This window comes from Adiantum capillus-veneris, chromosome 9 (genome assembly GCF_014529385.1).
Source record: "Adiantum capillus-veneris isolate H3 chromosome 9, ASM1452938v2, whole genome shotgun sequence".
Classification (NCBI taxonomy): Eukaryota; Viridiplantae; Streptophyta; class Polypodiopsida; order Polypodiales; family Pteridaceae; genus Adiantum; species Adiantum capillus-veneris.
The window spans coordinates 47,359,702-47,431,790 of NC_140939.1; positions in this window are offsets into that span (position 1 = coordinate 47,359,702).

Here is a 72,089-nt window from a genome sequence, read left to right on the forward strand (position 1 = left end):
AGACCAAAAGGCATAACTCTGTAAGCAAAACATCCCCATGGTATGATGAAGGTTGTCTTCTTTTGATCTTCTTCAGCGATGCTAATTTGGAAGTAGCCTAAGTAGCCATCACATACCGTGTAGCGCTCATGTCCTGCTACCTCATTGAGTATTTTGTCTTGAAAAGGAAGAGGAAAATGGTCCCTTTTTGTGGCTGCATTAAGAGGCTTGTAATCAACACAAACCCTCCACTTACCATTCTTCTTTGGTGTGACTACCACTGGAGAAACCCACTCTGAGTCTTCAACAGGATAGATAAAGCCGGCTTCTAGCAATTTCCTCACCTCTTTGAGTAGGGCGTCTTGTTGAATTACTCCTAGCCGCCTGAGCTTTTGCACTACAGGTTTACTTCCCTCCTTGAGCTTAATGTGATGTTGAACTACTGTGATGCCAGTGATTTTATCATATTCATCAATGAACAATGTGGTAAAATTACTTAGCATCAAAATATAATCTTCACGCTCCTTCCCACACAACTCACTAGAGAGCATTTGATGTAGCTTACTTGCTTCTACCAGAGGTTGTATACCTGGTGTCTCCCCTTGGCTTGATGATGAGGCATCAGGTTGCTCCATCTTCTTAGGGTCCTTGAGAATGATCCCCATCACCTCAATGCTACTGTCACTTTCTTCACTCACTGTTGACTCCTCCTCTGAAGTGGTTGAAGAGTCACCACTAGAAAACTCATCCTCGGAGGTTTCTAGATCCATGTCACGTTGTTGACCTATCTTCATGTCGTAAAGTATTGGCCTTCCTTTTGCATCCTTCATCTGGATTATGCCGGTGTCCCAGTCCTGCTTAGCTCTCATAGCCATAAGCCAAGGCCTCCCTAGAATGATAGGATAGCCCTCCCCTTTGTGTGGCATGACAAAGATGTCCACATCTACCTCGGTGTTGAATGCCTTTATCCTAACTGCATTTATGACACCAACACATTGAACTTTTAAATTATTTGCCATTTTGGCTCGGCATGGTGCCCGCCGACTCACCTCTAAACCCAAACAGTGCATCATTTTTTCACTCATGACGCATATTTGTGCGCCACCATCGATGTAGATATTGGAGATGTGTTGCCCTTTTATGTAAGCATCCATCACTGGTAGTATGTCGTCTAGATTCCTCCCGGAGATAGCCCCAGCTATCTTTGGCTTTGGTCGCCTCGTGTTAACCATCTTTGTCCATTGTCTCCTCACCCTAGGTGCTAGGTGAAGTAACTGGGGCCAGGTGATTTTTGGGCCCTGCATAGAAACATCTTGAACCAAATCATATGGTTTAGAACATTCACCCAAAGAGAAATCTACAATGTCAATTTTACGTCGTGACTTGGACGGTTTTTTGCTAGATTGCCCTTTATTCTTCATCTTTTCTTCCTTTTGAGAAGATTCACCATGCCTAGCGTGTTTTACCCCAATGGTGAGGCGGTCCGGGGCGGGCAACAAGAAGAGAAACCTCTAGACACCCTTCAAGGCTCCCGTGCTGCTCAATGGGGCTGGGGCACAACACAACACAAACCAAAACAACAAACCCATAGCCAAATCCCAACTACACAAGGGGCACCACCTAGTTTAAGAGCGAACTAGGACGCAAAAGAGGAGAATCGTTAGAGCAACCCACAAACAAGCAAGGAATTTACACTAACCCTAACACCAATGGAACACTCTCACCCACTAAAACACGAGAGAGAGAGAGAGAGAGAGAGAGAGAGAGAGAGAGAGAGAGAGAGAGAGAGAGAGAGAGAGAGAGATAGTGCTCGGGCTGCTTTGAAACGTATCGGCAATGATCAAGCAAACACAACTATATATTTAAGAAAGAGAGAGAAAGGGGGAGGGGGTGCTTGTTGCATTAATACCTTCTTACAAATCTGTCATGACAAATCAAAGTGAGATTAGTATTTGTTCAACATAGCTTGCGTAAATTTCACCACAACACATCACAAGAAAAGCCACCCCAATCACTGTCTTAAGGCCAGGGGAGTCCTCTCCACCCTGTCGCCCTCTTACAGTATGTGGGATTTATGGCTAGATTGATGACAACACCAGAGACAAGCTATCAAGAACTTAACAAAAAACACCAAGACACTTATGCATCATTGTTGTCCATTACTTCACGTTGGAAGGGAGACAAAGTATCCAAGCTTAGTCCAAATCCACCCTCCTTGATTCAGCGAATGTTGGGCTTACACTAGTAGGAGAAATGATAGATTTCCTACTCTCAATTGAATGATCACTCTCTCTCTTACAATGGCATAGAGTTCCCTTGCTAATCCCCTATTTCAACACATGCACATGCATAAGACAATGAGCTTCCACTCAAGAGCTCCTTCTAGAGAGGTTGAGCTTGGCTTCTCAAGCTATAGCATAGTGCTCTTGCTTATGGCTCCCCCCTTTTTGTGCTAGCTACACCCTCCTTTTATAGCAATTTTGAAGGCTAGGGTTACTCCTCTAACCATGGTTGGGTTAGGTTTTCAGCCATTTATCTAATTTCTTTTGCTTGGAATTATCAAGAAGTTGGTGGGGAAAGAGAGAGGAGAGAAATGGAGGTGATAGGACTTTTCATAGTGGGTTAGTGTTAGTAGAGTTAGTATTAATTTACAAATGGAATTGGATATTTACAATGGGAGTATCCATGTAGGATACAAATAAGGAAGAAAAAACTCTTAAGAGGTAAGAAAAAGTGGATTTCTTACAAGGTTGATGCTCCAAGTGTCTTGAGTAGGGCCAATTTTGACGCTTGTTGACGGTCCACTAGCTTTGACGGTACATTTTTTCTCCACTCTTGACCTTCCTTGAGAGACAAGGTAATTGAAGCTAAGTAATCAACCACCATGATGCTGTCTTTTAAGAGAAGAGGCTGAATTTTGTGGTTTTTTTGATAGATATGGGTAAATTGGAGGAGGAAAAATGAGACTAGGTGGTCAATTTTGGAATGGAATTGTGTGTGGGAGGTATGAGTTCACCATGGTTTCTCTTATTCTTCAAGGTTGAGGAGAAGGTGATTAGGGTGCAGAGGAGTGGTGAGAGAGGTGGGGATGATAAGTGGAGAAGTGTGGGTGAAAGAGTTAAATGATAAAGTGGAAGAGAGAGTGTGGCTGCATAGCATGGGAAAACTGGGGTCCACTAATAAAATCATAGCTCACAGCTCGTAGCTCAAAAAAATATGAAAAAATTTGAGGCAAAAGTTCAGCCCACGAGCTACAACGTTTGTTTGTATCACCTTTTCAAATTCGGAGAGCAAGTGAACTTTAAAAATTCAGCAAAACCGACCGTTTTTTTCCACTGCACAAGGTCTTTGTGGGGTCCTTCTTTGGATGATTCTTTTGAATACCTCCAAGAGTGAGCCCTCCATAGTATATGTATGCATGCCACCTACCCTTGACCTTATTTGGTAGGTCTATAATTGAAGATATTGTATAGAGCATGATATGAGTGAATAGTACAACTAAGAAAATCAAATATTGAGGGGTCTAAAAAATATGTACATGTCAAATATAAATAATATAGGTGGAAAAATATAAAGGGGTCAAAATAATTCTCTCTCATTATAAGTCTACCATAAAAAGATGAATATTTTTGGTGGTCTAATTTATGAGAGTAATAGAGAATATATGTAGGAAGGAAAAAATCACAATAGTGAAAAAAATATACACATAAATAAAACTAGTTTTTTTGGATTTTTGTTGGGGTGGAGTTACACCAAATATAAGAGAAGCTTACATGAAAATATTTCTATATGGAATAAAGAGTATGAAAAATGGTAAGAAAAATTGTGGTAATGGTGAGGCAATGTATAGAGCATAAATAACACACACCTAGGTAGAAATATTTAAATAAATACCAAAATAATTATGAAAAAATCTTTTATTTAGGCCCTATATACAAAGAAATATTTACATATGCATGGGCCATAATATACTTATATTTTTTATCTTTTTTATTTTTTTGGCTCAACTAGCCCAATGACTAGCTAATTGAGGATTTTTTAAGAAGATATGGGAAAAGTCCCGTGACTCACGCACGCCTATGTACAATGAAATGGTAGGGATAGCCACAGTGTTTGGGTGATTTTGATAGGGTGAGGTAACTCACTGTGGCAATTACAAAGAGCCGAAAAACGGCTATCAATGGCATCTACTCCTTTAACCTTGGTCTTACCCTCCTCCACTTTCTCCTTTCCCTTACCTTCAAGACTGATGACGCTTACTGTTTGATTGCCAACTGGTGGTGGGGGTAAGGGTGGAATGGGAGGTTGTGGTGGTGGTGGTGGTGGTTGTGGTTGAATCGGTGGTTGTAAGATTTGCATGGGTGGTGCTTGTCGTGGTGCCCTCGGTGGTGGTGGTCTTGCTCTTGGTGGTGAAACCTGGTTTTGTCTGGCTCCTCTGTTGAAATTCTGCCTCCTTGGTTGTGGACAGTAGTACATGCCATGACCATCCTCCCCACAATTGTAGTAGTGGTATTCTTGGTTTTGCCTTCGTTGTCCTCTCCCTTGCTCTTGGTTGCGATTGTGTGCATGCCCTTGTTGTATCAAATGGACTGAGAGATTCTCAAGTTGATTGGTGATTCGGTTGAGCAGGTCTTGCTGATCTTCAATTGGTTCTTGTGGTTGAATCCTCTGGGCGACTGTTGTAGGTGGTGCTAGAGGTGGTGGGGTCCTAACGGCTTCCTCTCCATCGATATTCCTGGCTTGTAGGCGCAACTTCTTGTCTTTAAGGCGGGCCACTTCAACTGCTAGCTCATACGTAGCGGGAAACCTTCCCTTCACCTTCTCTTTAAGAGTTGGCCATAACCCAGCCACAAACCGCCGATCCTTCTTTAGGAAATCAGGTGCCCCCTCATCCTCTCTTAGCGATGCAACCCATCGCCCCCATAAATCTACAAACTTTGACTCATACGATGCGTATTCCAGCATACTACCCTACTTCAACTCTGTCAACAATTGCCATAGTTTCTCTGATGTTGTGCCCTCTCCAAAACGATTGACAAAGGCTGCCCTTAATAAGTCCCACCGTTCCTTGGTTTCTTGTGCCAAGGCATTGTACCATGATGTTGCCTCCACCTTCATTAGAAGTGGGAAAATGCGCAAGCGCGAAGCATCATCATCTCTCGCAGAGATGACACATGCTATTTCCAAGTTGTCTAGAAAGTCTGCAGCATCCTCGCCCATCTTACCAGTAAAGGTTGGAAATGCTACACTTTCCATGATTACTGAGAGAGAGCTAGAAAGACGCACTTCTTAACTTGCAAAATTTTTTTCTTCTTTACAAGGAGGCGTGTATACCCTATTATACTAGGACATAGATTAAAACTTCAAACGGTACATTGCCTTGTACCAAAGGTAAAACAAATGGCTGATCTGATGTCAGAACCTCAAGAAACCGCTCCCCACCCGGCATGGTGTCAATGACGTGCTGGTAGTGAATCTTCAAGTCCAATATTACCTTGATTGAGCGTACACATGTTGGTATGTGTGATCTGTCTTGAGGTAGGTTGTACTGATTCATGTGAAGCTTAGATGTGCTTAGTCACTGTCCAAGCTTGTAGGAGAGGGTGGTGTTCTTTCCTGAAACAAACTCAGTAGATCCCTAGTTTCTCTAGTGAGAGTGTGAGCCAATGCTTCTGTTATCTGTGCTGCAGCATCAGGTGCGACTTGAAAACTGACTATGATAATTACCTCGGTGACTTGAGTTACCCGATTCTCAAAGTAGAATAGTGTTGATTCTCTATTGTGCAGAGCTCCTTCCATTTTGTTGTTGTTGTTTGGTTGTAGGTTGCGGACATGGTTTCCACCTTCTCCTTCTTCTTCTTGGCACTTGGCCTATGTATATCCACTAGGTTTGGTGCGTTGGTTGACTCTCCCACTTCAAATCGATTACCGTTACGCCTGGCACTCGAGCTTCGATGGAGATGCGGAGTTCGTCTAGTTGTGCTTCGAGCTCTTCTTCTTCTGTCGTCCAGTTAGAAAATCCTTCATACTCATTCATCCATTCATAATAGTTTAGGGTTTTCAGTCTTGTAAACTGAAGGTCTTGAGTTCGATCCTCAGTGGGGGCACCAAATGAGAGGCGGAAGTGAAAAAAATAGACCCGGTGGCCTCTACACCAAGACTATGCACAATGGCCTCATCATGGGGAATACACAATAGGGGCACCACCTAGCAAGATATGTAGCTAGGACGCATACATATACACAATGAAGCATGCATGGAAAACAATTTCAAGATCCACGCCCAAATGTGGAATGGGGTGGTCGGAGAATAAGGTGAGAGGAGTGGTGAGTGAGTGAGAATGGGCTCGCTACATGTGCATGTAGTAAGGAAGATAACCAGGTCAGGGATACATGCAAGTATGCTCACTTCTCATACAAAAGGTGGAAAATCCGCACACCTTAAGATGGAAGTAGCAAGATGATAGGAATATGAGAGGGAGAGAGAGTGTGTGTGTGTGGTGGCGAATCCGCACACCTTAACATAAGCTGAAAAAAAATGGCAAGGAACAAGAATATACCATACTCACAATGAGATGTATCCAAAGCGACACAAAGTATGGCACCAAGATGGAGTGTATTGATTGCTTGCAAAAGATGAATACAATAGGTAGCGTATGGCAGGAAAATGAGAAGGGAACAAGATCGTAGGAGGCATAATGGAGAGATGGGAGTTGATGGCGAGGAATATCATGAGTGCGTCCACCCTTCTTCTTCTTGAAATTGTGCCTTCAACCCTTAATTACAAGTGGTGTGGAGGTGTGGTGCTCATCTTTTGTGCATGGTGATGGTGATGATGATGGTGTTGTGATTATGTGATTAGGGTTCATGCTACAAGCATGTAGCACAAGAGTGTGTATGGATAGGTGTGTGTGTGTGTGTGTGTGTTCTCTCCCCCCAAGTGAGCTCTCATGGCCTCCTTATATAGGGAAGGAGGGAAGGATTTAGCAATATTTCTATTTGAGGTGAGTGTCCCACTTTGGTGACTGTAAAATGGGGTGCATGTGACTGTGGCTCCCATCTTGTCTCCTCATTATTTAAAATACCAGAGTCAATAGAGAGAGAAGAGAGAATGTGGGTAGGATGTAGAGGATAGGAAATATTTACAATAGTCTAGCTTTGGATAGACATAAGCTTATTAGGGAAAGAAGAGAGAGGTAAGAAAATTATAAGAGAGGTTGTCGAAGGTGGATATTTGTTGATGAGGATGGATCCTCCAAAAATGGTGATAGAATTACTCTAGACTAGCCAAGACCTCATTAAAAGAGCCTTGTCTCTTGTAATCATGCTTGAAGACTTGTAGAACCATAGCCATTCTAGAAGGAAGAAAAGTGGGGATGGCCTGTGTCACCATTACATGAGAAAATTGGGGTCCACTACAAAAATCATATCTCCGTGTTCATAACTCCAAAAATTCTGAAAAACATTGAGCTAAAAGTTGAGATCACGAGCTACATCTTTCATGTTGAACGCTCCTTCAGATTCGGGGTTCTTTTTTACTTAAAAAATTCAGCCAAATAATGTATTATTTGTGGCTGCAAAAGTCTTTTGGTGGTCCCCTTTGAGTGGACTTCTCTCTTGCCTTCAAGTGTAAGCTCCTTCATGTGTATGAAAACATGACCTAGAGTGTTGAAAAGATTGGCAATCATCTAGATGGAGGTATTATTGAAATTTGAAAGTGGGGTTGAGGTTTGAAAATGAAAACTACTGAATAAAATATTTGGTAGAGTGGAATAATATACATACATGAAAAAAATATATTAGAAAATACTAGAATATATATATTTAATATTTTTAAGGTCAAAAGAGAGATCAACAAAGAAAGCTTACTTATTATGCTACATCGTGATTGATTAGCCTAAGTATTATTTATTTAATAAAGGCTAAAACGTTTGTGAAAAAGGAAGAAAAAATCAAAAGTAACTTATATAATGGGAAATATTTTGATAAAAGGGCAAAAATATATGGGGGGGGATTCCCATGCATGGAAAAGCTTTCCTCAATACAAGAAGAATGCATTGAAGAGGTCACTATTTGCAATGCGGTAATCATGCTTTTGTTGTATGCGGATGATGTAGTGCTTCTAGCACACACTTTAGAAGATGCACAAAAGCTTATGGTTGTCATTGAGAGCTTTTGCTTGCATAGTGGGCTGATTGTAAATGAATCCAAAACAAAGGTTATGCTTGTGAAAACCAACCATAAGGAGAAGCCATGCATTGTGTACAACAACGAGACACTTGAAGTTGTTGAGAGCTTTAAGTACCTTGGCCTTGAGGTTCCATCCAATCACAAGTGGCATGAATGTGCTATGCGTCGTTTGGAAGCGGGAAAGAGAGCATATTATGCATTTGAGAACATGTGTAATGCGGGAAACATCAAGTGTTGAGTTCTCAAGAAGTATCTTTTTGATGCATTGGTGACACCGGTTCTTCTTTATGGAGTTGAAGTGTGGGGCGGGAGCATCTCAAAGTCTACTTGGAAAGAGTTTGAGAATGTCCAAAAGTGTTTTCTTACAAACTTTCTCCAAGTTAAGACACAAACACCATATATGCTCCTACTTCTTGAGTCGGGATCTCTTCCAATTGAGGTTATGGGCATGGAAAGGGCTGTGGAGTACATGATAAAGATGTGTCAAAACCCCTCACATCGACTTCCTACAATTGCATGGGAAGCAAGCAAAAAAGTTCAAAAGACGCATAAAAGCAAGATCTTGAGCACGGGATGGATGCAAGACATAAAGAAGTGGTTTGGGAGATGGGATGCATTACACTTGCTACATGATGCTTCAATTGACTCTCAAGTGAATGAAGCTTTTCTACAACGCCAATGTATTACGGCTTGGGAGAAATCCGGTGGGTCACGCTTCATACATTACACCACCTATATTGCCCCCAACTACAAAACCATGTTCTTCGCTGAGAGAGGAAACCGTACTCACACTTACGTGCTTGAGCCTATTCCCTTGTCCGCGATACGCACTATCGCAGCAATTCGTCTTAGCTCCCATTTCCTTCTATGCGAGATAGGGCGTTGGGGCAATGGAGAAGAGTCAAATCGATTGTGCACATTATGCTCACTGCAAGTTCGAGAGTCTGAGTACCACACACTACTAGAGTGCTCAGCTTTTGATCACATCCGAACTTGCTTCTCTCACATTTTCAGCCATAACTTAGACCTACACACTTTCCTCTCCCAGCCAAAGTGTGGGCTCTCCATTGCGACTCTCATCACTACAATTTTGGAGCATGGAGAGTCACTCATCAGCCATACACATACTACATCACATGTAACTTTGGTCCCATAGGTCATATTTGACCTCCGAGGACGATAATAAAATCTATCTCTCTCTCGCTCTCTCGGTGTCACCATAGCCACACACACACTTCTAATCCCTCCTCTCTCTCGCTCTCGGCCCATACGGGTGCAAGGTATACACACACACACACACAGTACCCCCCCCCCCCCTCTCTCTCTCATTCCCACGCTCTCGCTCTCTGTTTCCTGCATTACAGTCAGCATCGAAAAAAAAAAAAACATAATGTATATGTATATATATTAAAGATATATACCACCTGTTCCTGCGCACACCTCGCCACATACACCCACACACCTATACACTCACACACACCCAATCCATACATACACATACACGCGCACGCGTATACGCACACACCAAGAAAAACATAAAAAAACAAGAAAAACCCGAAGGACATCGACGATATCGACAAAAAGAAGAAGGCGGCCAAATCAAAACAAGCAAAGGCGCGGAAGGCATGCCCCGGCCGATCCCGAAAGTGACAAATGCGCTACACCGACGCACCAGCGAGGCCACCATTCACCGGCATCGCGTCCACGATGCCCTCTTCAGTAAAACCCATAGGTTGTCGTCATTTTTTCCATTTTCAAACCAAATCTTGTAGAAAAATTCCAAATTTGTAAATTCTCATTTCTCTAGGTGATGGTCACAAAGGCCCACCTAGAGGTTTCCCTTATAGTATTTCCCAAGACAAAGCAAGGGTCAACCACCCAGGGCCCACCACCTTGCTTTGTCTCCCTTGATTAGATTACCTTAATCAAACCAGATTACCCTAATCTAAAGCAGCCAACACCTATAAAAAGGCACTGAGCGGTCACTATCGAGGGGGGCAAGTTCATCAGAGGTAAGCACTTGGTAGTATTTTGGTGGGAGGAATTGACAACATTTGCATCACAAGAGAGGGGACAATGTGTAGCAATTTTCTTTGGAAATTTGTACTATTTGAAGAAGCTATGTCTACATATCGACTCCAATGGTCGATGCACACACACTCATGTTAGCAAGGTTCTCGTGTCAGTGAGTCATCTTTAAATAACGCACCAAGTAGGTTGACTATCTCTCTCTCTATCTCTCTATCACTGTGATTTGCCACCTCGCCGAAAATAAGGTTGCTGTAAATATTGCAAGAGACTAATTCTCCCTCACACCCCCGAGGGTTTTCATCACATGTCTATTCTCTCTCTCTCTCTCTCTCTCTCTATATATATATATATATATATATGTGTGTGTGTGTGTGTGTGTGTGTGTGTGTGTGTGTCCGTGATATTTCAAATCACCGTTGTCTACCTCCTAGCCGCTCAAAGCTAGGTGGTGCCCCCTGTTCACGCCATCGTGACCGACCTGCGGCGTGCATTGGCTCCCGGCGTTTTCGAGGCCGTCGAGATTCATGTCGCGCTTTGCGACCGTCATTTGGTGCCCCCATGGAGGAGGTCTTCTTGGAAACCTTCAGTTTACAAAATGATTGAAGCAACGCACATCATCAATCATGGACGAATGGGTGAAGGAATTTTGTAACTGGAGGATGGAAGAGGAGGAGAATAAAGAGGCACTAGCCGCCTTCATTGAAGTACTATTGCCAGGCTGTAGTGTCGTCAGTATTCAAGAGGTAAGCTTCCCATCTCGTGTTGCTCATTCTAACCACAAATTGAGAGCATCAGGTGGGAGGCCTATGAAGTACTATCACTGTTTTCAACCAAAGCACACTGTCAATGAGTACTAGTGACGAGCGCAAAGCGCGACACGAATCCCGATGGCCTCTAAAACACTGGGAGCCGATGCATGCCGCAAGCCGATCACAGTGAAGCGAACAGGGGGCACCACCTACCTTTGAGCGGCTAGGACGTAGACAACAGTGATTTGAAATATCATGAATTCTACACACACACACACACACACACACACACAGCGAGAGAGAGAGAGAGAGAGAGAGAGAGAGAATAGAGAGAATAGACAGGTGATGAAAACCCTCGGGGGTATGAGGGAGAAATATTCTCTTGCCATATTTACAACAACCTTATTTCCGACGTGGTGGCACATCATGGTGATAGAGAGATAGAGGGAGAGATAGTGAACCTACTTGGTGCGTTCTCTAGAGATGACTCATTGACATGAAACTTGCTAACATAAGTGTGTCTGTGTGCCTCAACCGTTGGAGTCAAGATGTGGACATAGCTTCTTTTACATAGTACAATTCCCAAAGCAAATCACTATGCTAAGTCCCCTCTCTTGTGATGCAAATGTTACCAATCCTCCCACCAAAATACTACCAAGTGTTGACCTCTGATGAACTGCCCCCCCTCCCCCACCCCCAAAGAGTGACCTCTCAGTGCCTTTTTATAGGTGTTGGCTGCTTTAGATTAGGATAATCTAGTGTGATTAGGGTAATCTAATCAAGGGAGAGAAAGCGAGGGGGTCGGATCTGGGTGGTTGACCCTTGCTTTGTCTTGGGAAGTATTATAAGGAAATCCTCTAGGTGGGCCTTTGTGACCATCACCTAGAGAGATGAGAATTTACAAATTTGGGATTTTTACAAGGTTTGGTTGGAAACTAGGAAAAATGATAATAACCTACGGTTTTACTGAAGAGGGCATCGTGGACGTGATGCTGGTGAATGGAAACCTTGCTGGTGTGTCGGTGTAACGCGTTCATCACCTTCGGGTCGGCTGGGGCATGCCTTCGACGCCTTTGCTTGTTTCGGTGTCGGTGTCACGAGATTTTAGTCGTCTTCCTTCTTTTGTCGATGTCGATGTCGTTCGATTTCTTTTTTTTTATATGTTTTTTGTTGTGAGTGTATGTATACACGTGCGTATACTATGTATGGGTGAGTGTGTATATGTGTGGATGTATGTATGTGCGTATTAACATGCGTGTGAACAAGGGGGGAGTATATTATGTATATATATATTATTTTATTTTTTATTTTTATTTTCATTTTGGTTGTTTACTTCTGTAGAAAATGTGAGGATGACAGATGGGGAGAGAGATAGAGAGGGGGCATTGTGTGTGGGTGGGGAAGGGTGTGTGTGTGTGTGTGTGTGTGTGTGTGTGTGTGTGTGTTTAGAGAGTGCGCATGAAAACGGCGCCTTCGGGCTAAGAGCGAGAGAGAGAGAGAGAGAGAGAGAGAGAGAGAGAGAGAGAGAGAGAGTGAGGGTGGGGTGAAGTGGCAAGGGAGGGAGAGGGAGATAGGGTGTGCGTGTGTGGTGTCTTTTTCCAATGCGCCCGCACGGGCTGAATCCGGGAGCAAGAGAGAGAGAGCATGGCTCGGGTGGCCCGCATACCGATAGAGAGTGAGAAGGAGGGGGGGGGGTATAGTCAACGTAATAAGGGGGGTTTTGGGAGTTATAGAGAGAGAGAGAGAGAGAGAGAGAGAGAGAGAGAGAGAGAGAGAGAGAGAGAGAGAGAGAGAGAGAGAGAGAGAGAGAGAGAGAGAGAGAGAGAGAGTATTTTCCTTATGGTGGGTTTCCACCGTGGAAGAGAGTGAGAGAGAGTGTGTGAGTGAGGGGGGGGGGAGGGGGGATAGGATAGGGAAAGAGTGGTTGTGTGGAGGGGAGTGAATTGAGAGAGAGAGAGAGAGAGAGAGAGAGAGAGAGAGAGAGAGAGAGAGAGAGAGAGAGAGAGGGAGATTTTCTCTCCTTTTGTCTACAAGACCGCTCTCCCAAGAGAGAGAGAGAGAGAGAGAGAGAGAGAGAGAGAGAGAGAGGAGGGAGGGAGGGAGATTTTCTCTCCTTTTGTCTACAGGACCACTCTCCCGAGAGAGAGAGAGAGAGAGAGAGAGAGAGAGAGAGAGAGAGAGAGAGAGAGAGAGAGAGAGAGAGAGAGAGAGAGAGAGAGAGAGATAGAGAGAGAGAGAGAGCTAATGGAAGGGGAAGATTGGGGGGGGGGGGGGGTTATAGGGAGGAGAGTGAGGCCGAAGGGGGTGTGATGAGCGGGGAGATGGGGGGTGTATACTATGGCATCCCGCTAGGGCTGGGATGTGGACGAGCATAGAGAGAGAGAGAGAGAGAGAGAGAGAGAGAGAGAGAATATTTGAAAGAGAGAATATTTGAAAGAGAGAATATAGGAAATGCATGGCGGTTCGCCAAACGGGTGTGACAGTGGCATCCCATCTCATGCACCCACTAGGCCAAGTGATGCGGCGGCAGAGTGAGTGAGAGAGAGAGAATTGGCAAAGCCGAGTAGTAGGAGAGAGAGAGGCTCTGTCTTCTAGCGATAATCGAGAGGTGTGGCCAGATTGGTGCGCTACACTAGTGGTTAAGCCTAAAGGGTGGTGAATGGTAAAGAACTTTCCCCCCTTTTTTTTTTGGTAATATGCTCTCCCCTTCTTGGGGTATGGTTCTCGCGGTCACGGTTTCAAAAACCAACCGTCATTAGCCCTCCCATCTGGCTAGAGGCATTCATGCTTCTAGCCCTACCTCTGATTCTTTAGCTGTGGAGTTAGAGGGTTCTCCCTCTTCTGGAATATCTAGCATGAACTATGGATCAAACCTAAGGAAATACCTTTTTAGCCTCCATCCATTGACTCTAGTCTTGTGAATTCTCCCATCTACATCCATTAGCTTATAGCTGCCATTGTCATAGCATCTTTTTACAATGAATGGTCCCTCCCATCGGGGTCTAAATTTCTTGTCCTTCCTGGTGTCAAATCTGTTGTCGTATCTCAACACTAATATGCCCTTTTCCAGGTCCTTTTCTTTAAGCTCTTGATTGAAGGTGAGCCGGCGTCGCTTTGCCTGCGCTGCATAGTGATTGATTACTTCTTCCCTATCTAGTTGGAGCCTTTTCCAGATCCTGGATGTGGTTGCGGAGATTTACAATTGGGCGTTGTATTTGGCTAGCCATAACTCGTAAGCTGGATATCTATACCTCAATGGGTAGAATTGCCTCCTTTCCGTCAACTAGATGGAAAGGGGTGAAACCTAATGATGTTCGGAACATCGTTCGGTAGGCCCATAGAGCGGCCATGAGATGTTTATTCCAATCTCCTGTGTGGTTGTTCACTTGATTTGTGATGATTTTGCATATCATTCCATTTACCTTTTCTACCAGGCCATTACACTGTGGATAGTATGGGGTGGAATGTCGGCGTGTGATGCCTAACTTTTTCATCAGTTCTCCCACCAAATCACCTCTGAAACCTGGTCCCCTATCTGATATTATCTCAAGAGGAGTGCCAAAACGGCAACAGATGTGCTCAAATATGAACTTTGCTACCTCTTGGGCTGTAATGCGGGTAGTGGCTGTTGCTTTCGCCCATCGGTTCATGTAGTCTACACCACCTAGAATGTATAGTTTTCTTGATTGGGCCCTTGGTAGAGGACTATTGCATCAATCCCCCACTTCTCAAATGGACCATATGAGATGATAGAAGTCTGTGACTCATAAGTTAGTGTGTGATCACTAGCCACTTGACAGGCCTTGCATGTTTTACACCAATAATGTACATCCCTGTTCAGGCTAGGCCAAGAATATCCTGCCTGTAGAATCTTCCTACTGGTGATATCTTCCCAGTTCAGGCTAGGCCAAGAATATCCTGCCTGTAGAATCTTCCTACTGGTGATATCTAAAGCAAAATGACCACCGCAGACGCCATCATGGCAACTTGAAATTACCTATGTAATCTCACTGGAGGTTGGCACTTGCCTGAGAATATTATCCTTGCCCTTACAATACAAGTGGTCGTTTACATGGTGGTATCTTGTAGCCTTCCTTACCAGCCATTGTTTTTGGCCTTTAGTGTACCCTTCCGAACATTCTCCTGTCTCTAGAAAGGTGATGATATCAGGCATAGCATCACTACCTTGAAAGAGGGCTAGTTTCAGTTTGATTGCTCCTACGGGAACGTCTTGTATTCTTTCCTTGGCTAGAGCATCTGCCTCCTGATTTTCTGTCATGGGGACATGAAATAGTTGCACTGCTTCAAACTTCCCTAAAAGATCCTTAACTTGGCGTAGTTGACCAAGTAAAACCTGATTTTTGCAAACCCAAGTGCCATTTATCTGCCTTATCAAAAGCAAAGCATCACCAAACACATTTAGGCGCTGAATTCCTTGCAAAATACATTGTTCTAACCCAAGAATTAAAGTTGCATACTCTGCTTCGTTGTTGGAGTGGGAGTGTAATAGATGTCTGATGGAGAATACCCTTTCCTGTTGCTCATTGAAAATGACTATGCCAACTGCGGACTGGTCTACAGTTCTCTTGTATGCTCCGTCAAAGAAAAGAGAGTGAGCTCTTTCTAGCTTAGGACATTCTACCATTGGTGTCTCTTCTTTTGCTTTCGTGTTGACCTTCAGCTTCTTCTCATAGTAGCGATGAGTCAGATGACCCACTAAACTAGCCCTCGTGGAGTTTTCTACTTGCATGGTGGTGTAGTCAAACTCTTGTAATATAACGGGCCATTTAGAGATCCTAGATGAAACATCCTTGTGTCGCATTACATACGGAAAAACCTCCTCCATTGTCAGAATTACAAAGGGTCTAGGCAGTAGATAGGAGTGGAACTTTGTGGTAGCAAACATTAGTGCGAGCACCATGTGTTCTACTGCGGTGAAACCCTTTTTTGATGGGGTCATGACACAACTAGAGAAGTAAATAGGACGCATGAAAGAAGTTTGGGGCTCCTTTTGCATTAGTACGGCTCTAAGTGTATCACTTCCTACACTAGGGTTCACATAGAATGGCTCATCCCACTTGGGGGGTGAAATGGTGGGAAGCGTAGCTAGGATTTGCTTCACCTCTGTAATTGCTGCTCATTTTCTTCACTCCATGAGAAGACATCCCTTTGGGTGACTTGTTGTAGAGGGAGAACCACTTGAAATAGCAAATGGATGAACCTGCTTAAGTATCTTACCTTTTGAAGGAAAGAAACCAACTGCTTAGTTGTGGTGAGTGATGACAAAGATACCAGAGCTTGAATCTTGCTAGGGTCAACCTCAATTCCTTTCTCTGAAATTACATGGCCAAGGAGAGTGACTTTGCTTTCACCAATGTGACACTTATCCACGTTGAGCTGGCCACCCAAGGTTTGCAGCCTGGTCAAGCCATCATAGACTTTGCTCAAATGGAGGGAGAGTGAAATATAGATGCAAAAAAAATCTATGAAAACCCGTCTTGACATTCCAAAGTATGGTTGGAAGACAAAGGTCACATAGCACTGAAATGTGGCCGGAGCGTTGTAGAGGACAAAAGGCATCACCCTGTAAGCAAAACATCCCCAAGGTTTTATGAAAGTTTTCTTTTTCTAGTCTTCTTCCGCAATGCTAATCTAAAAGTATCCTGAGTAGCCATCACATACAATGTAGCACTCGTGACTCGCCACTTCATTGAGAATTTCATCTTGGAATGGGAGGGGAAAGTGATCCCTCTTTGTGGCTGCATTGAGAGGTTTATAGTCCACACAGACTCTCCACTTGCCATTCTTCTTTGGTGTGACTACTACTGGAGAGACCCAATCTGAGTCTTCGACGGGGTAGATGAAGCCTGCCTGGAGCAAATTCCTCACTTCTTTGAGTAGTACCTCTTTTTGGATTACCCCAAGTCTTCTGAGCTTTTGCACTACTGGTTTACTTCCTTCCTTGAGTTTTATGTGGTGTTGTACTACTGTGATTCATGTGATCTTATCATAGCCATCAATGAATAGTGTAGTGAAGCTACCTAGCATGGAGACATATTCCTTCCTCTCTTCATTGGTTAACTCATTTGATAGCATCCGATGTAACTTACTTGCATCCTCTAAGGATTGCGTACCTGATGGTTCCTCTCGGTTTGCCGGGGGTGCTTCAGATTGTGTCAATCTTTTTGGGTCTTTAAGGATGACCCCCATCACTTTGATGCTACTGTCACTCTCTTCTGTTGTTGTTGTCTCTCCTCCTGAGGTGGACAAATATTCACTGGTGGACTCATCTTCTGAAGCCTCCAAAATTATGTTGCATTGCTTCCCAGTCCTCATGTCGTAGAATATGGACTTCCCTTTAGCGTCCTTCATCTGAATCATTCCGGTGCTCCAGTCTTTCTTAGCTTGCATAGCCATGAGCCAGGGTCTCCCTAGAATGATAGGGTGCCCTCCCCTTTGTGTGGCAGGACAAAAAATTCTACCTCCACTTTTGTATTCAATGCCTTTACTTTGACCGCATTCACAATGCCTACGCATTTCACTCTTACATTATTTGCCATTTTGGCTCGGCAGGGTGCCGGCCTACTTACCTCTACACCTAGATGGTGCATCATTTTTTCACTTATGACACATATTTGTGCACCACGATCTATATAGACGTTTGAGATTCGTTGCCCCTTGATGTGGGCATCCATGGTTGGTAGGATGTCGTCGAGATCCCTCCCAAAGATAGCCCCAGCTATCCTTGGTCTTGATTTCCTTATACTTACCATCTTCGTCCATTGCCTCCTCATCCTTGGTGCAAGGTGGAGTAATTGGGGCCAAGCTATCTTCGGGCCCTGCATGAACACATCCATAACTAAGTCATAGGGTTTAGCATACTCACCTAGTGAGAAATCCACGATGTCCATCTTTCGTCGCGGTTTAGTTGCTTGCTTGCTAGACTCGGCATTCCCTTTTATTTTCTCTTCTCTTCGAGAGGCTTCTTCATGCCTGGCACACTTCACTCCCGTGGCATCCACTTCTTCTACATTTTCTTTCCCTTTTTGCTTCTGTTGAACTGGTTCTTCTACCTTTGCCTTCCCTTTAGCTTCCAAGCTAATAACACTTACCGCTTGGTCTACGGTGGGTGGTGGGGGTAGCAATGGAATAAGAGGTTGTGGTTGTGGTTGTGGTTGTAATACAGGTGGTCGAAGGATTTAGACCGGTGGAATCGAACCTGGTTGCCTGGGTGGTGGTGGTCTTGCCCTTGGCAGAGAGATCTGGTTTTGTCTCCCTCCACTATTGAAATTCTGCCTTCTTGGATGTGGGCAGTAGTAGATACCATGGCCGTCTTCCCCACAATTATTGCAGTGGTACTCTTGGTTTTGCCTTCATTGTCTTCTTCCTTGTTCAGGATTTTTGACAAGTGCATGCCCTTGCTGCACCAGATGCACGGATAAACTCTTGAGTTAGGTAGTGATGCGACTCAGCAGGTGATGTTGCTCTTCTGATTCCTCTTATGGTTGGGATCTATGAACGGCTGTTGCAGTCACTGGGGTTAGTCGGACTTAGCTTGATTCCTCTAACTCGTTGACTCTTGCTTGCATGTGCAACTTCTTGTCTTTAAGGCGGGCTCTCTACTACTAACTCATATGTTGCAGGAAACCTTCCCTTCACCTTAAGCGATGACCACAGGCCAGCAATGAAATGATCCTTCTTTAGGAAATTAGGCGCTCCTTCACCTTCCTCCAGTGAGGCAACCCATCTCTCCCATAAGTCCACAAACTTGGACTCGTAGGTGGCATACTCTAGCAGACCTCCCTGCTTTAATTCCGTCAGTAACTGCCATAGCTTCTGCGAGGTTGTGCCTCCACCAAACCTCTTCACAAAGGCAGCAGGTAACACATCCCATGCATTTTTGGTAGCTTCGGGTAAAGCATTGTACCAAGACTTGGCCTCTACTTTCATCAGTATAGAGGAAAAATTCGAAGCCGTGAGGCGTCGTCATCCTTGTTGGAAACCACACAAGCAATGTCGAAATCATCCAGAAAGTCGGTGGTGACGTCTTCTCCCTTCTTTCTACTGAACGTTGGAAAAGAAACACTTTCCATGGTAGTAACTCAGAAAATTACAAACTTTTTTTTTATATTAAGATTAATGACAGCAGCAGGTCATAGCGGCTTTTTATAGGGTTGGGCAGATAGATTAAAACAGGATGAAGATGGAAACATTGAAGGAGTGGTGGTAATCCAATATGGGGAGAATGATAGGGTTTGGGGAGCTAAGGATTTCTCCTAGCACGGCAGCACCGAACAAATACACAATCTTCTGTTGGTAGAAGATCTTCCTATCTACATAAATATTCACATGCATATGCTGCAGAAATCTAAACGGGAACGATGTTGGCCCGTTTTCCATCATGCACAAAGGGTGGAGCACTTACTTATACTGTTAACGTGCTGCTGTTGATGAGTCGGCACGTCCACAAGAGGTCGTCGCCTTTCATAGGCTCTACTTTTTCTTCGTCGCTCAGCACGTACGAGGTGATGGCGACGCGTCTGACTACTCCCAGCCTTTCATAGGCTATACTCTTTCTTCATCGCTCAACACATACGGGGTGATGGAGACGCGTCTGACTACTCCTAGCCTTTTGGCTAGCAGCAACTGCAGATAATTACCGTAGTCGACGTGTTGCATGAATTCCACTCCATTCAGCTGTAGTTTGTCTCCAGCCGACTGGGTTTCACCCGTGGTGGAGAGCTTCTTTAGGATGAGTTGTACGGAGAGAGGAGGAAGACCCTCTACCCGTCTTCCAAAACAGCGAGAGTAGTAGCCGAACCACTCTTCCTTAGGGCTTGGAAACCTTCTTACCACTTCAGCTTCAGGATTGTCGGAATGGACGGGCAGTACTCGCATGCGCCATGTGAATCAATAGGCGACCTTCCGCAGCTTAGCCTCGGATGACTTTCTTTTTGGCAAACTGGGTACGACCCAGCTTTCCGAACTTGAAGCACTCGCTTTGCAAGACGCTTCTTCCTTTGGGGTCATGTGTTTCCAGACTAGCTTAGCCTTTCCTTACCTTTGTCTCGAGCAGCCCCTTTAGGCCATTTTGGAGTAGAGGTTATACCTTTGATTGCAGTTCCCTTAGGAAAGAGAGGCCTTACCATTTTCTTTCCTCCTTTGATATGGACGACTTCCTCGCGGTGAATGTCAATGTAGACAATTTCAACCCCTTCGCTGCCTTTGTTGCTGGCACTCATTGACAGTATGTTTTGGTTGACAACAGTGATAGCACTTCATAGGCCTCCCACCTGATGCTCTCAATTTGTGGTTAGAATGAGCAACATGAGATGGGGAGCTTACCTCTTAAATACTGACGACATTGCAACCTGGCAGTAGTACTTCAATGAAGGCAGCTAGTGCCTCCTTAGTCTTCTCCTCTTCTGTCATCCAGTTAGAGAACTCCTTCAGCCGTTCGTCCATGATTGATGAGGTGCGTTGGTTTCAGCATTGTAAATTGAAGGTTTCTTGGAAACTCTCCTAAGTGGGGGCACGAAATGACGAGCGCAAAGCGCGACACGAATCCCGACGGCCTCTAAAACACCGAGAGTCGATGCATGCAGCAAGCCGGTCACAGTGAAGCAAACAGGGGGCACCATCTACCTTTGAGCGGCTAGGACGCAGACAACAATGATTTGAAATATCACAAATTCTACACACACAGAGAATAGAGAGAATAGACATGTGATGAAAACCCTCGGGGATGTGAGGGAGAAATATTCTCTTGCCATATTTACAGCAACCTTATTTCTAGCGAGGTGGCACATCATGGTGATAGAGAGATAGAGGGAGAGATAGTGAACCTACTTGGTGCGTTCTCTAGAGATGACTCATTGACATGAAACTTGCTAACATGAGTGTGTGTGCATCGACCATTGGAGTCGAGATGTGGACATAGCTTCCTTTACATAGTACAATTCCCAAAGTAAATCACTACGCTAAGTCCCCTCTCTTATGATGCAAATGTTTCCAATCGTCCCACCAAAATACTACCAAGTGCTGACCTTTGATGAACTTGCCCCCCCCCCCGATAGTGACCTCTCAGTGCCTTTTTATAGGTGTTGGCTGCTTTAGATGAGGATAATCTAATGTGATCAGGGTAATCTAATCAGGGGAGACAAAGCAAGGCGATGGGCCCTAGGTGGTTGACCCTTGCTTTGTCTTGGGAAATATTATAAGGATATCCTCTAGGTGGGCCTTTATGACCATCACCTAGAGAGATGAGAATTTACAAATTTGGGATTTTTACGAGGTTTGGTTGGAAACTGGAAAAAATGATAATAACCTACAGTTTTGCTGAAGAGGGCGTCGTGGACATGATGTCGGTGAATGGCAACCTTGCTGGTGTGTCGGTGTAGCACATTCATCACCTTCGGGGTCGGCTGGGGCATGCCTTCGGCACCTTTGCTTGTTCCGGTGTCGGTGTCGGTGTTGGTGTCGCAAGATTTTGGTCGTCTTCCTTCTTTTGTCGATGTCGATGTTGTTCCGTTTCTTATTTTTTATGCTTTTTGTTGTGAGTGTGCATATACACATGTACTGTGTATGGGTGAGTGTGTATATGTGTGGATGTATGTATGTGCGTATTAACGTGCGTGTGAATGAGGGGGGGAGTATATATATATACATATCTATTTTATTTTTTTCATTTCGGTTGTTTACTGCTGCAAGGAACGCGAGGATGACAGATGGGGAGAGAGATTGAGAGGGGGCGCTATGTGTGGGTGTGTGTGTGTGTGTGTGTGTGTGTGTGTGTGTGTGTGTTTGTAGAGAGAGCGCTATGTGTCTGTAGGGTGTGTTTGTGTGTGTGTGTGTGTGTGTGTGTGTGTGTGTGTAGAGAGAGCGCATGAAAACGGTGCCTTCGGGCTGAGAGCAAGAGAGAGAGAGCATGGCTCTCCTGCGCACAACAGGAGAGAGAGAGAGAGAGAGAGAGAGAGAGAGAGAGAGAGAGCTAATGGGAGGGGAAGATAGGGGGGGGGTTATAGGCCGAGGGTCTGCCAGAGTTGGGAAGAAAACGGGGGGGGTATAGGGAGGAGATTGAGGCCGAAGGGGGTGTGGACAAGAGGAAAGATGGGGGGGGGTATAGTATGGCGGCCCGCTAGGGCTGGGATGTGGACAAGCAAAGAGAGAGAGAGAGAGAGAGAGAGAGAGAGAGAGAATATTTGAAAGAGAGAAAGAGAGAATGTACAAAATGTGTGGCGGCCCACCAGAGGGGTATGACAGTGGCATCCCGTCTCATGCACCCACTGGGTGAGGTGTTGCAGCGGTAGAGTAAGTGAGAGAGAGAGAATTGGTGGAGCCGAGCAGTAGGAGAGAGAGGGGCTCTATCTTCTAGCGATAATGGAGAGGTGTGGACAAATTGGTGGCACCCCACTAGTGGTTAAGCCTAAAGGGTGGTGAATGGTAAAGAACTTTTCCCTTTTTTCTTTTTTTGGTAATATGCTCTCCCCTTCTTGGGGTATGGTTCTCGCGGTCGCGGTTTGGAAAACCGGCCGTCACCAGCAAACAAAAACAGCGAAGGGGCTGAAATCGTCTACATCGACATTCACCGTGAGGAGGTCATCCATATCAAAGGAGGAAAGAGAACGGTAAGGCTTCTCTTCCCTAAGGAAACTGCAATCAAAGGTATAACCTCTACTCCAAAATGGCCTAAAGGGGCTACTCTAGCCAAAGGTAAGGAAAGGCTAAGCCAGTCCGGAAACACATGACCCCAAAGGAAGAAGCATCCGGCTACGCGAGTGCTTCAAGTTCGGAAATCCGGGTCGTACCCAGTTGACCAAAGAGAAGGTCATCCGAGGCTAAGCGGCGGAAGGTCACCTATCGATTCGCACGGCGCATGTGAGTACTGCCAATCCATTTCAACAATCCTGAAGCAAAAGTGGTAAGAAGGTTTCCATGCCCTAAGGAAGAGTGGTTCGGCTACTGCTCTCGCTATTTTGGAAGACGGGTAGAGGGTCTTCCTCCTCTCCCCGTACAACTCATCCTAAAGAAGCTCTCCACCACGGGTGAAACCCAGTGGGCTGGAGACAAGTTACAACTGAATGGAGTGGAGTTCATGCAACGCACCGACTACGGTAATTATCTGCTTTTACTACTAGCCAAAAGGCTAGGAGTAGTCAGAAACGTCACCATCACCCCGTATGTGCTGAGCGACGAGAAGAAAAAGTAGAGCCTATGAAAGGTGACGACCTCCTGTGGATGTGCTGACTCATCAACATCGGCACCGTAAGAGTATAAGTAAGTGCTCCACCCCCTGTGCATGATGGAAAACGGGCCAATAGCGTTCTCGTTTAGATTTCTGCAACATATGCATGTGAATATTTATGTAGATAGGAAAATCTTCTACCAACAGAAGATTGTGTATTTGTTCGGTGCTGCGGTGCTAGGAGAAATCCTTAGCTCCCCAAACCCTATCATTCTCCCCATATTGGATTACCACCACTTCTTCGATGTTTCCATCTTTATCCTAATTTAATCTATCCACCCAACCCTGTAAAAAGACGAGATGAGCCGCTACTGTCATTAAAATCTATTAAAAAAAAGTTTGTAATTTCCTGAGTCACTACCATGGCAAGTGTTTCTTTCCCCACGTTCAATGGGAAGAAGGGAGAAGACATCACTCCCGACTTTTTGGATGATTTCAACATCACTTGTGTGGTTTCCAACAAGGATGACGACCCCTCACGGCTACGAATTTTTCCTCTACTTTCAAAGTAGAGGCCAAGTCTTGGTACAATTCTTTGCCCCAAGCTACCAAAAATGCATGGGATGTATTACGTGCTGCCTTTGTGAAGAGGTTTGGCGGAGGCACAACCTCAGAAAAACTATGGCAGCTACTGATGGAGTTAAAGCAGGGACGTCTGCTAGAGTATGCCACCTACGAGTCCAAGTTTGTTGATTTGTGGGAGAGATGGGCTGCCTCACCGGAGGAAGGGGAAGGAGCGCCTAATTTCATAAAGAAGGACTATTTCATTGCTGGCATGTGGTCGCCACTTAAGAAGAAGGTGAAAGAAAGGTTTTCTGCAACATATTAGTTGACAGTGGAAGTAGCCCGCCTTAAAGACAAGAAGCTGCACATGCAAGCAAGAGTCAACAAGTCAGAGGAATCAAGCTCAATCCGACTAACCCCAGTGACTACAACATCCGTTCATAGAGCCCAACCACAAGAGGCATCAGAAGAGCAACAAGACCCGCTGAGTCGCATCACTACCCAACTCGAGAGTTTATCCGTGCATCTGGTGCAGCAAGGGCATGCACCTGTCAGAAATCCAAAACAAGGAAGAGGACAACGAAGGCAAAACCAAGAGTACCACTACTATGATTTCAAGGAAGACGGCCATGGCATGTACTACTGCCCACATCCAAGAAGGCAGAATTTCAATAGAGGAGGGAGACAGAATCAGATCTCTGTGCCGAGGGCAAGACCCCCACCACCCAGGCAACCAGGGTCGATTCCACTGGTCCAAATCCTTCGACCACCCGTACAACAACAAGCACCACCACCACCTCTTATTCCACTGCTACCCCCACCACCTGCTGTAAACCAAGTAGTAAGTGTTATTAGCTTGGAAGCTAAAGGGAAGGCAAAGGTAGAAGAACCAGTTCGAGAGAAGCACAAACAGAAAGCAAAAGTAGAAGAAGTGGATGTCATGGGGGTGAAGCGTGCCAGGCACGAAGAAGCCTCTCAAAAAGAAGAGAAAATGAAAGGAAAAGGCAATTCTAGCAAGCAGGCATCTAAGCCGCGACGGAAGATAGACATCGTGGATTTTTCACTAGGTGAGTATGCTAAAACATACGACTTAGTTCAGAATGTGTTGATGCAAGGCCCGAAGATAACTTGGCCCCAATTACTCCACCTTGCACCAAGGATGAGGAGGCAATAAATGAAGATGGTAAGTACAAGAAAATCAAGACCAAGGATAGCTAGGGCTATCTCTGGGAGGGATCTCGATGACATCCTACCAACCATGGATGCCCACATCAAGGGGCAACGAATCTCAAACGTCTACATAGATGGTGGCACACAAATATGCGTCATGAGTGAAAAAATGATGCACCATCTAGGCCTAGAGGTGAGTAGGCCGGCACCTTGTCGAGCCAAAATGGCAAATAACATAAGAGTGAAATGCGTAGGCATTGTGAATGCGGTCAAAGTAAAGGCATTCAATACAAAAGTGGAGGTAGACATCTTTGTCATGCTCACACAAAGGGGAGGGCTACCCTATCATTCTTGGGAGACCCTGGCTCATGGCTATGGAAGATAAGCAAGACTGGAGTACCGGAATGATTCATATGAAGGACGCTAAAGGGAAGTCCATATTCTACGACATGGGGATTGGGAAGCAACGCAACATGATCTTGGAGGCTTTAGAAGATGAGTCCACTAGTGACTATTCGTCCACCTCAGGAGAAGAGACAACAACAACTGAATAAAGTGCAGTAGCATCAAAGTGATGGGAGTTATCCTAAAAGACCCAAAAAGATTGAAACAATCTGAAGCACCACCGATAAACCAGGAAGGACCATCAAGTACGCAATCCTTTGAGGATACAAGTAAGTTACATCGGATTCTCTCCAGTGAGCTAACCGATGAAGAGAGGAAGGAATATATCTCCATGCTAGGTAACTTCACTACATTGTTCATTGATGGTTATGATAAGATCATAGGAATCACAGTAGTACAACACCGCATAAAACTCTAATAAGTAAGTAAACCCGTAGTGTAAAAGCTCAGAAGAATTGGGGTAATCCAACAAGAGGCACTACTCAAGGAAGTGAGGAATTTGATATAGGCAGGTTTCATCCATCCTGTCGAAGACTCAGAATGGGTCTCTCCAGTAGTAGTCACACCAAAGAAGAATGGCAAGTGGAGAGTCTGTATGGACTATAAACCTCTCAATGCAGCCACAAAGAGGGATCACTTTCCCCTCCCATTCCAAGATGAAATTCTCAATGAAATGGCGGGTCATGAGTGCTACATAGTATGAGATGGCTACTCAGGATACTTTCAGATTAGCATTGTGAAAGAAGACCAGAAAAAGACAACTTTCATAACACCTTGGGGATGCTTTTCTTACAGAGTGATGCCTTTTTTGGCCTCACCAACGCTCCAGCCACATTCCAGCGCTATGTAACTTTTGTCTTCCAACCATACTTTGGAACATCAATACGAGTCTTCATACATGATTTTTGCATCTATAGTTCACGCTCCCATTATTTGAGCAAAGTCTATGATGGCCTGACCAGGCTACAAACCTTGGGTGGCCATCTCAACGTGGATAAGTGTCACATTGGTGAAAGAAAAGTCACTATCCTTGGCCATGTAATTTCAGCAAAAGGGATAGAGGCTAACCCTAGCAAGATTCAAGCTCTGGTATCTTTGTCATCACCCACCACAGCTAAGCAATTGGTCTCTTTCCTTCAGAAGGTAAGATACTTAAGCAAGTTCATCCATTTGCTATCTCAAGTGGTTCTCCCTCTACAACAAGTCACCCAGAGGGATGTCTTCTCATGGAGTGAAGAAAATGAGCAACAATTTACCGAAGTGAAGCAAATCCTAGCCACGCTCCCCACCATTTCACCCCCCATATGGGACAAGCCATTTTATGTGAACCCTAGTGTAGGAAGTGATAGACTCGGAGTCGTACTAATGCAAAAGGACCCCAAAACTTCTTTCATGCGTCCTATCTACTTCTCTAGTCGTGTCATGACCCCATCAGAAATGGGATTCACCGCAATAGAACACATGGTGCTCGCACTAATGTTTGCTACCACAAAGTTCCGCTCTTATCTACTGCCTAGACCCTTTGTAATTCTCACAATGGAGGAGGTTTTTCCGTATGTAATGCAACACATGGATGTCTCATCTAGGATCTCTAAATGGCTAGTAAGGTTACAAGAGTTTGACTACACCATGCAAGTAGAAATCTCCACCAGGACTAGTTTAGTGGGTATTCTTACTCATCGCCACTATGAGAAGAAGCTGAAGGTCAACACGGAAGCAAAAGAAGAGACACCAATGGTAGAAATTCCTAAGCTAGAAAGAGCTCACTCTCTTTTCTTTGGAGCATACAAGAGAATAGTGGACCAGTCTGCAGTTGGCATTGTCATTTTCAATGAACAACAGGAAAGGGTATTCTCCATCGGGCAGCTATTACACTCCCACTCCAACAATGAAGCAGAGTATGCAGCTTTAATTCTTGGGTTAGAACGGTGTATTTTGCAAGGGATTCAGTGGCTAACTATGTTTGGCGATGCTCTACTTTTGATAAAGCAGATAAACGGCACTTGGGTTTGTAAAAATCAGGTTTTACTTGGTCAACTACGCCAAGTTAAGGATCTTTTAAGAAAGTTTGAAGCAGTGCAATTATTTCATGTCCCCAGGACAGAGATTCAGGAGGCAGATGCTCTAGCCAAGGAAAGAATACAAGACGTTCCCATAGGAGCAATCAAAGTAAAACTACCCCTCTTTCAAGGTAGTGATGCTATGCCTGATACCGTCAGCTTTCTAGATACAAGAGAATGTCTAGAAGGGTACACTAGGGGCCAGAAACAGTGGCTTGTAAGGAAGGCTACAAGATACCGCCTTGTAAATGACCACTTTTATTGTAAGGGCAAGGATCAGATTCTCAGGCGAGTGCCAACCTCCAGTGAGATCACAGAGGTAATTTCAAGTTGCCATGATGGTGTCTATGGCGGTCATTTTGCTTTAGCTATCACCTCTTGAAAGATTCTATAGGCAGGATACTCTTGGCCTAACCTGAACAGGGATGTGCATCATTGGTGTAAAACATGCAAGGCTTGTCAAGTGACTAGTGATCGCACACTAACCTATGAACCACAGACTCCTATCATCGCATACGGTCCATTTGAGAAATGGGAAATAGATGCAATCGGTCCTCTACCAAGGGCCCAATCAGGCAAACTATACATTCTAGTTGGTGTAGACTACATGACCCGATGGGCGGAAGCAGCATCCACCACCCGCATTACAGTCCAAGAGGTAGCAAAGTTCATATTTGAGCACATCTATTGCCGTTTTGGCACTCCTCTTGAGATAATATCTGATAGGGGACTGGGTTTCAAAGGCAATATGGTGGGAGAACTGATGAAAAAGTTAGGCATTACATGCCGACATTCCACACCATACTATCCACAGTGTACTGGCCTAGTAGAAAAGGTAAACAAAATGATTGCAAAATCATCACAAAGCAGGTGCATAAGCACACAGGAGACTGGGATAAACATCTCATGGCCGCTCTATGGGCCTACCAAACGACATTCCGAACATCATTAGGTTTCACCCCTTTCCATCTAGTTTACAGAAAGGAGGCAATTCTACCCATTGAGGTTCAGATAGCCAGCTTATGAGTCATGGCTAGCCAATTACAACGCCCAATTGTAAATCTCCACAACCACATCCCGGATCTAGAAAGGCTCCAACTAGATAGGGAAGATGCAATCAATCACTATGCAGCGCAGGCAAAGCGACGCCGGCTCACCTTCAATCAAGGGCTTAAAGAAAAAGGCGTGGAAAAAGGCATGTTAGTATTGAGATACAACAACAGATTTGACACCAGGAAGGACAAGAAATTTCAACCCCGATGGGAAGGACCATTCATTGTCAAAAGGCGCTATGACAATGGAAGTTATAAGCTGATGGAAGCAGATGGGAGAATTCACAAGACTAGAGTCAATGGATGGAGGCTAAAAAGGTATTTCCTTAGGTTTGATCTAGAGTTCATGCTAGATATTCCAGAAGAGGGGGAACCCTCCAACTCCACAACTAAAGAATCAGAGGTGGGGCTAGAAGCATGAATGCCTCTAGCCAAACGGGAGGGCTAACGATGGCCGGTTTTCAAAACCGCGACCACGAGAACCAAACCCCAAGAAAGGGACAGCATATTACCAAGAGAAAAAAAAAGTTTCTTTAACATTCACCACCCCTTTACGCTTAACCACTGGCAGGGTGCCACCAATTCGGCTACATCTCCCCGTTATTGCCAAAAGACAGAGCTCTCTCTCTCCTACTACTCGGTTCTGCCAAACCACTCTCTCCTCTCACTTACCCTGCCGCTGCATCACCCGGCCCAATGGGCGCATAAAAAAAACATTTCCACTATCCCCTGGCGGGCCGCCAATTTTGTAATATTCTCTCTCTCTCTCTCTCTCTCTCTCTCTCTCTCTCTCTCTTTCATTATTCACAAGCTCTCTCTCTCTCTTCGCTCGTCCATATCCCAGCCCAGCGGGCTGCACCCTCATCCCTCCCTCTTCCCCCTCGTCCACACCGCCTTGGCTCCACTCTCCTCCCTATCCTCCCTCCCCCCCCCCCCCCCCCCCTTTGTTTTCTTCCCACCGGCCGACCACCGCCCTATCCTCCCCAATGTTTTCTCCTCCCTCAATTAGCTCTCAGTCTCTCCCCCCTTTGAGTGAGTGGCCCCACGAGCATAGAAGGGAATCTCACACTCTCTCTCTCTCTCTCAATACATTCCCTCCACATAACCTCTTATCGAAATCCCCCCCCCCCCCCCTCACTCACACACTCTCTCTCACTCTCTTCCCCACGGTGGGAACCCGCCACAATGTATATTCTCTCTCTCTCTCTCTCTCTCTCTCTCTCTCTCTCTCTCTCTCTCTCTCTCTCTCTCTCTCTCTCTCTCTCTCTCTCGCTCGCTCTCGCTCGCTCTCGCTCTCTCTCTCTCTCTCTCTCTCTCTCTCTCTCTCTCTCTCTCTCTCTCTCTCTCTCTCTCTCTCTCTCTCTCTCTCTCTCTACAACCACTATACCCCCCCCCCTTTTCCCACTCCGTTCACCACTCTCATAACCCCCCCTTCTCGCTCTCTATCGATAACGGGCCATCGGAGCCCTCGCCCTCAGGCTCTCTCTCTCGAGCGCTCTCTGCCCAAAGGCCGCAAGCAACTCCACCAAGGCCCGCTTTCTCTCTCTCTCTCTTATCCACCCTCACCGCCACCCAAGCCCTCGCCCCTCAGACTCTCTCTCGCACTCTCTCTGCCACCACAGCCCAAAGGTGCAGAATACTCTCTCTCTCTCTCTCTCTCTCTCTCTCTCTCTCTCTCTCTCTCTCTCTCTCACACACACACACACACACACACACACACACACACACACACCACACACCCCGCCCTCTCTCGTTCTCTCAATGTCACCATAGCCGCACGCAGACTTCTAATCCCTCCTCTCTCTCGCTCTCGGCCCATACGGGCACAGGGGTATACACACACACACACGTATACAACCATTCCCACTCTCCCGCTCTCTATTTCCTGCGTTACAGTCAGCTTGTCGAAAAAAAAAACATAATGTATATGTATATATATTAAATATATATACCACCTCTTCCCGCGCACACCTTGCCACATACACCCACACACCTATACACTCACACACACCCGATCCATACATACACATACACGCGCACGTGTATACGCACACACCAAGAAAAACATTAAAAAACATAAAAAACCCGAAGGACATCGACAACATCGACAAAAAAGAAAGAAGGAAGCCAAATCGCGTGTCGCCAACACCAAAACAAGCAAAGGCGCCGAAGGCATGCCCCGATCGATCCGAAAGTAACGAATGTGCTACACCAACGCACCAGCGAGGCCACCATTCACTAGCATCGCGTCCAGGATGCCCTCTTCAATAAAACCTGTAGGTTGTCGTCATTTTTTCTAGTTTCAAATCAAATCTTGTAGAAAAATCCCAAATTTGTAAATTCTCATCTCTCTAGGTGATGGTCACAAGGCCCACCTAGAGGTTTTCCTTATAATATTTCCCAAGACAAAGCAAGGGTCAACCACCCAGGGCCCACCGCCTTACTTTATCTCCCCTGATTAGATTACCCTAATCAAACCAGATTACCCTAATCTAAAGCAATCAGCACATATAAAAAGGCACTGAGAGGTCACTATCGGGGGGGGGGGGGGGGGGGGGGGGGCAAGTTCATTAGAGGTCAGCACTTGGTAGTATTTTGGTGGGAGGAATTTGCAACATTTGCATCACAAGAGAGGGGACTTAGTGTAGCGATTTTCTTTGGGAATTTGTACTATGTGAAGAAGCTATTTCTACATCTCGAATCCAATGGTCGATGCACACACACTCATGTTAGCAAGGTTCTCGTGTCAGTGAGTCATCTTTAAAGAACGCACCAAGTAGGTTCACTATCTCTTCCTCTATCTCTCTATCACCATGATTTGCCACCTCGCCGGATTATTATTTAATCTACCTAGATTGTCTGTAGTGTGAGTACTACTCTACACATGACAAACAATCATTTGATAAATCTAACCCAAGTTACTTCCAGGTGTGAACATAGTTCAACACACAAGAAGTAACTCCTATCTTTAACTATTTAACTTAAGTTCCTTCTAAGTGTGAACGTAGTTCAACACAAAGAAAATAACTGCCAACTTTAACTTTATTGAATCACTTCCAATTGTGAGTTTCCTCTACACGATGCAAGTAATCATTAACTGCCTTAATATCTTCACACACGGCAGATAAAGACTAAACTCAAAACTCCAAAACCGAGAAAAAAACATTTTGTCCAAAGCTCTTGATTTCTATTAAAAAATTCTACAGAAAACTTTAAACTGAGTTTTTCATCTTTTTCTTGTTGTTGAGGCTCACCTATAGATGAGAAAGGGGAAGAGAGCTCAATGGAATGAGGAAAACAATCCGTTTTCACGATATATAAGGAACTTTATTTCGATCGAGCTAATATTTTGATTTGAATAACATTTCGATCGAACTAATATTTTGATCAAAATGTTATTCAATCGAAATTACAATAAATTATACGATATGGTGGTTTTGCTGAAGTGGCAACGTATAATACGGCCAAATAAAAATAGGTGTCTTATTTTTTTCCCCCATGGTTTTGAGAAACCATTTGTATTCAAAGAAGGCAAAAAAAATGTTACACATAAGTGGGGAGCAGAGAAGCCCATGGGGATGCCAAGACTTTGGTTAAAATGGTGTCCTCCAGAGAGAATGGTACAGTTACTAAGTAGCCAAGATATATAAAGACATAGCTTCTCTTCATTAAAGTGTAATGGGTGGAATGAGTGTGTCTTTTTTATCCATCTAGGTTTTTTAGAAGGAGAAATGTAGAAGACACCCTTTTTCCCAGCATTAATAAACGCCAGTTTAATAACCTGTGATAGTACATCTTTAAGTCCAAGATCCCCTTCTATGGGGATATTCTCATAACACTGAGTAATATCTGCTGAAAAGAGGTGAAAAATATGTTTAGGGAGGTTAAGAGAAACTTCGATAGAGTTTTTTGTTATCCAGAAGGGGTTGTATTGTACTTGTAAAAAGTTATAGCAGATTTTTTGTTAAGAGGCAAGGTACAAGGTCAAGACAAAGAGTAATATCTTTAGTAAAATTCATAAAGATTCCATTCAAGGCATCAAATATCCATCTAAATTTATGTTTATGAATTTTGTAGGTGGAAAAAAAGTAGTGGAAATTTAGTATCCTAGAGAGGATAGCCCAGACTTTCTAAATGTTATTGGTAACTTCTTGTAGAGATGTGTTGATTTTTGTGAATTTCTTCCCAGGTACCCGGGATTGTGCTGCTTTCCAGTCTAGGTTTTTACAAATAAGAGTGGGACAATTAGAGCTTTTATCCATCCCTAATATGAACCAATTTTTTGATAATTTTTGAAATTCATGCGCAAGTTGTGGTGTTATCCAAGAGCTATCTGTAGGTAGCCATTCTTTAGGAATTTGAGAGATTTTTTAAAAAAACCATTCTTCCACCATTTTGGTTAAGTCCAGTAGGATTTTCATCTCTAGTCGGAGAGAAATGACAAGGTCAGTTAAGCAGGTCATTGGAGCTGATAAGGCAAGATATGGGTTTTTGGGATAGTTAGGTATGTGGCTAAGCCCTTTAGCCAAGATTTTTCGGATTTTGATATTTTTAATGATGTCAAGATCACAAGTACAAGCATGCATACCATATGTATTAAAGTTTTTGCAAAATATGATAAACTGATTGCAGATACATTTTGGAATTGAGTTATGTCTAAGAAAATCGTTGCTGTATACCAAATTCTTAATAGATGGTTGATATTTCTAGCCAAAAAGTACATTGTCCAGTAATTTGTGGTTCCCAAAGAGTAAGTCAAAGCACTCACAAAAAAGTGTTTTAGGGTGTATCCGGTCAAGAAGCCGATTCTAAAAGAGACAATGTACGTAAATAAAGTCTTGGCTTGGAGCTTTTTTGTTGAGAAATTGCCTTCCACATGGGCTCACTGCCACCTGCATGTTCATCAATGATCACAAATCAAGAAAGTTTCTGATAGGGGTGTTCCTGCCTCTTCCTCTAGTGTAGCTACGAGATTTTCCTCGATTAGAGGAAGAGCTAGGTGTCAAAAAAGAAGTAAAAGAGTTGGGAGTAGCAAGGGAATTGGGTCTTTTTAGTGAAGGGGAGTCATCTTCATCAATACAAGGCTTGAGTAAGCTAGTGATAATCTTTACCCATTTGTAATTAAAGTAAGTGGTGAGATAAATCCCAGGTTCATCAAACTTCAGTTCTTTCAAGATATCCAACATTAGCCCTCGAAATATGTTGAAAGCTATTTGAGCAATAACTATTTGTTTAGCTTGGCCACCCAACCAAGAACAAATAAGGGAGAGATGAAAATCCACTGGTTTCTTAGGGAAGAGCAAGTCAAGATGGTTGAGAATAAACCAAATAGCATGGTCCGAACCACATGATACTGGATTCGCATGAAGCCTTAGGGTCGAGAAATTTGCAGGCGCATTTGACGTAGGGTCAAAAAACATTCCAAATGGATTTTGTGTAGAAATCTTGGTTAGTTTTGGCAAACTCCGTGTTTTCCTTTGTTTGAATGTAGAGGCCTGTATTAGAAGGGCATTTGGAATTATCAATGAGGTTTAGGTTGAAGGGGGTTTTAATGAGTTCCCCTTTGTCAAGGAACTATCCACCTTTTAAATTTTTGAGTTTGCAGTCTTCTACAATAGAGGCAGGAGATTAGCCAGGTAGACCCAGGTTTCACTAAGAATAGGTGCTAGAAAGGCTTTGTTAGGTAAGATCCAGAGTTGGTGGTCAACCCCAAAAGACTCAATTTCGATCTGCCTAACAGGTAGGAAAGGAAAAACTTTGAAGATTTTTTGTACTGTTTCTAAGAGGTTAGATTTATTGAGGTTGAGGGAACAAAGATTACTCTGAAATTCCTTGACAGCTTCTAGATTTGCACTATCCCTACAAAAGATTTCTTTGACAGCTTCTAGATTTGCACTATCCCTACAAAAGATTTCCTTGACAGCTTCTAGATTTGCATTATCCCTACAAAAGATACCCCCTGTTTGAGGGATAGCTGGAGTAGCTGGGGTGTTGATGAAAGAAGGATTGAGACCACATAGTTTTTTCAAAAGGTTGGATAGGTCAGCTCCTAAGGATGAGAATAGGGCAATTTCATGTTGATATTGTATAGAAAGTATAGGAAGTTGAGCTAAGTACTGGGAAATAAGATTAACACCATCTTTGGAATCCTTATCCAAGGTATCCAAAACTTTGACCCAATCATTGAAAGACAACTTTGACTCAATCATTGAAAGACAACATATGTAAAATAGACATCTTTTTGTCTATGGTAAGAGCCAAGTCATATATTAGTTGGGAAGCATCCAAGCTACTAATACATCTGAGGACCAAAGATGTTGCAACAGAAAGGGGTTCAGAGGATAATTATGAGCCTTGCAAAAGAGCAAGGGTCTGCAATATACAAAAGAGTTAATGTGGCTGTAACAGCGTCTTGTAGTAAGTAGCACAAGTTTTGGCTTTTCTAGCCAGGAAGGGTTGAGTTCTAACTGCTAGGGCAATTTAATCTGCTCTAGAATCCTTGAATGATTCTCAGGGTTGTGATTTACTCTCATGCGGGTTGTCATTCTATAGTGTTTGTGTTTCTGAAAGGAAATATATAAATATGATTAGTCTTGTAGATTGGGCATGCACTCCTTAAACTAGCAAAGTTAGAGACTATGATAGCCGTGAGCAGGAAACTAGAAATTTAGTCTATGAAGGACCACCTAACACCATTCAACCAGTCTAGGGATTATAGACTGTGAGTCCAACTTAGCACTAAGTCTCACAACAATTTTATAAAGCCAACGTCCCGATTTTCCCATAAAAATGGAAAAACCTTATGTTTAGGACATGTGTAGCTGTTTTAACATAAATAATAACACATAATTCAACTTTTACATTCAAAAGACAATTGGCTCTAAAGAAAGGGAAATGATAAGTACAAAACAAATCAATCTTAGAATTATCTTTGTACAATGCTTATAAGAATGAAGCCTCATTCTAGTATACAGTTATCAGAAGTACTTCCTCTGTAGTAGTTGTATGTGTAATCATGTGTGGAAAGATGCATTTAAGCCAAAAAAACAAAACAAAAACAAACCTCCAAGATAAGATAGAGTCCTTATCTGCATCCATCCAAACAAGACAACAGATATGTTAGCCTTTGATGTGTTTTACAGGTATCAATGGACTATACCAGTTGTTATCCATGTCCATCTCTTAACTTTTTTTAAACTTTACAAGCTTGGTCCAAAGTGAAAAGTTTTATCATCCCAAATTTTATTTAGTGCTTTATACTTACTATAGGGCCATAACCTCTTCTTCTCCAAGTGGTATTCTGCCCCCAAATATTTTTGAGTTTTTATTCGCCAAATTACTGAGGCTTTGTCTAAAAAGAAACCTGCAAACCATTTATTGAGTTTAAAACTTGTTTTCGTTTATTGATAAAGTTTTTGTTGATATGAAATCTCATCCTTCCTAATTTTATAAGTCATAATTTCATAGTAAGCCAAGTGGTAGAGAACTAGCTCGTCTACTTGTCAAATTTTATAAGAAAAAACCAAGGGCTAACTATAAATGCTATACCATCATCTCGACCAATCAACTGATAACGGACAGCTTTATATATGGAATGTATCCGGGACCTAATCCTCCAAAGTAGTCCACGCTTATTAGAACATGCAATTATCATCGTGTAAAAGGGAAAAAAACGACTTCAAATTTTTACTAAGCCAACCCACACGATGGGGTTTTTCAAGTGATAGTCATCATGATGTCAAGTCACAGTGACAGTACCATGTGCAAGAACCAATAATCATTCTACCCTTCCATCCCAAAGCTCCATTATGCATCGAAAGAATACTTACCTTCTCAGTGGGCAAAAGAAACCACCACAAAGTTCAGTAAGCCAACCCACACCATATGGTTTATCAAAATTTGTAAGCAACAAGATACTTACCTTCTCATTGGGCAAAAGAAACCACGACGACATTCAGTAAGCCAACCCACACAGTAGGTTTTACTAGAATTTGTAAGTGACGGGCAATGATGATGTCAAGTCACAGCGTCAGTACCAAGGGTAAGAATCACTAATCATCAGGTGTATACCCTCCATCCCAAAGCTCCAGGGTACTTATTATTTCAATTTCAAGCCAAGAGGCAGTTACCATACAGTACTCCCCCACATCAGTGCGTAGAAAAAAATGCTATCCGTGCTATTAGTTTACTTACCACCAGACTTATGCTAAATCAAGTAATTTTTAGACAAATAAATCTCCTAAAAAGCCAGTGAACCAGTTTAACGCATAGCATCAAAATTTTCATTGTGTACAGTGGCCATAATTTACAAGCCAAAACTTCATTATTAAGTACTACCATTATTCAAACCATATATGGCTTTTACTGATAAAAAATCCAAAACCTAGTTGAGGGGTTAGAGTAACAAAAACCATTCAATTCTATGTACTTGTAAAGCAATCCCATTCAGTGGGCTATATCAGGCATCCCGTGCAAGTGTTAAAAATACCCTAGCATGTTTATGTTTATGATATCTAAAAAAGAAAGAGAACCTCGCTCTGTAGATAGTGACAAACCTGAGTTGGTTGAGCTACAAGCTCCACGTTGGTGCAGTAATAAATATTACAAATCAACACGCAGTCCTCTTTCTTAAAAAACACACACCCAAAGCTAAGTGAGGGACAGAAACCGCCCTCACCTCCTAGGAGGGAACACCATCACTCCTGGCGTGTGCAAAATACTCCTAGGTATTGAGTGTAGTATACGCCTTCTAGGGAATTGACACCATGCGGCCGCCTCAATAGTGGTCTGGCTCACCATTGCCATGAATTTTTACCACAGCACCTCACGGCAGAGTAGGTAAGTGTAAAGTAGAGAGACCCACGTTCTTTTACTTGCTAGTTATAGCTTAAGTGGCAGTTAATAGCCTATAAGGGCTCTACCCCATGGTAGATTTAAAACTTAGTGTAAAAAACTCTACTAAACCCTAATATTAGTGTAAAAAACTTAGTATGACATTATTAGGGTTTAGTAGAGTTTTTTCAATATGCTCAAATCTCAAAAAAGCAAGTAAGAAAGTATGTGTGTGTGTGTGTGTGTGTGTGTGTTTGTGTGTGTGTGTGTGTGTGTGTGAGAGAGAGAGAGAGAGAGAGAGAGAGGGCATAGATGTTGTGAGACATAGGCATACATATTATCTCTATGAAAATGTTTCATTGCTTAGATCTTGAACAATTTGATTAAAACTTCAAAAAGATGAACATTCATTATTCATAGAAAATATCACATTTTATATTATTTGTAGTACATAAGGCATTACTTTATAAGTTGCATCTGCAATCAATCCCTCAAAGGCTCTTGTTTTGTAGTAGTACTATCCGCTATGGGCAAGAGATTATTCACCAAAAATGAGCTGCTCCTTCAGTTTTTCCTCATTCACCTCTGTGATGATCCCAACTATCTTTTAGCAAGTGATGACGAATTGCCCCTTTTCATGCAGGCTTTATAACAAGCATATCTTGAGCTCCGTGCATTTTCGATAAAAAATCATGTTAAAAACGTATACTATTCATAATCCTTTATCATTGGGATTCCAAAACTGCAAATACTTGGAGAAGTGAGAACATGTTCCATTGTATGGGAAAGCGAATTAATACCCAGTTACATTGGGATTCCAAAATGGCAATACTTGATCAAAGAATATACATTGGAAAACCATGTTAAAAATGTGTATTGTTTATAATCCTTTAACATTGGGATTCCAAAATTGCAAATATACATGGAGAAGAGAGAACATAACATGTTTCATTACAGGGGAAATTACGTCAATACTCAATTACATATCTATGGTAGAATGGGTGCGCTCTCTACTGAGTGCACTATAGATTTGAACCTCACCATCAATAATTGGCTGGTGGATAAACATAACTCGTCACCAATAAGTATCTAGTAGATAAACATATTCATGTTCTTGCTTAAAACACACAAGAATACAAACTAAATGTTCTTACATGCAAGATACGATCGCTTGTGTGCAAGATGCTAAAAATTCAAGCACGTACAAGTTGGCTCACTGCAAATTTGAACCTCTTACATATCCTTATCCATGTGTTTCCACCTTGAAAACTCCATTCACCCCTTTGGCACGATAAATCTCCTCTATCACCCCTGCCTTCAGAGCTAGAGATCAATCAACTTTGCAAGTGTTCTCTACTAAAACTGTTGTCTGGTGCTTTGTTCATAGCCCATCTCAAGTGTTGGAATGATTTCCTTCAAAAATAGAGCTAAAGAAATTTTGTAGGTTTTCTCTATTGAAATTGTTGTACGGTACTTTGTTTTAGTCCGTCGCGAGTGTTGGAATGACCATCTTGCATTGGAGTATGTGATAACCTTGCCACATTCTCATTGCCACCTAGAGTTGCCACAATATGTGAAGTACAGTCCCATGCAACTTGTTCTACTCAACACCCACCTTCATATAATTCTTGAGGAGGGGTCACTACAATAAAAAAATTTGTATCACGTAGATTCAATAGTAGGGATTATTTTATTCCATATTTTCTCACATTTTCACATATAGATGGTTACTGAAAAATGATGTCAAAAAAATTTACAGATTGAGTACGATAAAGGTCCCTTTTATTGGTGAAAAACCCATAGCTAAGGGGTTTTAACAATATATAGGTTTTACATATAGTGACCCTCCTCCCCCCCCCGCCCCCTGAGATACAATTTTTACACGTCCTCTGGAGAAAGGTTTGTACCAATTTGGGTCTATAATGTTCCAGGGTCTGTGACAATATTTCTATCCAAAATATAGCAATGTAATATGTTCTCAAACCAAAATCATTAATGGACCATTCCCAAGGGATGTTTGTGATATCCTTTGAAAGAGGGAGTAGAGACTCTCACATCAGAGCCGACAATGAACCTGCCACATCTTTGTCCCCTATTAGGTGTTCCACTACAAGTCACTTTGTTGCATGTGTAGGTGTGTCAAATAGCCAAACATTGCTTTGTTGATCGTGCTCTCATTTACCATAGATCCCTTCATTCCTCTTAACAAGCGTGTTTCTAGATCTTTCACTTGCAAAACTATTTTTCCTTGGCCATGCACTTGGCCTCATCCTCAACATTAATCACCTCTATTTGTAACCTCTTTTTTCTAGAAGTTTCTTTATTGCCCATTAGATGTCAGGGCACCATGTAGCATGGAATTCCGTCAAGAGCTTCAATAATAATGGTTTGCGTGATATAAGTTGGTGGTTACTAAGCCAATAGGTAAGCCTTTGCGAGGATGGACCCTTCCATAGATGTTTATCTACAAGTATAAAGAAATAGCCTTGGTGCTCTACAAAAGTGTATTTGATAATTCATTGGTGCATGCATCATACAACAATATCCACCTCTTGAATCTCTCTCCTACCATCCAACTCCTATATTTGCTTTCGGTAAGATTTGTGTGTGGAGTGTTATGACCGTCCATGATGTTTTCAACGGAGTTCATGATACTACCCCGATGAAAATTGCAGTCCTCCTATCAGCTTAGCCAAGAATCCATGCATACAAGGTTTTGGACCATGCAATTGACCAACATGTCGTTGAGGCATTCTCAAAAGAGGCACTATATCCTCTTTCTTCATTTTTCATGTGGCTATAGTGAGAAGTGTTACCATATACATGTGGTAGTGATGTGTGTGAACACACTTAGGACCGCCCAGGCATTTTTTCCCTCACTATGAGGTTTTTCCCCTTGTGCATTGTATATACGCCCATCACTCTAGGGCTAACTCATCTTTCCATTGCACATCAAGTAATACACTCTCTATTGTGTGCCTTGAGCTTCCTTCAGCTTCTCCAAGTTGTGTGTTCTTGCAACCCATCAGAGCAGGTTGCGTCCTCTCGAGCTTAGTCGCCCAGCAGCTCCAACACACTTCTGCTCACTTTCTCTAATCTTTGTGAGCTTTGGCAAGCATTTGCAGGTCGACAAAAACTTTGGGTTAGCTCAAAGAGCTTGGTCTCCTGAGAATTTTTATTTGGGATCATTTCGGTCCCCCGTTTCCACTAGAGGCAGTAATGCACATGTTATTTCGTCATTTTGTGTAGGATTTTTGTCAGTGCCATTTTCTACATAATAGGTTTCTTACAGTCTTCTACAGTTTGTGTTATATAGCACGTATTGTTCCCGCTTTGTTTCTCCTCTTTTTGGGCAGTTTTCACATCAGGTGCAGGCATTTGTCATTGACGACAACAACACAGATGTGTTCAAGATGTTTGCTATTGAGGACAGATTGGATAGGAACAATTACCCTATGTGGGCTTACATGATGCAATATGTTCTTGTGTCAAAGGGTGTCTTGAATATTGCGCAGGGCATTGATGTACGTCTTGGTTCGAAGGATGTAGGCAATGTTGAGGATGTTCTAGGTCTTGCTGCAAGGATTGCTGCTGTTAGAGTTGTTTTGCCTACTACAGAAAAAACAAGCTCGTTGGGATGTAAAAGATCCACAAGCTCATGCATTGATTGCGTTTTCTGTGAAGCGCACTATTCCTTCTCACATTTGTTCAACGGAATTTGCAAAATAGGCTTGGGTTATTCTTGATGGTCTTTATGCAAGTCACAATGAGGCAAAAATTTCATTGTTGCGTAAAGAGCTGGAGTCGAAGATTATGCATGAGGAAGATGTATGAACACTTTCCTTGGTGGTGTCAAGGATATCAATGAGCAACTTATTTTTGCAAGTGAAGTCATTTCAGACAGTTCCCTTGTGTAGACTGTTCTTCATGCCTTGCCAGATTCTTACCAGACTTTTGCAACCCAAGAAAATCCTGAAGTTGTCAAGTTTGATACTTTATGCACATTGCCATTGCAGAGTCGCTCTCCAAAAAAAATAGGACTAGACAGCGTGCAGTTGAACAGGCCTTTATGGCTGCTCAAAGAAAAGGTGGTAACAAAAATGCAACCACTTCTCATGGTTCTTTTGCAAGTGAAAAATCGCATGTTCCTAATGCTTCTATTGGCAGCAATTCGTCTGGAAATTTTGGTGATAACATCAAAAAGAAGATGTGTTTCCATTATTGTAAAGCTAATGATAACTTAATCAAGCAATGTCCTAATTTGAAGGCCAAAGAGGTTAAGAAGAAAGAGGTTGCTTCCACTACTAATGCTGCCTTCACTACAAATACAGTTATTGTTGAGTCTTCTATGAAAGGAAACCGTGATGTTGTTGATGTGGAATGGTCTTTTAGTGCAGAGTGCACTTTTAATCCTAATGTCCACGATGCATGCATGTCATTTGCTATAGATTACATGTGTGGTATTTTGACAGTGGTCCTACAAAGCACATTACCTCACATCGTGATTTGTTCACCTCTCTTGAGTCTATCCCTCATGGGAATTTAACTACTTGTGCCAACAATGCCTCTAATCCGGTTCAGGGAGTTAAAAAGATTGTGCTTACTACTGCAAATGGCACTTCTTTCACACTTTTTGATGCACTTTATGTACCTCGGATCAAGAAGAATCTTTTGTTTGTATCTGTACTTGATAGACGTGGTCTTGTAGTCAAATTTGTGGATGACAGATGTACAATACATGATCTCAATTTTGGTGATGAAATTGTTGCATCTGGCGTTTTATGTTGTGGGCTATATAAGCTCACTTTGTATGACAAGTGTGGTTAAAATTTTGCAAATGCAGTTGTGGATTCAAAGTCTATTTCAGATGCAAAACTATGGCATGCACATTTTGGTCATCTGAATTTTGTCATTTTGCTGCATTTACAGAAATCTGATATGGTTGCTTCTTTGCCGCATCTTGAAGCACCTGTCAAACATGTCTGTGAAGGCTGCATTTTGGGTAAGATGTAGTGTTCTAAGTTTCCAAATGATGGTTCAATTAGGGCCACATGCAGGTTGCAACGTGTGCATAGTGATGTTTGTAGACCCATGCTTATTGATGATCACTCCAGGCATGCATGGGTATATCCGCTTAAAGCGAAGTACGAAGTATTTATGTGCTTCAAACAATTTTTTGCTATGGTTGAAAATGTATTGAAATGTATTATGGGCCCCCTCCATTCTGGTCAATGGGGGAGTATATGTCTCATGAATTTAATGCATTTCTGGCTAGTCGTGGGATAAAACACCAATGTATAGTACGTTATACACCTCAGTAAAATGGTTTTGCTGAGAAGAAAAACACATCACTTACAAAAATGGCATGATGTGTGGTCAAAAAGTCAAGATTTACCGCATTCGTTTTGGCTTGAGGCCATCATGTGTGCCACTTATGTACTTAACATGTATCCTACAAAAACTTTGCAGTCTATGACTCCATATGAAGCATGGCATGATAGAAAGCCTTGTATTGAGCATATGCATGTTTTTGGTTGTTTGGCATATGCTTTGGTGCCACAAACACGGTGCAAAAAATTGGATGATAACGTTGTCAATTATATTTTTGTTGGTTATAGTGCTGAAAGCAAAGGTTACAGGTTGTATCATCCACAAAAAATGCGTATTCTGGTTTCACGAGATGTTGTGTTTGTGGAAGATTTTGTTCAGCCTTGATGTCATGTACTAGAGACAATAATGTAAGCTCAAAGGAAACTTATGACACTTTGTTGCCTCTTTTCAGTGGTAGTAGAAGTTCGAATGTAAATTCCAATGAGGAAAATGTACAGCCTATGGGTGTTTCTAAAAATGTTACAAATCAACCTATTATTACTGATGCAGATATACATGATGTACTTGATGAGGAAAGGGCTAAAAAAGAGCAGGCTAGAGGTATGCCAAAATGGATGGTGCATACATTGCATGACAGTAAATTGGATGCACCTTTGTCTAGTTGCACTCGTTCAGGCTCTCACCGTGCATCTTATGCATCAGATTGTTATGCTTGGTTGTGTCTAGCTCACATGATGTTGAGAAACCTCTGTCTTTTGATGAAGCACAGAATTCAAAAAACTGGATGGCTACCATGCCATCAGAATATGATGCACTTATAGAAAATGACACATGGACTTTATGTGATTTGCCTCCTGGCAAAAAGGCCATTGGTACGAAGTGGGTTTACAAGTTGAAATGCAATCCGGATGGTGAGATTGATCACTATAAGGCTCGACTTGTTGCAAAGGGTTATGCACAACAAAAAGTCATAGATTATGAAGAGACTTTTGCTCCCACTTGTCATATGACAACTGTGTATTTTCTATGTGCATTGGCAGCTCATTTTGGTTGGGATGTACATCAATCAGACATTGCTACTGCTTTCTTGAATGGTGACATATTTGAGGAAGTTTATGTAACGCAACCTTGCGCTTTTGTCAAGAAAGGACAAGAGGATAAAGTGTGCAAATGTAAAAAAGCTTTGTATGGGTTGAAGCAGTCTCCTCGTGCTTGGTATGAGAAGGCTGACACTCATTTGGTCAAATGAGGATTTTGTAATAGTCCAACAGAAAGAACATTCTATGTAAAGCGTGAGGGTGGTGTACTTCTCATTATGGTTCTCTACGTGGATGATTTGTTGATCACTGGACCAAATGAGAGACATATTGTTGAATTTAAGACTGATTTCAATGGCACTTTCAAGGTGAAAGATCTGGGATTGTTGCATCATTACTTGGGTATGCAATTTAAGCAGTGTGATGGTGGTATTGCCTTGTATCTAAAAAGTCACATAGAGACATTGCTATGTAAGTTTGGACTTGAGGATTGCAAACCTATTTCCACTCCCATGGAAAAAAATTTGAAATTGAGTCATCATGATGTTGGTGATCCTAGAGATGTCACTCTTTACCAAACTATTGTTGGATGCCTCATTTATGTATGCAACATGAGGCCAGATATTCAATTTACAGTCTCACAAGTCAGCAAATTTTTGCATAGCCCAAGTTCTACGGATTGGCAAGTTGTCAAGAGGACTTTTTGCTACTTGAGTGGCACTTTACATATTGGCTTTTTTTATCCAAGGGGGGATCATTGCTGCTATACTTGCATGCTTTTTCGGACTTATATTGTGCTAGTTGTTTTGACACACGAGTGTCCACAAGTGGTTTTTGTTTCATGCTTGGCAGCTTATGCATATCATGGTTGAGAAGGAAGCAACCTACTGTGGCCACTTCCAATTGTGAGGCTGAGTACAGGGAAGTCTTCACAGCTATGATTGAGTATGTATGGCTCAGATGCCTTATGGCTTATTTGGGTATTGGACAAGACACTTCCAACACTATCTACACTGACAGTCAGAGCACATTGGCAGTTGCGAGAAACCCAGTTTTTCATTCTCTCACAAAGCACATTGAGGTGCATTACCACTATGTCAAGGAGAGGCTCTCAGCAGGAGAGATTATCTTGGCTTATGTTCCAATACAGGACAACCTTGCAGATCTTTTCACAAAGGCATTGTCTCATGAGAAGTTCTAATCTTTTCGCAAAGCTTTGAGCTTACTCCCCTTTGTGGATTGATCATGTTCTCAGGGCATGGCACTTCCCTTTACTCTATGTGCCAGCTCTCATTCATTGCATCACTCCAAGGAAGATTTGTTACCATATACATGTGGTAGTGAGTCTGTGAACACATTTAGGACCGTCGGGGAATTTTTCCCTCACTACCATAAGGTTTTTTTTCCCCGTGCATTGCATATACACCCATCACTCTATGGCTAACTCGTCTTTCCATTGCACACTAAGTAATACACTCTCTATTGTGTGCCTTGAGCTTCCTTCATCTTCTCCAAGTTGTGTGTGTTTTCCTCTGCAACCCTTATTCCAACAAGAAGATCTTGCATGTTATCCCACCCATAAATAAAAGTCAATTTCTTACAAAATAATTCTCTTTGTAACACATAGTATGTTAGAAAAACATACCTTGGATCATATAAATGGCACGCCATTGTTACCCAATCCATGATTCATATAGTGTGATCAAATTGTACCTAAACATAGCACAGATCTCCTATCCTATTTCTCTTGGTGCAATGTCGGGGGATATGTGTTCAAGAGGTGAGCCATGAAGGCATGAGGCCTCTAGTTGTGAGAGATGGAAGAGAGAGAAAATACTAGACATATATAGATGAATGCCAATAGGAACCCAAAATGAGCGCCATATCATTAGAACTAGAATAAGTTGTACAAGATGTGGTCTAATCGACCTCTTACAATCATCTAGATGATTAAAAAACTCTGTGAAAAAGTCATAGCCCCATCAATGGGAGTCAACCTGAAACCACTGCTTCACTTCCAATCAAATCATAATATTGAATCTTCTCGATGCATGTCCAAGCCCTCATAGCCGCATGCACTCACTCTCCTCAATGAACATAGATTGGTTCTGGCTTCAATCAATGGCAACATTCATCTGCTAACGAGTGGACCCTTCTTTTCCTGAAGTCCTTGAACACAGTATTCCTTGTTTTCTTTCAATTCCCAATATGAGGAAATTAATAGAAAATATCAACCCAATTATTTAGCCTTTTTCTACCTTTGCCATGAAAATTGCTCTTCAATCTTTTTTACTTCTTCGAACATGCAATCCTGACTTAAATTCTATGCACCCTAAACCATTGCTTTTCTTCCAATCCCTTTGTTGTTTCCATGATACCTCTATTTCCATGCCATAGAATCCCTTCAAAATTATGGCTCCTGCATATGAAGGGGGGAGAGAGAGAGAGAGAGAGAGAGAGAGAGAGAGAGAGAGAGAGAGAGAGAGAGAGAGAGAGAGAGAGAGAGATCTGAAGTGGAATCCTTGGTGCTTACCCCTGCTTAATTCCTTTGAGATTCAAATTTAATTCTTGTATACCTTTGATCAGCTCATAAAGAACTAGCTCCTCTAATTTCTGTTTCTCAAAGGATGACTTCTCCTTAATTTCTTTATCGGTTGTCCCCATGGGATTGACCACAATCAACTTATCCACCCTCATTTCACAATCATGTTGACTAATTGATAAACCAACTTCCAATCAAATGCTAAGCCCAATTCATATGTTGAATCTTCAAGTAGTTGCACCAAGATCTTTTGAAGTCGTGGATCGGTAGCTTGGACAAATAAGTATACATTCCGATTTCAGTGACCATTGCTCTCCCATAGACAACTGCTCAAATTTCTTTTAAAATTCTTATAGTAGTTATCCTGCAGATAAGGCCTTAATTTCTGATGGATCCACTTCACAAAACTTTGCTTAGTTACCCTCTGAGAATCTTCAAGGAAATACTCCTCTTGTAATGCCTTTTTAAAATTCTGGCAATTTGATCCTTGTGCAGTTTGTATCTCCTCAAATCAAGCCCTAAGCTCTAGCCCAACAATAAAGTGGAACCCTTCAACTGCTTCACAATCATCAATCCCATTATCTTCCATAGATTGCTCATAAATTTGGCAGAATTGTGAAACATCTTGACCTTCAAACCGCTGCAACTTTTCTATAACTGCATGTGTAGCTTTTCAAATCCGCTCATGCAAATTAATTGTTGTTGTGCACTCTGTTGTTGTTGCATGTAAGCAGCAAATTGTTGCATTGCCACCTCTTGCGGTGTAGTCATCTTTCTCTTCAAGATTTTCCCACCCTGACTTAGATTGGTGTCATCGGGTTCACCAAAGATGTCGAGGATAATGGGTTCGCGAGGTGAGCCCGGCTAGCAGGCTGCTCGTTGTGGAAAAAATAAGAGACCAGATGCACGACACCAAGCAAAATAGCTTGAATAACACTTAACTTACTTAAAATTGACACCCTAAAAGCCACAAGCTGCTCATGGTAAATCAAAGTGGAATTTGATTACAATTGGCCATTAATGACATTGTTAGAGAAATTTTCAAGCTTGTGAGATCTTAATCCTCCCTAAAATCCTACCAAGTGAGTAAAAAAACAACCTTGGTTACACCATGAAATCTTATTCTCCTTAGTATGCCAGCTAATAAAGCTTAAAACTGGTGCTCGTTTTCCTAGTACGAGAGAAAAAGAGCCCGAGAACCGCCATTGCACTTTGGTAGAGAGCAAGAGAAATCTTGATGTCAAGCTTTTTATCAACTTTGATTGCTTCTTAAATCAAAACAGAGAGAGCACATGAGCTCAAAAACGAGCTTTTGTTAGCATCCTTTATTTCTTCAAATCGAGAGAGCGAGAGAGCAAGAGTTAGCTTGCAATCAAGCTCCTTCCCTTTGATTGCTTGGTTCTCTAAGTTGAGAGAGAGAGAGAGAGAGAGAGAGAGAGAGAGAGAGAGAGAGAGAGAGAATCCGACTCTACTCTATGGCTTGCTTCCTAATACCGAGAGACAAAGAGTAGCCCAGCTTGAATCCAAGCTCTCCCCTCCTTTTCTTGCCGAGAGAGACAGAATCCGACAATGCTCTATGGCTTGCTTCCCAAGACCGAGGAGAAAGTGTGACCCCGCTTGAAGCCAAGCTCTCCACCCCTTTGCTTTTTGAGAGAGAGAACATGAGCCGTATCCCGATCCGAGGTTGAGAGAGAGAGAGAGAGAGAGAGAGAGAGAGAGAGAGAGAGAGAGAGAGAGAGAGAGAGAGAGAGAAAGAGACAATTTTAAGCTTTTTCAAGAGAGGGAGATCGAGCTCCTCTCCTTTGCCTGCATCGTCTTCTCCTCCTTGTCATGCTTCTTTTCCCCCTCTTTATCGCACGCTCTCCTTGCTGGCCCAAAATACCCCCTACATTAAGCTCCTTCTTTGGTTGTCATGGTACCGTGACAAGGCCTGAGAAGGCCAAGCGATGATGTGGCATGCTAGGGTATCAAGATCCTCCAAATTGGCCACTGCTGCTACCAAATGGGGATTCCATGAGCTACCGAGTGATACTCGCTTCATAGCCGGTGTCGTCTAAGGCTTGTAGCAGCCACTGCGAGCACTTCTCTCCCCCTTAGTTGCACCGTTCGTTTCTCAGAGCCATCCCTTGCTCTACTTCCCCCCCTCTTCACATTAAAAACCCTTATTTTCCTTGAATGGGCGGCCATAAACCCCCTTCCTTGGGCGGCCCCCTAGGCTTCATAAGGACACCATATTTTGGCGTATATCTTGGTCAAAGCATTGCCTTGCAAAACATTTGAGATAGAAAGCTCATCGTCAAGAACTTAATGTGCTTTGGTAAGGGCTTCACATTTGGTATATATATATATATATATATATATATATATATATATATATATATATATATATATATATATATATATATATATATATATATATATATATATATATATGTATGTATGCCAAGGCATTCCAAGAGACTGCATCCCAAGTAGGAAGCTCTTCAAAAACCTTTTGCAATTTGAAAAATACACCGCATTTGGCATACATGTCCCCGAGGCATTGCAGAGAAAACACTTACCTCTGTTAGCCCCGACATGCTTAAACAATCGAACCGCCCACAAAACCTTGCCACAACCATAATGAGCATACCCAACAATCAATGTGTTTCAATTGAGGACATTTGAACTGAAAGTTCATCAAGAACTTTATGTGCTTTCGTAAGGGAATTTGATTATATATCGACCAACGCATCACCAAGCCATCCAAAACTCCCTTGCCATTTTCCTATTTGGTATAATCTCGCAATCAATAGCTCCTCAAGCACGTTTGTGCTTTCCAAAGCACACCACATTTGACATACTTATCCATCAAACACTACCAAACACAACACATTTGGCATATATCTCAACCACCGTAGTGTCGAGCACAACTCCACCATCATACCCCACTATCAATGCACCGCAAGAGATGACATTTCAGACAAGATTCTCTTCAAGCACTTATTGCCCTCTAAAGTACACCATATTTGGCATGAATAATAGATAAGGCATTGCCAAGCATAACAATTGTCCCAGATATCGACCAAACCAATGCCGAGCTCAACTTTATATCCACCAAGCCTTGTGAAAGCACATTATATGACATACATATCAGCTACTAACGTATTGTCAGACATAGCATTTGGCTTGCATATTAATTGAAGCATTGCCAATCATTGTCGAGTACCACTTCTTCAATGCCATGAAAGTAAACAATGATTAGCATACATATTGATCAAAGCTTTCCATTCGCAATATTGACATGCATGTCAACCAAAGCATTGACAATCGGGACATGTTTCCCCAATAGCCTACACCCAAGTTGATAATAGATACCATTTAATTTGCCCGAGCGGTGATAATATCAAAAAACTTCTATTTTGTCTGAGTTCCCCCTTGTGGACACGAGGCATCACGACACTGGGAGACTATATAAACTAACTCACCAATCCAACTGTGTAGCTCAAGTCTTGATGCGAGATAATCAAGTAGATAAAGCTCCCCATAATCTTCCTATACATGGTAGCATTCTCAAGCACTTGAAATACATCATTTCCCAACTTCAAATTCTGACCTAAGGGCATCACAATTGGCTTACAGTCAGCCATACCATACTTTTTCAATATGTCCAAGGTATATTGTCTTTGTGATAGCCATACACCTTCTTTTGTGCGAATAATTTCAATGCCCAAGAAATATTGCAAGTCTCCCAAGTCCTTCATCTCAAAATCCTGCATAAGTAAAGCATGTACACCCTCTACTGCAGACACATTATCACCTCCAATAATCAAGTCATCCGCATATATGCATATCACAAAAATTCGTGCCTCATTCTTTCGCACATAAAATGAATGATCTACATCAAACATCTCAAAGCCCAATGAAATGAGGAATGCCTTGCTTCATCCAATATAATGCTTTCTTTAACCTGCATATAAGGTCATGTAGCCTCATATTTGCATAAGCTTGTGGTTGCTCCATACACAGAACCTCCTTCGTAGCCACACAAAATCGTGCTAAAACCACTCTTTGGTTCATCCACACAATCATACATGAGCACTACATGTGCCGCATAGTCTACACTACAAGGAATGCACAAACTAAGAGAAAATCAAAGATTCATTCTTGATAGTTTAAGTAGTCTACATTGAATTCACTGTATAAGTAGTTTGAATTATATGTAAAGTAAATGAATTATATGCAAAATAGCTTGGAATCTGGCGCACACTACCTCATCAGTCAGTGAGCACATCAACCAAAAACCAAACATATAGCACAACCTATGATTGTAAACATCGTCCGAGAGTCGCGCTCGTGGGAAATGCCCTTCGGAATGGTCCGTCAGAGCTGCTATGCGTCTAAAGTATGTGGCCAAAACTAAAAATTGGGGAATCGTCGAACCCAAAATACTATCGAGGAGGGTCTCCGAGGAGATGCTATGGAGCCGAGCCGATCTGAATGGGGGCTAGTCGATGCCGCTCTCGCTCACTCTATCACCAGAGACATCAAAAGTCAAAATGTTGAGGTACCGGTTTGGCTCTCCTTTGGTGTAGCCTCTCCATCAACGACCCTCCCACGCTCATTTTTGTCCATCAAAGAAAAAAGCACTCCGAAATGAGTGTGGGAAGGTAGTTGATGGCACGGCTACGCCAAAGGAGAGCCAAACCGCTCTCACTATTTTTTTTTCACTTTACTTCATTTTTATTTTTTACCTAGACATTAGATCCACCAAGATTGTATCAGTTTGGTCTCATAGGTCATTTTGGCTTTTTGAAGACCGTTAATATAACATTTCATTTCATTTATCTCTCTCTCTCTCTCTCTCTCTCTCACTCAAACTTATTTGATTGTTTACAATATTCAATAGGTTAAAATTCTTGCAAAATCTACAGACAAGCCCATTCCAATCCCGAGCGTGCACTTTCCAAATTCTGTATCATATCACATGAGCTAACTGGAGAGAATTATTGATAATCCAAAATGCATACTTTTAGGTACACATTAGAGGAAGGTAGGGTTTTTTTTACATATTCCCATAATGTGGATTTAACGTATAGGGAGCTTTTGATGATTGACCACCTCAAGGTTTCAATGGGGTGTCAAAAACACCATAAGGGTCTTCCAAAAGCTTTGCTCTAGTAAGTGCCCAAGGAAAATGTAACAAACGCTCAACTATATTGCATTGTTCGTTATACACAGGGTACATATAATACGCTTTAAGCAAACATATTATACAACCCTCCCACTTAAACGGACGTCAACCAAATCACCGTTTTGTATAATTTCTTAACATTTTGATCAAAATGAATTTTTCTATATGGACTCATTTGTCGCAAACCTTAAACCATTGTGGGCATCTTTAGTGAAAATTTTGCCTTATCAATTAGAAATACAGTCTATTTTAGCAATAAAGAAAAAATTTAAACTTGAACTAGTAGTTACTTCTTTGTCTAGAGCCGTGCTCACACTTAAAAGTAACACTTCTATCGTGGTTTCTTGCCAAGTGTAGAACAATGATGACACTAGAGGTGATCTAGGTAGGTAGCATAATAATTGCTTGCCTTGTGTAGACTTTGACTCATTTGAAAGTGATTTAACTATACCAAGTAGAAATTACCTATCACGTTTAGAGCGTGACTCACACTGGAGATAATTTAGGTAGGTAGAATAGTAATCGTTTTCTTTGTGTAGAGTTTGACTCCCATCATTTGAAAGTGATTTAGGTAAGATAAATAGAAAGTTTGTACATATAGATATACACTTTATATGGATAAACACATATAATACAAAAATATGCATTTAATTTTTTTATACATATAAAAATGATTATACAAGCTTATAAATGCAACTTAGATGCTGAAAATAAACTAGAACATCTAAGGCTTATAGGAATTAAAGACAAAACAATTAGATATTTCATCAACTTTAAAGGTACCAAAAGTAACTAAGAAAGTGGTTTGCTTAAGGCTAGTATTGATATGCCACAAGGAGGAAGCTCATTGCCACCATCCTCTCACTCTTGGGTAATTCTAGAATGCATGCTTGAAAGCTCTCCACGTATTCTCATCTATGACGGAAGCTAATACCCACATTTACCCACCATCCTCTCACTATTGGGTAATTCTAGAATGCTTGAAAGCTCTACACATATTCTCATTTACGACAGACGCTAATACCCACATTTTGATCTAGCAAAAGTAGGTGTGAGGGATCGAAACATCCTGATATTAGTTTTTCCCGCACCAATCTCAAGATCTTGAAATTAATTTTACCTACACAATAACCCAGATCCTTTGCGCTCCTCAGATTCCACCTCCATGGTTTATGCCATCCATCCCATTGCGTGTCAAATAAAGATGAGAGGCATTCGCTAAGGAAGTTTTAGGCAATGTAAAATGGCATCCCCTTGAATTTTTTCAAAGTATGGTTTTTAATGTCTCTTGTTCTAACCTCTCTCTCTCAGGTGCACAGAAAAACCCTAAACAGTGTCCCTCTTGACCTCTCGCTTGCCTCCCCCAAGTGCGATATCCAAAACGATGGGGGGTAGTACACAAAGGGTAGAAGCTATGTACTTCTCACATTCCCTCAAGAAAGTGTAATGAAGGAAAATTCTTTGCAAACCCACCCCCCCCCCCCCCCCCCCCCCGTGCAAATCGATTCTCCTTCGCCTATGTCCTTGTTGCTCCAAGTAAGCATGAGCCCATTGAGAAGCTTCAAACCGCTCATAAGATAAAGTGTGGAGGTGGGGTGGAGGACGAGGAGCACTATGTATGCAAATGTCTAGCATGTGAGGCAGACATGCAACCCTTTAAATAGGACAACCCACGATTAGAGTTTAATTAAAGTCGAGAAACCGAGACAAGGTCGCTTCTTACAAGAGATTCAAACATAAAGAGAGTCACCCGCACCCACCAATCGAGGACGGCACTCACCTCATGAACTTCTTTCAAAGAGATTTCCTCGTCGCACCCATCGACATTCAAAGAGGGGTGGCCCTACATCAACTAGAGCTTGTCCAAGCCCATAGACTAGAGCACAAGGATATTCACCATAGGACCATCCAAGAACTTCAACTAAGACATGAGTAGGCCAAACACAAGGAGCTAGAGCTGGCTTTCTCAAACTCTACTATGCTGTTGTGCAGACTCTTTACTCCCTTCCCACCTATGCTTGACATACTGCACCGGGTAATGGATGGAGCTACTTAGTGTTGAAGACTTCAATAAAGTAATCTCTCTCTCTCTCTCTCTCTCTCTCTCTCTCTCTCTCTCTCTCTCTCTCTCTATTATCCAAATCATGTGGTATTGAGCAACCTCTACATGGCACCTCCACGCTTTGGGAAAGAAGTGACATATTCTAAGCAATAAGAGGAGCAAAATAGGTTGCTCCTACCTCTTTCCTCTTTACAAACAAGTATTTAGAAACTAGACAATGTAATAGATCCCAATGCAGGACAACCTTTTGCACATTTTTGCATGGTATTTCACAAGTAAAAGATGGCCATGAAGAGTTTTGGCTATCAAATTTAATGATTTCACATAATGTAGACTCAAAGTTCCCTCGTCATCAATTGAGTAATTTTAGTAGACAAAAAAGTATTGCTAGCAAGCAAAAGATTATGTGCCACTTCACTAAATTTAGTAGCCGAAAAAAGTAATTTTAGTAGACAAAAAAGTAGTGCTAGCAAGCAAAAGATTATGTGCCACTTCAGTGAATTTATAAGAAACAAATTAGCCACATTATGCCACATTCAAGTTAGCCTACTGTTTTTTTATGAGACACTTTAGTATGATTGACTGATTGAACATCCATAAGAGTACTCCCATGTTATACTACAACCACCGCTTGAAAAAAGACCCCCAAGATTCGTACTGAAAAGGTCTCTATCGGTATCTATAGCTAAAATGCCCAAGTTTGAATCTTGAAATTTATGGCCAATGAAATTACAATTGGTTGCATTACCAACATATTTCTGCCAACAAATCAAAGTTCCAAGGTGTCCGATGAAAATAATTTCAAAGACTCAAATCTCCTAAGATGAAACTAGCACTAATCTACCGATCAAGAGCCAGGTTCAAGATGTTACCATGTTCTGTACAATTAAGACCCTGGGGGATTCACTACTAGTTTTAGGGAGACATCACCTGCATGCACCGAATTTCCTTTCTTGACCCCTATATACGGGACCCTCTGTAAAATCTCTCTTTTGCCTTATAGAACCCCCCAATTGTACACTCACATGATACCATACAATAACCCTTGGTTAATACCCTGAGAAGACATTGCAAAATGTGACAGTCATCCATGCAAAATTTGCACCACAAAGGTTGGTTGGAAATAAAATCCACATCCTATGAAATGGAAAAGAATCTTGGTTTGATGTGAACCTTTAGGCCCTAGAAAAAAGAGATGCATCATAGTTACATGGAATGAGAAACGGAAACAAGAATGGCAAGCCCATATAAGACAGAAATGGCTTGCTCTTTGCAACGGCACGGATTAGGAAGGGCTTCTTATAGTTATATTTTGAAGGTAACCTTCATAAATCCATTTAGAACATCACAATGGAAACAAGAATCAGGTGCCTTTGAAAACTGAGTTTCCAATCCAATAAGCCCCCAAATAGAGTTCCCATGTTACTATGTCAACAGCAATCGTTTGTCTAGGACAATGTACTCATCCTTCTTTTGAACAGGAAACTAGCCTTGGGAAATGATAGCAGAGGAAAGCTAGCATCACATATTAAAAATTTTATGGCATGCTGGCATTCCCGGTAAACTGATGGATTGAAGTGTCACTAGCATTCGCAATATCTGAAAGCAAAAATATTCTCATCAAGAGTGGCTATGCATGACTTCTAAAACAGCTTCTGAATCAAACAAGAATTGAACATCGTCTTGCAAATTTGATCCCAAGTTGCAAATTTTACTCAAATGTGTGCTCAAAACATTTTTCTCCTTGAAAACTTTTCAGAGCATTGAATACCTCAACGTTTAAGCTTTACTTATGACCATACATTTTCAAAACAATTCTTCTGTCTTTGCCAATAGGAGATAGGCCTGTTGTAAATTTGAGATACCGACCATTCCCCTCGATGGGGCCTCGATGTAGCACCTTCGCTTTGTCGGGAATTTTTTGAGAATGAGAAAATTTGTCTTGGATGATATATTATTAATAGAATTGTTTCCAAATCTCAATCCTAGCCTTCGCAGGCTTCAGAGTAAACAGCCCTTTGTGCTACCTTCTCAATCCCTAATCACCGTAGAACGGGAAATAGACTTGGATGATTATTATAGCCAAAAAAGCATTAGATTTATTAGTTTCTACAATGGTAATGTCATTCCATCTGGAGCTCTGTGAACACCCACCCAGATTCAACACCTTACGGGTATTTTTTGTAGATGATGACTAATAACAGCTTACGCTCCCCCATCCCAAAATAAAGTATGGGTTACATTGTTCCTCTATATTTCTCAACAGCCTTTAATAGAAGGCAATGAGGAAGGCTTAGAGGAGTAGACCTGAGCATATTCCTAGTAGCATCTGTAACAACCTTGGACACTCCAAGTCAAGATTCTACCGCGACACAGCAGAGATTCACTTTTAAAACAGTTCACAAAAGACAACGCGGCCCGGCGGAGTTCCGTGCCTAGAGATATTGGCCCCAAAGACTGGCACCCCTTTCGGTATTTCTTTTTATATTAATCTTCGAGCAGGGTACAACTCTGGCCGGTGCTCTCTCTCAGACTTTGCGTCCAGATGCTCTGTAGAGGGAGTCCCCTTGGGTTTCTTTTAAAGGTTACAAGGGATGCCCAAAAGCAGAGCCCCAAAATCTTTCATACTTTTAAAAATAGGTTTTGAAATAAAGAAGAAGCCCAAAAGCTTCTAAAATTGACCTTGCGTAGGATTTCTTGCAAAAAGCATCTTCCATACAATTCCGCAATTCACGGAGATCCGTACGCTGCTTGCAGTGTGCTTTTCCGTGAATCTCGCCGCATTTCTTGGAAATCCGTACGCTGCTGCCACGTCGGCAGGTCAACGCATTTTCGGGCCTGTTTGCCAAAGAGTGTGTGTGGGTGTATATCTGCTGTGACCATGTCACATCACCAAGGGAGATTCTTTGGACACTGATTGCAAGAGATCTTGGAGCTCTTTTCTACAAGCTTCTTCATTTAAGAAGGTCTTGTTTAAGGAACAGATTGAGCGGTTTTACTGAGGACTTCCTAAAGAGATCCGAGATTACTGCTTGGAACAAAAGTCGAATTCTATTCAAGAATTGATGGGTCATGTGAAACGGGGTTTTGCCATACACTTGGGCAATCTGACATACCCCACTGATGAGATCTTGACTCAGAGAACTCAACAGACTTCTAATAATGAAAGTAGAAAGAGAAAGAGTTCCCAAATCAAAGAAAAGAAAGATACACGTCCCTGACAGACTCTTAGAGAAAGGGTTATCTATCTCAAAGACGGGAAGTGTTTTGGATGCGAGGAATCTGGAAACATCTCCGCGAAGTGCCCTAAAAAGGCACAGCAAGAACAGATTGAAGATAGGCCAGAGAGTTCTAGAGCAGCAGAGGAATGTGGCAGAAAAAGCAGATAAAAATAGAACTTGTACCACATTGCGTGGGGCCCGAACCAAATGAACGAGAGTACAAACTTTGTCGCACCTAGGGCAAAGAGAAAGAACAGGAAGCCCTCATTTTCTTTGATGGAGGAGCCAAGGCCAACTTCTTTTCACTTGAATTGGCGGCTCGATTTGGAATTACGCCCGACAGGCTGAGGCCACAAGCAAGGTAGTTCTAGCGGCACCCGGACGGGATGATGCCATTACACCAATCATTGGCAAACTTTGTTTGCAATGTCAGGGGTGTTTAGGGCACGAGGACTTCTACGTAATGCCCTTGGGAGGTTGTGAAGTCCTCGAAATCCCTTGGTACCAAAAGAACAATGCCAAGGTTGACTATCGGGCTGAGAAAGCGACTTTGACAAATAAAGGGCACAGAGATTGTACTTGATGAAATTCAACTTCTTTCCTAGATTTTCTGGAGAGAGTTGAATGATGATTGAAGGTCAAATATGTTTTGACCTAGAAAAAGAACGCCAAGAATTTCTCCACACTCATGCCAATTGCTTTTCTGAGGGCCTGCCAGGCAAGTTGCCACCAGCTCGTCTTGAGGATCATACCATTGATCTGATACCTAGAAGCACACCACCAAACCGGCCACCTACCGTGTGAGCCGAGCCCAGAATGAAGAAATTATGAACCAAGTGAAAGACCTCTTGAAAAAGGGTCTTGTCCAGCCGTGTACTTCACCGTACTGCTCTCCAGTGTTGCTGATTTGGAAGAAAGATGGATCTTGGAGAATGTTCATCAATTATAGAGCTCTCAATAAAATCACCATCAAGAACAGATTTCCAATTCCCAGGATCGATGATATTCTAGACCGACTATAGGGATCCTCTTGTTTCAGCAGGATTGATTTAAAGAGCAGATATCATTAGATCCGAATCGCGTCAGGAGATGTCTACAAGACAGCTTTTCGGACGACTTTTACGTTATTTGAGTTTTTGGTGATGCTTTTTGGCTTTACCAATGCTCCTGTGACATTTAACCGGATGATTGGACACGATTTTTCGAGAGTACAGACTATTTGTTGGCACTTTCTTTGACAATATCATTGTTTTCTCCAAGGATGAGGCAGAACATAGAGAACATCTGTTGAAGGTCTTTTAGGCATTATGAGATCACAAGTTGGTCATTAATGCCAAAAAAAGTGAATTTTTTGGAGAAGATGCTCTCTGTAGAAAGCCATCTTCGTGCCCATCTCATGTGTTGGCTATATCCATGTCCACCTGGTGTCTAGTTGAGTCAGGTCCTGGCGGATGAGCCTGGTGATCTCGAACTGTGTAAGAGTCAGAGAGGGTGCATCCAGTGAGTACTGGAAGGGGGGCAATATGTCTATACTGAACCCATGCGCCTGGAACCATGATGTCATCTCCCCATACCAACATGTTGTATCAACCTGCATGGCTAATTGTCGAGAGGACTCAAGTTCAAGACGGGCGTATCTGTCTCTAGTAAGTTCCCACATGCGGTGTATGAAGGAGACAAATCTGGTGAGTGCCTCAACCACTAGTGGGGGGGCAGCTAGCTCTGCTCGGATAATGGCACATGGTACTCAAGCCTTGGCTCTAATGAGCCGTGAGATCATAGAGACCAGGGGCTTCTCAATGTCCCCCCATCCATCAGTGCGACCTATCCTCCCATGATGATCCAATGAAGGCCCTCATATCTCAGCTCCATAGAGCAATGCGGAAGCCACCAAAGTGTCAATAAGCCAGAGCTTCATCCGAGGCTCTTGAAACTGAACCTATGAACACATCCTCTCCAATCTATCCAATGCCGAATGGGCTCTGGTCAATCTAGTCTCTGCTACTCTCCTCAATGAAAATGCTGGTCCACTAAAAACCACTCCAAGGTAAGTGTAAGCATCTGTATATTTCACTGTCTCCTGGCCGTATGTGAATGCGGGCCCTGACCTCCTGATCCACTGTGGGGTGGTATTAAATACTATGACCTTGGTTTTACCAAGGTTGACAGACAAACCACTTTCATCGGCAAACCTATTCAAAGCATCCAAGTGACGTTGCATCCCTTTTGGAAAGTCGGAGATCAACACAATATCATCAACATATGACAATAGCGGAATCCATGTCCTTGCCAGCGGTGCACCTCTATCACCATCTCTCAATGTAGTCAAAAACCTCCACATACATACCAAATAGAGTAGGAGAGAGCGGGCAGCCCTGCTTCACCCCAATAGTGGAGTGAACTGGTGTAGATAGACCCTCTGAGGTGACTGATCTGTACAATGCCATGATCCCCCAAATGAGCTCTGTAGGTACTCCCATCTCCTGTAATCTGCGCATCAATCTAGCTCTGGGTAATGTGTCAAAAGCTTTGCAGAAGTCCACAAAGCTACAATAGATCCCTCTCCCATGGGATCTGCCCTCCTCGATGATGGCAATGGCCCTGAGTGTCAAGATATGGTCAAGAGTAGAAAAACCTCTCCCGAACCCTCCTGCCCAGTTGCATGCATTCCCTCTTTCTCTCTGCCCATCTACTCAGCTGCTGCTCAAGAGGGGATACGTACAACCATGCCAATGTGTGTCCAATCATGATACTGCAATAATTCCCAGGCTCCATAGGATCTCCTGATTTGAAGATATGTACAATCGTAGATAGGCTCCAAGTATCAGACAAGCCCTCACACATGGCACGGTTAAACATAACTGCTAGAAGCTCTACTAGTAGATCTCTCGCATGCATGAAATGCTCTCCCAGTCCTCATCCTGTCAATGGCCTTCTTCACCATCTCAGCGGTGAAAAAAGCATATAGCTCGTAGGGATGAGCAAGCTAGGTACATGTGGGTGAGATTGAGAGCAGAGACTGGCAGATATCTTTACATTGCCATTTGCTATTTTTCCCCAAGTACGTCAGTATATGCACCACCCAAAGAACAGTCCCCCTTCTCTATTTTGGATGATGACATATGGGAATTCTCTAGAGATGGTGACAATATCATTCTAGGGGATTTAATGCTAGGACTGCCCATCATCAGACAATATTTTATGATACTTCAGAGGAGATGCTGAGAGAGTTGGATGTTGCAAAGACAGGCCTATCCAGACTATCACAAGATGGGGAACATGAACGGCACTTGATAGACATGGGGTCTGCACATGGATTGGCCATCTTGAATGGCCTACAGAGATTTCCCGCTGCGGGAGGTTCACATGCTTTCCACACAGACATGGAGCCAGCACGGTGGATTATGTCATGGCACAACCGAGCCTCATCTCTAGTATCCAGGATCTCATAGTTGGTGACCAGACCTGTTGGGTGGCAGTGGATCATGCTATTGTGTTGTTGACCATCTCCTTTCAGTTCAGTGTATCACACAGTCCATGGGTAGCAGCCCCTACTCGCTACACCTTCACGCGGGAGACGGATTTTGTATACATAGACGGGATCTACAGACGCCTATGCACTGAGGAGCCAAGGCGATCTCTTGAGGAGCTTACTACTATGCTGACACAAACATTAGATGATGCAATAGCAGAGGCATACCCACACACCAAGCCTGAGCAGAGACGCCGTTTTGGGAGCATGCCTCAAAACAGTTTGTATGATGAGGAATGCCGCCAGACTAGAGCTAGACTTCAGAGGGAAGTGCTTTTGGGGGACATCACTCACAGATTGACTTCGGTCGCCTAGTGCGGCGGAAGAAGAGGGCATTTTTGGCTTGACTAGAGTAGGATCTATACCAGCTATTCTTGAGTCAAGACTCGCGTGAGGCTCTTTCATGAGCCCCCCCCCCCCCCCCCCCCCCCCCCCCCCCCCCTTGCCATTACCTCTACAGAGACTTAAGGTCAATATGCATCATATACCTAGATGAATCCAGGATAAACCCAAATTCACCCTTGAAGGAAAGTGCAAGGTATAGACCCATGGTAGTCACCCACAAGACAATATAACCATCAGCTCCATCATGCATAGTATTGACTAAATACCACGACATCCCCACTAACGTCGTCAGTGCCCAATAGTGGGTGTAGAACTAGGTACTAACATATGCTCCCCAAAACAACACACACCACACGCACACACACATGAGCATACATCAACAAAAAGATCAGCGTACCAAGTTTCTGTCAAGACTCCGGAGATCAAGGGCAGACTCAGCCATAATGAAGCCTAGCACTAAAAGAAGCATGAAATCAAAAAAATTAGCACAAAAATGAGGTAGTTGATAGGGCATACGCACCACAAAAGATAGAAATAATTAGCACAATATCAATTGGTCGTAACTCGGACGAAAACTTCACAATGTGAAGTCTGCATGTCAGTACGCATCATCTTTGTACACAGTTTCTAGATAGACGCCCCTTCCCGACTCCCCTGATCCATGCCCACACATGGCTGCAACTCCTCCCTGAATAACACTGCCACTCCTCCTGAGCCCCGCCCTCTGTGCTTTGATCGTGTCTCTTGTCTACGGGCTTTCTCCCATCTGTATCCACTAATGTGAGGCATAGACTGCCCACGGGCCTGATGTGTCTCAGAGTAGAAGATGATGTCTCTCCCGGTAAAACTCTCCTCAAAAGCACCCACATCAAGATGCATAGATCCATTACAATTCCAGGTAGCAACTTTGACTGTGGTCCCATACGTCTCACACCGTCATGTGGAGCGTGGATCCAATATCACCACTCTTCCATCTCGGTAAAAAGCAATCTTACCTTTTTCCCTTGCCGCTCTAATCTCTGGCATTATATGGGCGACCTGTGAGAGGGTAAGGTCATCCCCGAGAAAGATGCATGTCTTCTTAAGAGTTGGTCTCTTCTTCAAAAAGTCCTTCGCTTCATTTTTTGCGCATAACATCTGCAAGTCCATCCACATAGCCACTTGCTCTTCCCCAACAATCATGCGTCCATGTTTAGCAAACAAGGCATCACCTCCGGAGTCCGCTATAACTAACAAGGGCATGGGCAGGTAAGGGATCAAGGGCCCGTATCAATCTTCAATGCCCACATCAATTGGGTGTCATAGGTCTTGTCGAGAAAGTAAGCTTGCATACTCTCATGTAAGTGAGGTTACTTTTACACTGCAGGTAATCGGTGTTAGGAAAAAACCATTTTCCCAAACATACAAAATTCCTTTTCTTGAATTTGCCAAGAGGAAATTTTAAAAACTTAGGTTTTTTAGTTTATTTTTTAAACTATTTTTCTCTCTTTTGAGGTGGAATTTCTCCTCTTGTGCTTTCCCTCAACTGGCATTTTGAAATAAAAAACGGTATGATATTATGCTGAGACACATCTTTCACAAGTTCTTGCTTGCCCCTTGTGTAACTGAGGTTACTTTTAAAATGCAGGTAGTCCAAGATTACCTTTGACTCGAGATTGCTTTGCCCTGGTAACCTCAGTCTAAAAGTAACCTCAATTACACGAGAGTACTTTTTAACCCAGTACCCGGTACCCCATACTGGGTTGTCCGAGATTACCGTTGACTCGAGATTAGTTTGCCCAGGTAACCTCAGTTTAAGAGTAACCTCAATCACACGTGAGTACTTTTTAACCCAGTACCTGGTACCCAAGGTTACCTTTGACTTGAGATTACTTTGCCCCAAGGCTGGTGAGAATTATGGCTCTTGTTCATCCCACCAATCAAGGCCAAAAACACTTTCCTAGCCCAAGAAAATAATGGCACACTTAAAATTCTTCCAGATTTTAGGTCAAATTTTGAAGTATTTACCGGTATTTACACTAACACTTGTAAAATTTTGCCCGGTTTTTTCTAGGCAAGCTTGGAATCTAGCCGGGCTTTTGTAATTTTAGCCAGTTAAAAATACATTAAACCCAAGGTTTTCACGAAGCACCAATGTCGGGAAAGTTTTTTTCCCTTTTGCTCGTTGTAGAGATGCAAATTGGATGTACTAGTAGAATTTTCCACATTTGCAGAACTTTTGAACTATTTCCTTGTATGTTTTGTAGCTTTTCCTTCCCTTTAACATGATTTGAAACCGATTGATCTATATTTCCAACCGGATCCAGGTTAATATGAGGAAAACCTTCCTCAAATACTGCCACCACAAGTGTAAATACACGAGGTTGATTGGTTCGCCCCTTTGAACAAGCAGTGGAAGAAACAATGGACGGAATCTCAATGGGTTGAGGTTACGAAGAATATTTGGAATCCACAGTGGCCTCAATTTATGAAAATATTTCAGTGGAAGGTCCTGTGGGGGGCTTTGCCAACAGGTGTCAAGATTCGGTCACGTGGTATCGGGTCTGATAGGTGTTCACGATGCAGATTGGCTAGCGAAGACCTTGCCCATCTTTTCATGGAATGCCCGACGATTAGAGGCCTGGCAGGAAAGGTGTGCAAATGGATACAAAGAACGTGGAAGTTAGGTTTTTTCAAGAAGGATCTGTGCCTTGGTGGGAAACAGGTTCGAAGCTCTGCACTTTCAATTTGTATTCAAATCATCCAATGTTGTTTCTTCAAGAATATCTAGAAGGCCAAGAATTGTTGTGTATTTGATAGCTACCTCTCTGTGGCTAGCTTCTCCCAGATTGTACAAGAAAGTAAGGAGATTATATATGTGGTAGGTAAAAGGTATAACACGGAGGATTGGCTTAGGGTGACTCTCACCATCCGGTTGAGCCTTGTTGTGTGAAGGGTTTGGCTCTTGCCAGTAGTGTGATAGGTACATGTAACCTTTTTGTTCCTCAAGGCTCGACATGAGCTTGAGGCTGATTTGTATACTTCTTGGTGAATTTTTAATACAATCACTCACAATTGTAAGTTTTGAACAAAAAAAAATAAAATCAATTTTTCTGGTTGGCACGTGCGCGTACTATGCATTGAGCATCATAAACAAGCATGTGGATTGTTATACTTGTTAATGTTGCTAAATTGGCTTTATCTTATAGAAAAATATTTCTAAATGAATTATTGGATTTATAAGTGAGAGGGTTTTCTCGCTTGGAACACCAAGGAAAAATAATTCAAAATGAATTATTGGAATTTTAAGTGAGAGGGCTTTTCTCACTGGAGACATCCGAGTACAGAGTATTCCTAGTGCGTCATTTAAAGTAATGACGGGAACACTGAGAATGGGAATATCTGTAAGGCCACCAGGAACGGGTACTTCTGATGCGTCACATCGGATGGGTGACAGGGAGCATCAGAAAGAAGTATGCGACCATCCGGGAACGGACATCTCTGATGCGTCATAGGATGGGTGACATAGAGCATCGTGAAGGAGATTGTACCGTAAGTTCGGTAGGAAAGGACTAGGTGGTGGGTATTCCTCATGCGTCACAAGGTGGGTGACGGGGGCATCGGAAAGGGAGTATCCATAGTCGGGAGGAAATTCCGAACTGTGTTAGAATTGTGCACAAGGAAAAAGCAAGCACTTGAATGAAGATGGGTTCACAGGAAACTTTGAGGAAAAACAGATGCTTTTTGAGAAAGTGGGATTGCCTTTCGGGAAAGCAGATGCTTTCTCACGAGGAAGTCTATGTCTGCATTGCAACTGTGCATGTGATTGCATCCAGGGACGCCTAGGAAGTGCTGTGAAAGCATTGTTTTTAACTTATAAGGTTTTATTGAGTTTTTGGACAGATTCATACCATTTTTAAAGGTGACCGACCGCCCACTTAATAGGTGGGCAGCCATCTGATAAATAAGGCAACAGATCAGCCAACGTTTTCTCTCTCTCTTTTTCTGGCAGAGCAGAGAAAAAAAAAAACGAAAAAAAAACTTTTTGAAAAACCAAAAAAATGGCCGCGATTTCTGCGCGAGCTGCTATTCATGCCCTTGGCTAGGAGCTATAAAAGCATCACATGCCCTTACTCAGAGAGGAGGACCAATCTTTGCAAGGAGGAGATGCTGCTGCAAATTTCAGCCGTAAAGAAGACGTTGCAGGTGATGCCCATGGCTGCCCCAAGTGTACCAAATGTCGCCAAAACCCAGTGCGCGAGTTCCCTCGCGAAAAAGTGCCTACGGAGCGTGTTTCCATCGCGAAAAGCTGCTGTTTTTCTCTGATTTCAGCCCCTAAACGTCGTAGACGAGGCTGATTTATGAGAAGGAACCGCAGAACACACCTCTTTTGTGTGTAGGATTGATCGAGAGGATTTTCTATGGAGAGATCTCTTCCGGGGAATTGCTTTTCGAGAACGGAGTTGCGTTTCAAGCATCGAGACTTTGAAGGTAACGATTTTCATGTTATGAACTCTGAGTATTTGTTTGCAGGTGTACTTCCTCTTAGTGAGGGAGTAGGAGCAGAGGAAGGTATGAGCCTCTGCAGGAGAAAAGCGCTCTGACGAACTAGAGCCAGATCAGCCCAGGGGTTTCGTACCCGAGTTTGGGAAGTAGATACACGGATCGGAGAGAGGTAGTCTCTCAAGTTGCGATGCGGAAGTTGGGAAGCCCAAGTAAGGACTTCGTGTCCGGGAAAGCAGAGTTGTTCTGCGGGAAGAGGACTCTGGAAATAGAGTTCTAAAAGAGAGTTGCAGGGATAATATCATGCCTTGAGTCTGGAAGGTGAGATCTAGAGGCGAGAACCTTGATTCTCGAGGAATTGGAATAAGGAACGGAAGTTCCTTGGAATAGGGTTTTGCCCTAGGAATCGGAAGCTGAGGCTTCCGGGAACCATCAAGTCTTATTCTAGAACGAACGTGGTAATACGTTCGGTTCAAGTGCTTGTATAGACTTCTCCTCACTAATAAAGATACTATTACGGGGGGGGGGGGGACCAGCCCATCTTGTGGTCCCCAGTACTGTGTCGATCTTCTCACTTTGTCTCTCTCTCTCTCTCTATTTCTCTCTATATCCTCTGGCTTCAATATTAAGTGATAAATTTTATTTATCCGTGTATATTTTATATTTCTATGCGCTCTTGTTTGTGACAATGGTATCAGAGCTTGATCTCCTCTCTTTCTCTGTAAAGGAGGACAACTCTGGGAAGATACGGGAAGAAGCCATGACAAGCCAAGAGAGAAGTAAGCAGGCGGAACCCTAAGTCCTGCAAGGAAAAGCTCACAGAGTTGGGGAAAAAAAAAATTCTCTCTGCAAGAAGTCGACACAAGGCTTGGGATTCTCTGAGAAGGCGACAAGAGCATGATGCTCAAGAACCTAGAGAATCCAAGGAGCGGAATGCTTGAGATTCTTCAAAATCCAGAAAATATCCATGAACGTCAATCCAGAACTATAGCCATGAAATCCCGTCATTCCGGGAAGGATATGAAGAAGGTCTCTAGACCTAGGAACACTTCAAGTCAAGTCTGATACTTTTGACGGAAGGGAAGATGCCCCAAAAGCTACCGCTTTGATTCGACAAGTTTGAAGTTGCCTTTGCAAACGACAATTTCTGAGAAGCATCGAAGGTGAGGCATGTGACCAAACACCTCAAGGGGATTGCAAGTACTTTGTGGTATACCAAATCTCTGTTGGGAACTTACAACAAGACTTTGATTCAATTCAAGGCTGAATTTTCGGACAAAACATTTTTCCTCTACACTTTGAGGAAGGCATCTAAGAAGATTGGGATTGGTTTGCCCAATATGAACACGAGCGAGTCAAAGCAAGCAGTGGTTCACTCTTTCCAAGGTAGCTCCATTCTTGATCCTCTCTAAAGAAGGAAAGATGAACAAATTTAACGAGACTTTTGCCCAAATTTTGTAAACCCATCTGCAAAATACTTTGCAGCAGATGGTAGAGTCAGCAATAAAAGCTAAAAGTGTATACCTTAGTGTACATAGAATCCAATCCCCGTAGTGGGACGGGAACCATTGAACACAGAAAGTTTGGAGTAAGGGAATTCAATCTAACTCCTAGATTCTTGAATAGAAGACCCTCGAACTTTAAGTGAGAGGGCAGGTTTTCAATCAAAGTTACATCTTTGCGGAAATCATAAAGTGCATTGTGCTTGTTTGCTCTTTTGCACGAGGTATGGTTATGTCTAACCGAGACTACTCACTCTCGAGTGTTTATGAGAGAAGCATCAAATTGAAACATTGTTTTCTAAGATGAATTGGTTTGCTTAACTAGCCGGAAGGTCGACTATTGATCTGGTATCCGGTAATTCTCGAACAGATTACCTGCTATTGCGGGTAGGAAATTAATTATGAAGGAACCATTCTGAGCTTTCCAACAAAGAAAGCTTTCATTAAGCTTGAGTACCTTATGAACCAACACCCCTACCCGGTAAGGGAAGATATGGTAGTGCTTTTCACACAAGTGAATGAACTCTCTTTACGAGGGAAGGAACAAGCGATGACTACGGCTTGTGCTTGAGGAATCCAAGGATTAAAATCCTAGATTATTTATGAGCGGGTTTTGCTCTAAGATCGAGCCAAGGGATCGTAAAGTTGAGCGTCTTCGCTCTAAGGATCTTACGAAGGGAAGGTAATTTCCCATGTTCACCGAAGCTCTAACACAGCTTAAGAATTATGTACACTTTTGAGTACATGGGATAACACACGAAGATGCAGACCTATGCCAAGGAACTAGATGAGAGTTTGTTATACTCTCTTGAGCACCTTTTTGCGCTCAAGGATATTCCGACACGAGAATCTCTATTTGAGATGTGTTCGGTAGAAGGAATTTGAGTTTCTCTACGGAGAAGAGGTTTTTTGATGGTCGTTGATCATTGAGTACGCTATGTGCTTTTACCATTACAGTAGCAACTTTTGGTTGCGGTATATGTTTCTCCATGAGCAGGTCAAGTAGCATTTACACGCTGCTGGAATAAATTCGAACTATTATGTTCGTAAGAATATAGTTCGCCAACCGTTTCAAAATGGTAAGAATTACATATGGGAGAACATCCCTGAGAATCAAAGAGGGTTCGCTCTATTGTGAACCGGGTTTGAACGTACGTTCAGAAAATGCTATGGCTAGAATCCTATCTGCATGAGATTTTGCAAATCGTCATTGATGCTCGCAAGGTGAATCATTTTTTATGATTTTGTAAGGAAGAGATGCTAATGGCCGTCGGGAAATCACTGCTGGTGGTAATAACTCGCAAGAGGAAACGATTGGAAGGAAGTGCTGCCGTGCACAAAGAATCTTCAGATTGGAACCATCCGCCTACGTTGAGCGACGGCCCGGAACAAGAACCTTCTTTAAGGTGATCCCAATTTGTGAAAGAAAGACATCGAGCTTAATGCTCTATGACTTGGGCATTCCCTATGTGGGAGGACACAAGAGGTTTAATACCCTCTGGACTAACAGTATAGGATTATGCGCAAGGACAAATACCTAGATTGATTTCTAGGAAGATTATTCTTCTCGAATTTGAGAAGACAGAATCAAATTAACAGAATCTTAGATAAGGAAACTTTGGATCAGAACAATTGACCTACCCAAAGCAAAGGTCCGGAATAAGAACTTACTATGGTAAGATAACACACTTGTTCTGCCATAGGAAGATTCACATGAGCTTAATGCTCTCGACATGCCCTATGCGGGAGGACACAAGAGGTTTAATATCCTCAGGACTAATAGCTCAAGGTTATGCGCAAGGACATAGACCTAGCTTGATTTCTAGGAGGTTTATTCTTCTCGGAATTGAGAAGGTGCAATTGAGTTAACACATTCTTGGATGAGGAAACTTCCAATCTGTTGGAAAGATGCGAATGACGAGTTCTTACATGGCTCGTAACTTTAATGAAAGGTGAAGGATATCCTCGAGGTCCTAGAGGAAAGACATGAATAGGTAAGGTAAGTATTGAATTATTGAATTTTTGTTTAATTAAATTTTTAAGTTCTCTTTTGAGAAAGGACTACCTCAACTCACCATTGAGCAAAATTCGGAATCTTTCCGGTTTCTCCCCGGCAGTTCAGTTGGACCTCTACAGTTAAGGACAACTGTTTATAAGTGAGAGGGATGTTGCTAAATTGGCTTTGTCTTATAGAAAAGTAATTCTAAATGAATTATTGAATTTATAAGCGAGAGGGTTTTCTCGCTTGGAACACCAAGGAAAAAAGATTCTAAATGAATTATTGGAATTTTAAGTGAGAGGGCTTTTCTCACTGGAGACATCCGAGTACAGAGTATTCCTAGTGCGTCATTTAAAGTAATGATGGGAACACTGAGAACGGGAATATCTGTAAGGCCACCAGGAATGGGTACTTCTGATGCGTCACATCGGATGGGTGACAGGGAGCATTAGAAAGAAGTATCCGACCATCTGGGAACGGACATCTCTGATGCGTCATAGGATGGGTGACATAGAGCATCGTGAAGGAGATTGTACCGTAAGTTCGGTAGGAAAGGACTAGGTGGTGGGTATTCCTCATACGACACAAGGTGGGTGACGGGGGCATCGGAAAGGGAGTATCCATAGTCGGGAGGAAATTCCGAACTGTGTTAGAATTGTGCACAAGGAAAAAGCAAGCACTTGAATGAAGATGGGTTCACAGGAAACTTTGAGGAAAAACAGATGCTTTTTGAGAAAGCGGGATTGCCTTTTGGGAAAGCAGATGCTTTCTCACGAGGAAGTCTATGCATGCATTGCGATTGTGCATGTGATTGCATCCAGGGACGCCTGGGAAGTGCTGTGAAAGCATTGTTTTTAACTTATAAGGTTTTATTGAGTTTTTGGACAGATTCATACCATTTTTAAAGGTGACCGACCGCCCACTTAATAGGTGGGCAGTCATCTGATAAATAAGGCAATAGATTAGCCAACGTTTTCTCTCTCTCTTTTTCTGGCAGAGCAGAGAAAAAAAAAAACGAATTTTTTTTTGAAAACACAAAAAAAAACGGCCGCGATTTCTACGCGAGCGGCTATTCATGCCCGTGGCTAGGAGCTATAAAAGCATCACATGCCCTTACTCAGAGAGGAGGATCAATCTTTGCAAGGAGGAGATGCTGCTGCAAATTTCAGCCGTAAAGAAGACGTTGCAGGTGATGCCCATGGCTGCCCCAAGTGTACCAAATGTCGCCAAAACCCAGTGCGCGAGTTCCCTCGCGAAAAAGTGCCTACGGAGCGTGTTTCCATCGCGACAAGCTGCTGTTTTTCTCTGATTTCAGCCCCTAAACGTCGTAGACGAGGCTGATTTATGAAAAGGAACCGCAGAACACACCTCTTTTGTGTGTAGGATTGATCGAGAGGATTTTCTATGGAGAGATCTCTTCCGGGGAATTGCTTTTCGAGAACGGAGTTGCGTTTCAAGCATCGAGACTTTGAAGGTAACGATTTTCATGTTATGAACTCTGAGTATTTGTTTGCAGATGTACTTCCTCTTAGTGAGGGAGTAGGAGCAGAGGAAGGTATGAGCCTCTGCAGGAGAAAAGCGCTCTGACGAACTAGAGCCAGATCAGCCCAGGGGTTTCGTACCCGAGTTTGGGAAGTAGATACACGGATCGGAGAGAGGTAGTCTCTCAAGTTGCGATGCGGAAGTTGGGAAGCCCAAGTAAGGACTTCGTGTCCGGGAAAGCAGAGTTGTTCTGCGGGAAGAGGACTCTGGAAATAGAGTTCTAAAAGAGAGTTGCAGGGATATCATGCCCTGAGTCTGGAAGGTGAGATCCAGAGGAGAGAACCTTGATTCTCGAGGAATTGGAATAAGGAACGGAAGTTCCTTGGAATAGGGTTTTGCCCTAGGAATCGGAAGCTGAGGCTTCCGGGAACCATCAAGTCTTATTCTAGAACGAACGTGGTAATACGTTCGGTTCAAGTGCTTGTATAGACTTCTTCTCACTAATAAAGATACTATTAGGGGGGGGGTGGGGACTAGCCCATCTTGTGGTCCCCAGTACTGTGTCGATCTTCTCACTTTATCTCTCTCTCTCTCTATCTATTTCTCTCTATATCCTCTGGCTTCAATATTAAGTGATAAATTTTATTTATCAGAGTATATTTTATATTGCTATGCGCTCCCGTTTGTGACAATTAAGGCTAACTAGATGTCCTTTTTACAAAGAAAGCTCTACCACAAACTCTTTTTTTTTTTTAAATGCTCAATTGAGCTTGCAGTAATCACAAGCTGATACACAAAGCCCGGGCATATCCTTTGCACAGGGTTATCTCGAAAAAGAATACATCCTAGGAGGACGGACACCCGTGACTAGTCTTACTTACTCAGCTTGCATTTTGGTTCCTATTACATTGGGGTTTCCACCAACATGTATCCAAAATAACATTTGAATCAAGAGGATCTTCAAAAAGTAACGGATTCCAAGACTGCCACCTAGCTCTTAAAATAGTAGCTCTTACTATGCATAAGTAAGTTAAAAGGTCAAGATTGTCAATGCGTCTTGATCCCATAGCAAGATCGCGTCTATAGAATGGGGTTTCCAAATGAGAAAAGACCCTCTTGCAGATTGAGCCCGTGAACACTCTAATTTTCACACCAGAAACTCATTTTTTGAAGAAATTAACACTCACCAAAGCCCATGTTAGTGAATAAATCTCTGAATGTGCATGCATGAAAAAAGAGAGAGAGAGAGAGAGAGAGAGAGAGGACACTTAAAAAGGAAAACTTGCAAGTTATAGAATCATGTTAGTAAATGAATCTTCGAATGGCTTCCAAAAACATAAATCAAATACAAACATGTAGCAGAGTGCAAGAAAACTCTTTAAGGAGAAGAAAACTCAACGTGCATGCACTCTAGACAACGTCTTTACATAGAGTTTAGAATGTTATATAGGCTTTTATTTTTTACACTGTCACCCTTCACTTTTTCTATTTTGAAGTAATAAAAGGTTTTTCTTTTTTGGGCATTGTAGATATCTACTTATTCATACTCTTTTGAAAACCAAGATGGTTTTCTATACCTTCATACTCATTCTTCATTACAAGAGATCATTTTCATGGGAACCTTTGATGTGATGAACGATACTCAGTCAGTTCAATAAGTCTCTATGTCTTGCAAATTTTCCTTTCTTGGTGTCCTCTCTCTCTCTCTCTCTCTCTCTCTCTCTCTCACACACACACACACACACACACACAGATAGATCTACGAGGTTTCTTGGAATTGTTCCTGGGGCAGCCTCCTCCTCGGATTTAGTTAGATATCACAATGGCAAGCCACCCCATCTGGTTTCTGGTCACCCCGGCCCAAACTGGCCACAACCAGTTCACTAAAATGTAAGTCAACACATAGCCGACGCAACATTGAAACCTGCATCGATACTTTTGGAGGCTGCATCTCTACCACTGCACTGCACACACGCTCATACCTGCATGAGGCAAGCAGCTCGCTACAGCTTGAACCAACGTACTGGCCCCCAATAAACTGCATGACCGGCTGTGTCAATTACCTCCACCTACACAGGGGAAAGCTTAACCATGGTCCATTGTCCTCTCTCTCTCTCTCTCTCTCTCTCTCTCACACACACACACACACACACACACACACGCGCG